At 57.7% G+C, this 68953-nt stretch overlaps 2 protein-coding genes and 1 long non-coding RNA gene across 5 annotated transcripts in view; 2 read left to right on the forward strand and 1 right to left on the reverse strand.

Moving 5' to 3' along the window:
• The first annotated feature begins 18685 nt into the window (after positions 1-18685).
• On the forward strand, positions 18686-27560 carry CCNE1 (cyclin E1). Of its 2 annotated transcripts, none has more exons than XM_070397845.1 (12): positions 18686-18733; positions 19199-19247; positions 19359-19446; positions 19675-19734; positions 23982-24127; positions 24213-24348; positions 25089-25235; positions 25957-26052; positions 26212-26346; positions 26449-26560; positions 26639-26796; positions 26982-27560. In XM_070397845.1, the coding sequence occupies exons 2-12, from the start codon at positions 19225-19227 to the stop codon at positions 27102-27104; spliced, it is 1224 nt and encodes a 407-aa protein (XP_070253946.1). In that variant the 5' UTR covers positions 18686-18733; positions 19199-19224; the 3' UTR covers positions 27105-27560. The 2 variants fall into 2 exon arrangements, with proteins under 2 accessions (XP_070253946.1, XP_070253945.1); XM_070397844.1 differs by having other exon boundaries at positions 18687-18733; positions 19666-19734.
• Positions 27561-50847: 23287 nt separating this feature from the next.
• On the reverse strand, positions 50848-55010 carry LOC138996688 (uncharacterized). The gene is made up of 3 exons (XR_011468844.1): positions 54718-55010; positions 54297-54515; positions 50848-52708 (listed from the first exon to the last, which is right to left on the reverse strand). It is a non-coding gene; the product is annotated as an uncharacterized lncRNA (long non-coding RNA).
• Positions 55011-55325: 315 nt separating this feature from the next.
• Positions 55326-68953, forward strand: part of URI1 (URI1 prefoldin like chaperone) — a 29524-nt gene continuing 15896 nt past the window's right edge. The window contains exons 1-3 of one of the 2 annotated variants that reach the window (XM_070398879.1): positions 55326-55529; positions 64376-64410; positions 67954-68032. In XM_070398879.1, coding sequence (XP_070254980.1) covers positions 55425-55529; positions 64376-64410; positions 67954-68032 — 219 coding nt within the window. In that variant the 5' untranslated portion in view covers positions 55326-55424. The remainder of the gene's footprint in view (positions 55530-64375; positions 64411-67953; positions 68033-68953) is intronic. The other variant, XM_070398878.1, reaches the window with a different exon arrangement.

A 68953-nucleotide genomic window follows, 5' to 3' on the forward strand; every position in this document is an offset into this window, starting at 1 on the left:
CAGGGGACACGCGAGGGAGGCGGTGGACACTGTGGGTGGGAGCTCGGGGCGCCGGGGTGAAGCTCTGGGGAGTCCCAGGCTGCCCCCTGTGGTGTCCTCCCCCCACGTGGCCCCCTGACCCCTGTGCCCACCGGAGCAGTCTCCCCTTTCCAGCCCAGTGGGCGTCTAGCCAGCATCACCCTGGGGAGAGGGTCCCTGGAATCTGAGGCCACACACACAAAGCGGTGATCTCCATGGTCACCAACGCGCCCATTTCACAGATAAGGCAGCAGAGGCTCAGATTTGCATGAGGAGCCAATGTTCCCACTTCACAGATAAGGCAGCAGAGGCTGGGATTTGCATGAGGAGCCAATGTTCCCACTTCACAGATAAAGCAGTGAGGCTCGGATTTGCATGAGGAACCAAGGGCCCATTTCACAGATAAGGCAGCCGAGGCTCAGATTTGCATGAGGAACCCAGCTCAGCCTGACCGGCCAGTTCCCTGCCGCCTGCCCGGCGCCCTCCTGCCCGGGGCCGGGGCGGGGAGGCCTTCCCTCCCCTGAACACCAGTGTTCTGGAATCTCCGGGGCCTGGTCCCCGCTCAGCGGCTCAGCATCTGAAAACTGGAAAGGCGTGCCCGGCCGGGCCTGTGTCACGGCCCCACTGTCCCCACTGAGCTGGGCAGGGACTGGGGTATTCGGTGGGCAGCCCAGGGAACCATGATAAGGAGGTGCCCACCTCTGCCCGGAGGATGGCCCTTCCCCCCCCCCCCCACCCCCCCCCCGCCCGCCGCCAAGGGCGCGGAGCCTGCTACCAGAGGGCAGAGCCGGGCTGCGCTACCACCGCTGACCATCAGAGGGCGCCCGGACCAGAGGCCGCTGCAGAGGGGGCCTGCCAGGCCTTGGTTCCGGGAGGGTCTCCATCCCACTGAGCCTGCCCCCAGCATCTTCACGAAGAAAACAGGGCCAGGCGGGCCTGGCTCAGGGATTGAGCATCGACCTATGAACCAGGAGGTCACGGTTTGATTCCCGGTCAGGGCACAGGCCCGGGTTGCAGGCTCGATCCCCATGTGGGGTGTGCGGGAGGCAGCCAGTCCATGATTCTCTCTCATTATGGATGTTTCTCCCTCTCCGACCCTCTCCCTTCCTCTCTGAAATCAATAAAAATATATTTTAAAAAAGAAGAAGGTGGCCGAAACTGGTTTGGCTCAGTGGATAGAGCGTCGGCCTGTGGACTGAAGGGTCCCAGGTTCGGTTCCGGTCAAGGGCATGTACCTGGGTTGCGGGCACATCCCCAGTAGGAGATGTGCAGGAAGCGGCTGATTGATGTTTCTCTCTCATCGATGTTTCTAACTCTATCTCTCTCCCTTCCTCTCTGTAAAAAATCAATAAAATATATTTAAAAAAAAAAAAAGAAGAAGAAGGAAACAGGACCCCAGGCCTCTGGGTGGGCCTCCCCCGGCTCCCCCACGTTGGGGTGATGGGAGCTGTGCGTGCTGGTGGCCAGACGGTCTGCAGTCACTCCCGTGATGCGCTCACCCTCCCTCATGGGGTCCCCACTTGGTGCCCCATTTTGCAAAAATTGTAATTAGATCCCTCAGAGCCCATCTCCACCCACAAAGACCCACAGGACCCCTGCTCTGTCCCTGGGCCCAGGCTGGGCCTCCCTCGGGGAAGACACAGGAGAGCATGGGTGCAGGCACCGCACCGGTGCCGGGGGGAGGGGGGGGGGCTTGTTGGCTGGGGAAAAGGTTGGAGGTTTGGGGGGACGGCTGCGTTTTGCTGTAGGAGCTAGAGACTGACTCTGGACCCCTCTGCCTGGACTCAAACCCCGCGGCCCAGCTGTGTGGCCTCAGGCAGGTTGCTTAACGTCTCTGTGCCTCAGTTTACCCGCCTGTGAAGTGGGGACAATGGAGTGCCCCCGGGGGGATTCGCCGGGCTGCACCGGGAGGTGCTGAGCATGAAGTCGGCATGGGACACATAGCATTGCTCTGGTCGTTGTGAGTGGAGATGTATGCTGTTGGGTTTGGGCAGAGTCTCAGTCACAGGAGTCAGGAACCTGCCCCCCTGCGGAAGGAGGCACAGCGGGCCAGGGCGGGCGGCGGGCTGGGTGTCCCTGAGCCGGAGGGCTCAGAAGGCCGAGGGCGTGGGAGCCGGAGAGGGGGCTGCGTTCCGGGCCCTGGGCCGTCTCAGGCCCCAGGGGGACAGGAGGAGCCGTGCCAGGCTGCCCAGCGCCCCCCGCCCCAGTCCTGGCCCTAAACAGGCCGCTGTTCCTTCTCCTTCATCTTTTTGGGAGAAACCTCACCCGGCCATGGTCGGCGGGGCCAGGAGAGGCAGGTCCATCTCTGACGTGTTCGCAAAACAGCCTCCGGTTTGAACCCTGCTCCCTCCGCCGTCTGTGGCGTCTGCCCGGATCCCTGCAGCGTGGCTGTGTGCCTCCGGCGTGTGCCAGCCGGCAGCAGGCGCCCTGCACCGCCATGAGCCCCCCACGGCGAAGACCCCCACCCCAGATCTCAGCCCTGCCCCGCCCACCGCTGCGGAGTGTAGGACCCAGCAGAGGGGTTCAGCGCCCCCAGCTTTGCACAGTGGCCCCCGATCTGTGGGTTTCATAGACGAGTAAAACCACCCCCTCCCCCCAAAAGCCCAACTAGAGAACTTGTGATGTTTCCCAGGAAAGCCAATCTAGAACATCCTCCCAGCCACGGTCCTTTCAATCACCAGAGAAAGGAAAAAACTGTAAACTATTTTTTATTGATTTCTGAGAGGAAGGGAGAGAGAGGGAGAGAGATAGAGATAGAGAGAGAGAGAACGATGAGACAGAATCACGGATCAGCTGCCTCCTGCACACCCCCTACTGGGGATGGAGCCTGCAACCCGGGCCTGTGCCCCGACCGGGAATCGAACCCTGACCTCCTGGTTCCTAGGTCGATGCTCACCCACTGAGCCACACGGGCCGGGCAAAGGGGATTTTGACATCAAAAAGGGAAGAAAGCCAGAAGGAAAGGCCTTTACAGGTGGCAAGTGGAGCTTTCTGAGGACCCACTGAACCGTGTCGTTTTCTCCATTTTGGGTTAGAAATACCCGACTCCCCGGCAGGTCTGCCCAGGTGCCGTGAGCTGGGCGCCTTCGAAGCACCCGCTGGGCCCTGCCCCGGGCTGTGCCAGGCTCACCTGCCCCAGCCTGCCGCCCCCCTCCCTCCGAGAACCCCCTCGAAAACTTAGCCCTTGGGAGACATACGCTGCTCCCCAGCTCGTCAAGTGGCAAAGAATCCAGGAAGGAAGAAGTAGCAATATTGTAGAGTTTTCGGATGCTATTTTAACACAAATGCCAGAGCGCGCTCGCTCGCATGCATCAACAGAGCGCCCAGCAGCCGCCTGTGCGAGCGCGCCGTCAGCTGGTATGAGAAACGGTGCCGAGCGTGCAGATGGCAGCAGAGCCGGGACTGGGGTGCGTGCTGTTTCACCAACACGGCGGCGGCCAGCCTGTCGCTACCTGCTGCTCGGGTGGCGGAGCGAACCCCACACCCGCTCCCCTCCGCCCGCCCGCTCCCCCGGGAAGGAGAGGGCCTGGGAGGGGCCGCACCTTCTCTGCTTCGTCTGCTGGTTCTCAGTCGCCGTGGTTCGTGGTTCGGGGGGAATTCGCGTGGGAAAGCGCAGCTTTCCTTCCCCCCTTTTCTCAAACCTGATGCTCCAGAAACTCAGGAAGGGGGGTGAGGACTAGCAGCCGCACCCCCTCCGGGTCTCCTGGGTTCCGAACCGGCACGGCGGGAACAGAACCGCCCTAAATGCGCCCAGCCGGCCGCCGGCCTGGCTCCGTGGTTGAGCATCGACCCAGGAACCAGGAAGTCACGGTTCCATTCCCGGTCAGGTCAGGGCACAGCCTGGGTTGTGGGCTCCATCCCCAGCGTGGGGCGTGCAGGAGGAAGCCGGTCCATGAGATTCTCTCTCATCATGGATGTTTTTCTCTCTCTCCCTCACCCTTTCTCTCTGAAATCAATATATATATATTTTTTAAAAGAGTGGGTGCCCCCACCCCAGTGCCTGACGAGGACCAGCCTCCTGCAGCCGGGGGCGGCGGGAGGGAGGGAGGGTGGCAGCCCCCAGCTGAGAGCCAGCGGGCACTGCCCAGGACCCGCAGGAGGCCTGGCGTCGGCAGCAGGACGCCATCAGTCAGTGGAGGGGCCTACGGGGACCCCCACCCTGCTCGTGGGCCTCCGGCTCCTGCCGCCCTGTGGACAGGCCTCAGCTCCCTCCCCCGCCCTGAGGCCACAGGCAGCGCCAAGCACCAATTACAGAGCCAATTAATTCGCACTTAAGGGGGATATTTTCTTTCCGGCGCAGAACCAAGGGGCGTAAGGCCCGATGCCGCTCTGTGGCCCGTCCAGCTCCCCGCTCATGTCCCTTCCTGGCTCAGGCCGCAGACCAGCGGGCGGCGGGCACGCGGGAGCCGCTGTTCCCCACCAACAAGCTGCTGTTTATACTTCCTCTCCGCCCCCCCCCCCCCCCCAGCCTCCCAGAAGTTTCCATAAAAACAGATGTAGGTAATCAAAGACTTCCTGGCCCGCACAGCGCTGCTCCCGGCGCTTCCCGAGGCTCCTAACTGGGCCCCAGCCTCCCCCAGGCAGGGGCGCCCTGCGGGCTGCAGATCCACTCCTTTCCCCAGAGTTCTGTGTCATAGTAACGGGAAGAGCAGCTCGGCCGCCCGGCCTCTCCCAGCGCCGGGCACACGTGGCAGCGTGGGGTCGGCCGCAGCCTCAGGGCACCGGGAGGGAGGGCACGGCCCCATTCTGCAGGTGGGAAGGAGGAGGCAGTAGCTGAAGGGACGCCTCAGCGCCTTCTGCCCCAGATTCCTGACATTCCAGGAAAGAGGTGGGAGCTGTCGGCCTCCTTCCTTGTGGCAGGCAAGGAGGCTGCCGGCCTTGTCCCCACGCCCGTGTCACCCGCGTGGGCTTCTGTCCGGTGCCGGGAGTGCCCTCGCCCTGCGGGGTGGGACGGCAGGCCAGGCCCGGGGCCTCCTCACCTGTGCTCCCTGCACCTCACCACGCGGCGCAGCCCGTGTGAGCTGAGCAGAGCTGCCAAAATGATGTTTAAATCGTTTTTTTAGTCTTGACGGTGTGGCTCAGTGGGTGAGCGTTGACCTAGGAGCCAGGAGGTCACAGTTCAATTCCTGGTCAGGGCACAGGCCTGGGTTGCAGGCTCAATCCCCAGTGCGGGGTGTGCAGGAGGCAGCCGGTCCATGATTCTCTCTTATCACTGATGTTTCTCTCTCTCTCTCCCTCCCCCTTCCTCTCTGAAATCAATACAAACATATTTTTACAAAACACCAGCCAGTGCCTCCTCATGCCCTTAGGTTGTCCCAGGCTGGCGCCTTCGTGGCCCAGCTCGGCCTCTGCTCTCGCTGGGCGCAGCCGCACTGGCCTGTGCTCTTATCTGGAAACAAGCGGCTTGTTCACCTCCAGGGCTCCCACTTAGCTCAGCGGGAATGCACTCCCCCCCCCCCCCCCATGGCTGGCCCCTCCCAGCTGCTCCTCTTGGGAGCTGCTCAGCACCCCGCTCACCTCCCCGGGGGCCTTCCCATTGCCCCTTCAGACACTGTGATCCCCTCCTTCTCTTCGCCCCTTGTTGATGGCCTGCTTCTCCCCACGGGAACAGATTTCAGTGTGGCTGTGCCCACAGGGCCTTGGGAAGACGGGCCCTACACATCGAATGAATGAATGAGTGAATGAATGAATGAGTGGATAAATGGATGGATGGATGAATGAATGGATGGATGGATGGATGGATGGATGGATGGATGGATGAATGGGTGGATGGATGGATGGATGGATGGATGGATGAATGGGTGGATGGATGGATGAATGGATGGATAAATGGATGGATGGATGGATGGATGGATGGATGGATGGATGGATGGATGGATGGATGAATGAATGGGTGGATGGATGGATGGACGGATGGATGGATGGACGAATAAATGAATGAATGGATGGATGAATGAATGGGTGGATGGCTGGATGGACGGATGAATGGATGGACGGATGAATGGATGGATGAATGAATGGGTGGATGGATGGATGGATGAATGGATGAATGAATGAGGAGCACAGCCTCCAAGGCCTTGCCAACCACCTCCCCCTACTGGTTACCTGCACCTCACCCTCACCACACACGTCAATGCAGCCACCCACCTCCTCCCAGAAAAGATCAGCGTCTTTCCTTGCCCAGAGCCCTCTCACAGTGGCCGCTGGCCCCTGGCCCCCCGGGAGTTAAAGGCCTCCTGCCCCGCTGACCTCAGCCCACCAGGCATCCCCGAGGGCGCTCAGGACCCCGCCGTCCGTGCCTGGGGATCAGTGACCAGGACAGGGTTGTTCTGTGGTGGTTGTTCTCCATATTCAGGATAAATGAGCTTTCCCTCCCCGACAATGATGACAGTTTCCAGAAAGTGCTGCTCTGAATTGTCGCTGGAAGGAGCGGGAGCGGAGTTCTGTAGCAACCCCTCCCGGCGGACTCGCCATTGTGCGCGCACCTGCTCGCGTTTGTGAGGCCGGGACTGGATGGGAAGGACGTTTTGATCGCTTCTGACATTTGCGGTTCTCCTCGCTCTCCCCGCACGGTCTTTGTGCTGGGAATGTCCCCCCGTGGCCCCCCGGGCACGGCATGCAGGTGGCTTGCGCAGGGCAGCCCGCGCAGCCCAGCCCTGGCATCCTCGGGCCTCTGATGGGGCCGTGCAGGTGCCGGCGGTGGAGACAGGCTGGGAGGGTGGAATGACGGTCGGTGGGCACCTGTGCCCAGCTTGCCGCTTGCCAGAGGAGGAGCTGCGCGTGGGGCACCCACAGGAGTTATAGGCGAATCCCGGCTGGGGGAGTGAGGGCAGAGGACAGGAGGCGCGCAGCTGGGGCTCGTGGCGGCTGGGCCATGCGGGGAGGGGGTGGGGGGAGCCAGCCCGCAGGCTGCCTGGGTGCTGGCAGGAGGGCCAGGTGACCATCCGCCCCGCCCTGCCTGGTCTCTGTGGTCCTAGAGCCGTTCTAAGCATCCCTCCCTGCTCCGTCCTCACCTGGGACCAGGCCAGCACCTGTGCAAATGCCGGGTGGCCTGGGAGCCCGTGAGCAGGACCAGGCTGCCAGCATTTCTCCAGGCCTTGCCGGGGCCGGGGGCCTAGTGGGTCCTGGGGAAGCGCCCCAGCCTGAGTCCAGGCCCGGGCAGGGGACCCCTCCTCTGGGGAGAGGGCCCTTCGCGCTGACCCCGCCTGTCCTGGGCAGCCTCCTGGGTCTCCAGGGCCTGCTCCCGGCCTCAGGACACGAGTTGCCCACGACGGGCGGGTGGTAGTGGGGCAGCAGGGACACACTTCTCCGCTGAGGATCATGGGAAGGGCACCATCACCCCCTCTCTGAGCCGGCAATGACACGGGGCACAGGAGTGGACACAGGGGCGCCGGCTCAGGCCTTCCCTGTGGGAACACACAGGAACACCTCGAAGGGACAGCAGGGGCGTGGCTAGAAGGAGCCCTGCACGTGGGGCCACAGAGCAGCGAGGGAGAGTGTGGCGGGAGCTCTCGCGTGGGGGCAGCTCCGGGCAACGTTATTCCTGAAAAAGAAAGCAAGTTTAGCCTGGCTGGTGTGGCTCAGTGGTTGAGCGTCGACCTATGAACCAGGAGGTCACAGTTCAATTCCCGGTCAGGGCACACACCTGGGTTGTGGGCTCGATCCCCAGTGTGGGGCGTGCAGGAGGCAGCCGATCCCTGACTCTCTCTCATCATGGATGTTTTTTTCTCTCTCTCCCTCTCCCTTCCTCTCTGACATCAATAAACATGTTTGTTGTTGTTTTCTAAAAAGTTAAAATAAGTTAAGGAACAAACAACACACACAATGTTGTATATTCTTAACCTTATGAGACTATGCTGTACACTGTGACCAGGCACACACAGGGGCACACACACACACACACGCACACACGCACACACGCACACACACGCGCGCACAAGTATGTGAAATATGCAGAGAAAGCTGTGGACTGGAGCACTCCACACCGGCAGCCACGTCACCTCTGGAATGAGGGGTCTGGAGCCGGAGAGAAGGGGCGTTCGGCTTATCAGTAAGGTCCACATTCTTCTCACCCGCACGATGCATCACGCATGCGTCTGTAATTAAAAATTAATCATTCTTTTAAAAGACAGGAAAAGCAGCATAAGCTGGTGTTTGCTCCCACCATCCTGACGGCAGTCCACCCAACCCGACCATGCTGAAGCCCGGCTCATTTGTCCCTCTCATTCACTCACTCATTCATTCACTTATTAATTCATTAATTCATCTACTCACGTATTCACTCATTCATTCACTCATTCTTTTATTCACCACTCATTCATTCACTCATTCTTTCTTTTTTTTAAAATATATATTTTTATTTACTTTTTTACAGAGAGGAAGGGAGAGGGATAGAGAGTTAGAAACATTGATGAGAGAGAAACATCGATCAGCTGCCTCCTGCACACTCCCCACTGGGGATGTGCCTGCAACAAGGTACATGCCTTTGACTGGAATTGAACCTGGACCCTTCAGTCGGCAGGCCAATGCTCTATCCACTGAGCCAAACCGGTTAGGGCCATTCACTCATTCTTTCATTCACCACTCATTCATTCACTCATTCACTCACTCACTCATTGACTCAATGCAATAGGCACCATTCTCCTATCCTTTGTCCACTCAACCAGTATTCACTGAGCTCCCACCCTGGGTGCCAGGCTGCAGTAGTGAACACACAGATGAGACCGATGCCCAGGGTTCCCATTCATGTGTGTGTGTGTGTGTTTGTGTGTTTGTGTTCACGTGTGCACATGTGTGTCTCCACAGTCCCCCTAGGCACTGGAGAGAGGGGAGAGGAATGGCAGTTGCTGTCCTTTGGCCTTGAGCTGAAGGGTGGGGGGAGGGGGACAGGAAATAAGGCTCCAGAGCATACGAGCCGCACCATGTGTTGGCTCCATCTCCTTGCCAGGCCCCCTGCCCTGGGCGGTGGACTTTCCTCCGGCCTCAGGACCCATTCAAATGTCTCCTCTTTCTGGAAACCCTCCGTGGTGCCCTCCCTCCCGCCCCAACCACACGGCCTCACTCCCTTGGCTGAGCTTCAGGCTGGTAGCTCCAGGCTGGACGCACAGACCGGCAGCGGCAGACGGTGAGCAGGCGGAGGAGGTGTTTTGCAATGGCAGCTGAGGGGGTTAAGAGGTTCCATACCTGTGCTGGCACCATGCCTTGCTGTCCTACACTCCGCCTACTTCACTTCCTGCCAGCACCTGAATCTACGGTCCCCATGTCACAGTACAGCTGGGTGTCTCATTCCTCCAGCCACAGCCCTGCCTACTGAGTCATCCAGCCAGGGCCAGTCCATGCCCATTGGATGGAAGGATGGATGGATGGAAGGAAGGAATGATGGGTGGGTGGCTGGCTGGCTGGATGGATTGATAGATGGGTGGATGGATGGATGGATGGATGGATGGATGGATGGATAGATTGATTGATAAATGGGTGGATGGATGAATGAATGGGTTGATGGATGGGTGGATAGACAGATGGACAGGTAGACGAATAGGTGGGTGGGTGGATGAGTGGGCGGACAGATGAAACAAGTGAAGGAGAATGGGCCAGCTGACACTTGGTGCCAAGCTGCTCTGGGTCAGGAATCTTGGGGATGAAGGAAGATGATGGGAAGGTGGGGAGGGGCATCTCCATCTCTTCCAACAAGAGGGAAATGTTATAAATTGAATCAGCCAACAGATAGCTACTGTGCACCTACTGTGTGCCACTTGTTGTACAGAGGATGGGGAAGATGATAGGAGAAAGGGGAGGAGTTGAGAAAGAGAGCAGAGCAGGGAGGGCGTGGGGAGAAAGAGAAGGTGAGGCCCAAGACCATGCAGGCAGGATGGTGAGGCAGGGGAGCCTGTGGGGAGCCTGGATGGAGGGAAGGAAGGGAGGAAGGAAGGAAGGGAAGATGGATGGAAGGAAGGAAGGAAGGAGAGATGGATGGATACAAGGATGGATGGATGGAAGGATGGATGGATGGATGGATGGAAGGATGGATGGATGGAAGGATGGATGGATGGAAGGATGGATGGATAGATGGAAAGATGGATGGATGGAAGGATGGAAGGAAGGAAGGAAGGAAGGAAGGAAGGAAGGAAGGAAGGAAGGAAGGAAGGAAGGAAGGAAAGATGGATGGATGGAAGGATGGATAGATGGATGAAAGGATGGATGGATGGATGGATGGATGAAAGGATGGATGGATGGATGGATGGATGGAAGGAAGGATGGTCAGCTAACGGAGGGCAGGGCCCCAGGAAGCTCAGCTCTGTCGCTGCCATCTGCAGGCTCCCCTGCTTTGGTGTCATTGGTGGTTCTGCTGAGAACTGGGTCTTGAGATGCCCGACCTGGAAGGAGTCATTTCTCTTCTCTCTGGATCAGCCTTTGCCACCACAGGCAGGGGTCCCTGGAGGGAGAGGCTCACCAGCCTGGTGGGACTTCCCCAGGTGGGTACCAGTCCCCTGAATCCGGGAACCATGATGATTCTTCCCAAAATGGGCCAAACGGGGAGGGTCCTAGAGCCCATCCGTCTAATGAACATGTACTGGGCTCCTCTGGTGTGGATGTTGTGCCAACCCAGACAGGGCAGGTACTGAAATCTGCTCTCTTGTCCGGGCGGCATGGCTCAGTGGTGGAGCGTTGACTTATGAACCAGGAGGTCACGGTTCAATTCCCGGTCAGGGCACAGGCCCGGGTTGCGGGCTCCATCCCCAGTGGGAGGCATGCAGGAGGCAGCTGATCCATGATTCTCTCTCATCATTGATGTTTCTATCTCTCTCTCTCTCCCTCTCTGAAATCAATAAACACATATAGTTTTAAGAAAGAAATCTGCTCTCCTGTAGCTGACCAGGTCATGGGTGTGGGGTTGGGAGAGAGACAGTAAGTTACAAGCAGGGAGAGGATTAACCATAGAACTGCCATGTGACCCCGCAGTTCCACTCCTAGGCATGGACCGGAGAGAAATGAAAGCATATGTTTCCACCGGCACGTGTACCCATGTGTTCACAGCAGCATTATCCGTAGTCACCAGACGGCGGAAACACACCAATGCCCCCACTGGACACGTGGATAAGCGTGGATGGATGGAAGGATGGATGGAAGGATGGATAGATGGATGGATGGATGGATGGAAGGATGGAAGGATGGATAGATGGATGGATGGAAGGATGGATGGAAGGATGGATGGAAGGATGGATGGGCCCTGGCGAAGGGGACCCTGGAATATCGCTCAGTCACAGGAAGGAACGCGGCAGCCCGGCTACGTGATCCCAGGCGTCTGATAACCCAGATCAAGACGAGCTGGGGAGACGGGAAGGGAGATTAGCGGTGGCTTCGGGCCGGGAGGGCGGCTCAGTGGGTGAGAGCTAACAGCTCTCCTTCCAAGGCCACGGGCGTGTTGTGAAGGCATCGGGCCGAGGGTGTGCTTATCTGTGAATTTACCAAAAGCCATTGAATTGCTCACTTTATTATTATTTCTTTTTTGTGAATCCTCACCGGAGGATATTCTTTCCATTGATTTTTACAGAGAGTGCAAGGGAAGGAGAAATGGGAGACAGAGAGAGAGAGAGAGAGAGAGAGAGAGAGAGAGATTGATCAATTGCCTTCCGCAAGCGCCCTGACTGGGGCCAAGGATTGAACCTGTCACCCAGGTACGTGCCCTTGACTAGGAATTGAACCTGAGACCTTTCATGCATGGGCTGATGCTCTAACCACTGAACACACTGGCCAGGCTGAATTACTCACTTTAAATGGGTGAACTATCTGGTATGCATATTATATCTCAATAAAGCTGTTTTAAAAACAAGAAGAAGAAGAAGAGAAGGAGGAGGAGGAGGGGGAAGAAAGCAAAAGACCTGCAACTCCAGGCAAATCCAGAGCAAACGATGTCCTGGAGATGACTGGGCTGGACTTGTCCAAAGCCCACGGCGAGGCGGGGGCGGGGGCGGGGCTGCTGCATGTGAAAGAGACCAAAAAGCAGGGACTTGATTGGATGCTGTAACAACAACCTGGGGACAACGGGGCGACTGGATGTGGGTGAGACAGCAAATGGTGTGTGGGGCCATCGTGAATACCCTGGCGTGCAAACGCACTACTTAGCGAGGAGAACGCCTTTCCTCTTGGGGAGCACACGTAGGAGAATTTGGGGGTGACGTGTCCTGATGTCTGCAAGTGCACAGCAAAAGGTGTGTTTGAGAGAGTGTGTATGTGAGTGAATGTGTGTGTGTGTGTGTGTGAGTGAGTGTGTGAGTGTGACAGAGTGTGAGTGTGTGAGTGAATGTGTGTGTGAATGAGTGTGTGTGTGTGAGTGTGAATGAGTGTGAGAATGTGTGTGAGAGTGTGAATGTGTTGTGAATGAGTGTGTGTGAGTGAAGGTGAGTGTGAATGAGTGTGTGAGAGAATGTGTGTGAGTGTGTGTGAGTGTGAGAATGTGTGTGTGTGAGTGTGAATATGTGTGTCTATGTATGTGAATGTGTGTGTGTGAGTGAAAGTGTGAGAACGTGTGTGTGAATGTGTGTGAATATGTGTGTCTGTGTGTGAGTGTGTGTGAAAGTGTGAGAACGTGTGTGTGAATTGTGTGAATGTGTGTGAGTGTGAGTGTGAATGTGTGTGAGTGTGGAAAGAGCAGGAAAAAGCCAACAGCGGCACCTTAGCAGCCGGTGACGCTGTGTCCGTGAGGCCGGGGTGTTGGTGCATGTGACGGAGGGAGTCGGGGGAGTGTCCCCCCGGCAGCGCTGCTCCTCAGACCCGGGAGCCCAGGACCTCAGCCCCGAGGGGGCAGGAGAGTCGGAAACCGGCCTCTGGGTGCCGCCCACCCTGCTCCCCAAGCCGAGCTCACCTCACGCCCAACAGCCATCCAGCCCCCACCAGGCGAGTCCCCCCGCCTCCCCCCACCTTCCCCTCCCTCATCCCCCACCATCCCCCCTCCCCCCACCATCCCCCCTCCCCCCCCCACCCCCTCCCTCCAGCCCGGCTCCCCTCAGCCGCGCTCCACAGGCCGCAGGGCCTCTCTCCCAGGCGCACCCTGATGGCCCCTGGCCCAGCCTGAGCCCTGGCCCAGACCACAGGCCGCCTGGAGGGTGGCTGACACCCCAGGGCAGGGCGGGCTCTGCACAAGGGCCCTCCGGGGTCGCTGGGTGGCCTCGGGCTGTGACCGCCCCTCTCCACACTTGTCCCGAGGGGGAGGGCCGCGGGGGCTCCTGGGTCCCCCAGGTGATGGAGGCTGCCGCGGGGGAGGTCGGGATGCCGGGGCATGGAGGAGCGACACCCGCCAGGCAACGCCAAGCCGCCGAGGAGGCTGTTCCTGCTGCGCCCACGGGGCCTGCAGGTCCAAGGTGGAGGGTCCCCCGCTGTCACTCACTCATGACCCTCTTGGTTGCAAGTCCTGAGAAACCAGCCCGACAGGCCGGGGACACACGAGGAGACCCGTCACTGGCTCCAGCATCCGGGAACTTCCTCCCAGGACTCCAGTCCTGAGCCTGAGTGGAACCCAACCAATCAGAAGCCCGCTTCCCATCACCCTGAGCGGCAAGATGGCGTCCTGCTACCAGGCCCACTTCTCTGTCAGGTTAGCAGCACCGGAGGATGTTCATTGGCCCAGCTCGGGCCACGTGTCTGTCCCTGAACCAATTGCGAGGTCAGGAATGTGGTGCTCTGATTGGCCAAGACCCCCTGCCGATCAAGGTGCCTAAAGGGAAGCGGGGAGTCCCTGACCAGCAGGGTGGTGCCAAGGTCTCACCTCTCTGATATCATTCCCCCCCCACGCCCTCCCCCGCCCCCTGCACCTGCACGTCTCCTCGCTGTGCCTGTTTCCAGAAAACCCAGAATAGGGACATTTAAGCGAAAGGGGGGCCCTCTTGCGTCTTAGCCCAGGCTGCAGGGGTACCGTGTTGCTGCAGAGCTGCCCCCCCCCCCCACCTGGTGACACCCCCCAGCTCCTTGAAGTGTCTTCAATTTAGCCTCTGTTCCCGGCAACCCTGAGCTTAGCACCGAATCCGTACATGTCAGCCATTGCTCTATCATCTGCTAACTTTAAAGGTCAATTTCAACTTTCACTGGAGTTTTTTTAAATTATATTTTTATTGATTTCAGAGAGGAAGAGAGAGGGAGCGAGAGATAGAAACATCCATGATGAGAGAGAATCATGGATCGACTGCCTCCTGCACGCCCCTCACTGGGGGTGGAGCCCACAACCTGGGCCTGTGCCCTGACGGGAATGGAACCCTGACCACAGGTCGACGCTCAACCTCTGAGCCACACCGGCCGGACTTCAGTGGAGTTTTTGTTGTTCTTTGTTAATCCTCACCTGAGGATGTTTTTCCATTGATTTTTAGAGAGAGTGGAAGAGAGAGGGAGAGACAGAGAGAAATATGGATGTGAGAGAGACACATCGATGGGTTGTCTCCTGCACGAGCCCCAATCAGGGCCCAGGCCAGGGAGGAGCCTACAACCGAGGGCCCTTGACCGTAATCGAACCCAGGACCCTTTGGTCCTCAGGCCGACGTTCTATCCACTGAGCCAAACTGGCTAGGGCTTCACTGGTGTTTTCTAAGTTGACCAGAGCCTCTGAAGGAGTATGGCTGGCCCTGGCTGGTTCGGCTCAGTGGTTAGAGTGCCTAAGTCTGTCTGGGGTCCCTTGTTAAGGAATCCTACCTGGGAAGCGTTCTCTGATGAGCTGACTTCTCCTTAAGTCTGGTATCCTGGCTCCCGTCCTGACCCGTCCACCATCCTCGGGGCCTGAGTCACGTATAAAGCTAAGCAAATGCCCCTGAATACCTTTTATGAATAATTGTTAATACGCATTGAGCACTTACTCTGTGCTAGGTGCTATGGCAAACGCATTATGGGTGCTCATAGAGCAACCCTGGAGGGTGGATCACCCTGTTTTACAGGTGGGGAAATTGGGGCACCAAGAGGTTAAGGAACTTGCCCAACATCTCATGGCCAAGGTGCTGCCCTCCCGCCAGCAGCTGGTTGGCCACCTCCAGTCCAGTCCACGCCCCCTCCACGCTGAGCCAGTGCCTGCGCACTCAGAACCCGCAGCTGAGCTGCCCGGGCGAGTGGCCATTGGTAACTTCGGAATACTCCAAGTCTTTTTGAAAATAAGAGAGGAAGGGAGAGGGAAAGAGAGAAACATCAAAGATGAGAGACAAACATCGATCGGCTGCCTCCTGCACGCCCCCCACCGGGGATCAAGCCAACAACCCGGTCATGTGCTCTGACGAGAAATCGTACCAGCGACCTCTTGGTTCCTGGGTCAATGCTCAAGCACTGAGCTACACTGGCCAGGCTACTCCAAGCCTTTGAGGAGCTGCTTCTGCTGCCTCAGACATACCTTTTCTTTTGCCTCTACCAAACCGGTTCGTCCTTCCAACCTTCCTTCCTCCAGGCAGACTTCTTGGCACCCAGGAGTAGGTTGGATGCCCCAACTCCATGTGAAGTCATGTCCCAGTATTTTCCCATCTCGGCCCTTATCGCTCTGTGCTGCAACTGACGGCCAGCTCCCAAGTGGGTAGGAGTTATTAAAATCTTGCTTTACTTTGCTTTAATTATATTTTTGAAAAAAAAAATGCAGTTGTTTATTGAAGTATAATGTACCCTAAGTAAAGTGCACAAATTCATGGATAGCTCAGTGAATTTGTATGCATCTACACAGCCTTGTCACCACCACTCAGATCAATAAATTAAGCATGGCCTGGCCAGCGGGGCTCAGTGGTTGAGCATCGATCTCTGAACCAGAAGGTCACGGTTCAAATCCAGGTCAGGGCAGATGCCCAGGTTGTGGGCTTGATCCCCAGTGTGGGGCGTGCAGGAGGCAGCCAATCAATGATTCTCTCTCATTGATGTTTCTCTCTCTCTCTCTCCCTCTCTTTCTCTCTCTCTCTCCCTTCCTCTCTGAAATCAATAAAAATATATATCTAAAAAAGAAAAGCAAGCATGTGCAGTACCCAGAAGTCCCCTGGTCCCTCCCAGTCATTATCCCCACCCAGAGGGAACTACCGTCTGACCACTGTGGCCACAGCTTTGCCTTTTATGAAACTTCAATTGAATGGAATCACACAGTAATGCGCTTTGGTGTCCGGCTTCTCCCTCCACATTATGTCTGTGAGGTTCAGCCCCTTTGCTGCCTGATTCTGCGGTTTTTCTTCTTATTCTCGCATAGCATCCCATTGCATGAATATTCCATGTTCATTTCTCCATTATCCCAGTGGATGGACACATCGGCTAGGATCTGAAACACCCGGAACTCTCATTCTCTGCTGGTGCGAGCGTCAACGGCCGCAACCACTGAGGAAAACTCGTGTCTACCATTGTTCCAATAACTGTCATTTACTGAGCATCTACTCTGTGCCAGGCACCATCCTAAGTGGTGCATCTGCGTTACCTCACTTAATTACCTTGGCTTAATTACCTACTCGAAATAGGACAATCGTGGTCTCAACGTTATAGGATTATGTAAGTGAGATAACCCTTTGAAGGATTAGCCCAACGCTGCCATCTTGGAATTCTGGTTTATGATACCTGTTACCGTCATTACTAAAGGGCACAGAGCTGGGAGGTCAGGGGCCTGGGTCCCATGCCTACCTAAACCAACCCGAGCAGGTCACCTCAGCAGCCTTGACCTCAGAGCCCCTGAAAGGTCAGCCACCTGCTAGTAGGGGGCTCCTGGGGGTGGCACAAGTTAGTCTTCAAGACCCAGGCTCAGACTTCCAGGCGACTGCAGGGGGGTGAGCGACACAGGACGGAGACTCTTCAGGAGGGGCTAGGCGGGCTCAGGGGCCCTCCGCTAGCTTCTACTAGGGCAGTGGTTCTCAACCTTCCTAATGCCGCGACCCTTTCATACAGCTCCTCATGTTGTGGTGACCCTCAACCAAAAAATTATTTTTGCTGCTACTTCATCACTGTAATTTTGCTACTGTTATGAATCGTCATGTAAATATCTGATATGCAGGATGTATTTTCATTGTTAGAAACTGAACATCATTAAAGCATAGTGATTAATCACAAAAACAATATGTAATGATATATGTGTCTTCCGATGTTCGTAGGTGACCCTGTGAAAGGGTCGTTCGACCCCCAAAGGGTTCGCGACCCACAGGTTGAGAACCGCTGTTCTAGAAGGTACTTCCCAGCTAGGATTGTTCTAGAATCTAGACCTACCTCTCTCCCTAACTTGTAAGCTCCTCGAAAGTTTGACCCGAGTTTATTTTTCCAGGCATTCCCTCACAAATAGGATTTACGCGTCTCCCTTCCTCCAGGCAGTATGCCAAGATCTGGGGGACACCGGGGTGAACGAGCCAGACAAGGCAGGGAGAGGGACACCCAACAAGGCTGCAGCCAAGGAGCAAGAGGCATGGGGAGTGGGGGAACCACAGCAGGGCCAGGAGGGGGGAGACCGCCTGGCGAGCCGGGCGCTGGAGAGTCAATGGTCCCTGAAACCTCCTAGTTCTCCGGAAGGAGGGGGAGCCGAGGGGGCCGGAGCTGGGGCAGCAAGCCACAGGGCCATGAGCTGAGAAAGGGCAGAGGGTGGGAAAGCGGAGGGGGGGAGCTGAGGGGCTGAGTGCCAGCTCCCGGGATTCTTGGAGGCCCGGCGGGGAGTGTGCATGGGACCCGGAGGCTGATGGAAGCGCTCGCGATGCTTTCCGCTAGGGCGGGCCACGTGGAACCCCACCGGGCAGCGCGGCCTCCTGCTGCTCAGCTGCTGGGACAGGCGCGCACGTGGAAGTGCGGGACGATCCGTGCAATGAATGGATGGGTGGATGGACGCGTGCAGGGGTGGACGGGGGTCTGTCCGGGAAGAAGAACGGATCCTCAGGGGACACCCCCAACCCCGAGGCCTGCGGGAGGCCTTGGCTCCAGGCCCAGCGACCCGGCGCGGTGACCTTGGGCACATCCCCGCCCCAATTCCGGGCCCGGAACCCTGCGTCTCGGGGGCGGGGAGGACGTGCAAGGAGGGACAGTGCGCGCGCAGGGCCGGCGGATGGATGGATGGACGGACGGCGGGTCGTTCGCGGACCGGCCCCGAGCCCCAACCGCGGGCCGACCCGGCGGGACTGCGGCCGGGCCCGAACCCCCGCCACCCGCCGTGTTTACATCCCCCCCGCGCCGGCCACGCGGCTTCTGGCCGCGTCCACCCGGCGGGGCTCCGCCCTCCGCCGCGCGCGCCAGCCGGCCTCCCGCGTCCCGCCCCGCGCAGGCCCTGTCACTGGGCCCCGCCCCCACGGCGCGCAGGCCCTGTCACGAGGCCCCGCCCCTCCGCGCTGGCCCCGCCCCTCCGCGCAGGCCCCGCCGCTTAGCCCCGCCCACTGCAGTGCTGGCCCCGCCCCCAGGCCCCGCCTGGCGCCGGTCACGCCCCCGACGGTCGGGCCTCTGGGCCAGTCTGCGCCGCGGAGGGCGGTGCGGACGGCGGCGCTGGGCCGGCCCGGAGCCGGCGGGGCGGGGCGGAGGGTGGCGGGAGGGCGCGAGGGCGGGCCGGGGGCCGGTTCCGCGCGCAGAGATTTTTAAATGTCCCGCTCTCCGCCGGGCGCAGGAGCAGCCGGCTCGACCGCCAGCGCGGTGTAGGGGGCAGGCGCGGATCCCGCCACCGCCGCGCGCTCGCCCGCCGCCGCCCCGCTGCCGGCCTCCCGCCCGCCCTCCGCCCGCCGCCTGCGGCCTCGGCGCGTGCCGCCGGCCTGTCGCGGACCCGCTTCGGGTGAGGCCCCGCGCGACTGCGGAGGGCGCGGCGGGCGAGGGCGCCCGGTCCGGCCGGCCGCGCCCGGCGGGGTGGGGTGGGGGTGGGGCGCGGCCGGGTCGCCGGGTCCCCGGGGGCGTCAGCGCGGGGTGCCCGGGCAGGGTGGCTCCGGGAGGGCCGGGGGAGGTGTCCAGGGGGAGACTGAGGCAGCCCGGGCCCCGAGGGCGGCGATGGGCCGGCAGAGCTTTCGGGGGGCATCGGGGCCCCCCCACCCCGAGTTCGGACCCGGTATCCGCGGGCTGTTGGGGGCGCCACGGGTGACAAACCACCCCGGCCCATCGGCCATTTTCCCGGCCGGCCCGGGAGGCTCCCGCCGCCGTGTCTGCCGCGCGGGAGGGGGAGGGGTGTCCGGGGCACGCCGCCGGCCCTGGCCCCGGCCCCCTCCGCGGGCCGTCCTCACCCCGCTGCCCGCTTCGTGCCCCCCAGGCCTGAGGTCCGCCCCGAGCCCCGCCATGCCGAGGGAGAGCAGGGAGAGGTGAGTGGCCCGGCCACTGTGGGAACGAGGGGGGGTAGGTGCGGCGGGGGGGAGGGGCCACACTGTGGGGGGCAGCTGGCCCTCACCTCTGCCCCCCGGCCGGCCTCGCAGGGATGCCCAGGAGCCGGACACCGGGAAGGAGGAGAGCGGCCCCGAAGCCTCGGCGCACTCCAGGAAGAGGAAGGCCAATGTGGCCGTGGTGAGCACAAAGGGGGCAGGTGGGGGCGCCGGCCCGTCCCACCTGGGGACCGGTCTGGGCTCTGCCCCTGGGGGTGTGGACAGGGGGTGCCCCAGGGGCGGTCGGCGGGTGCAGAAAAGCTAAGCCGCTCACAACCTCACCGGCTTCCTTTCCCTTCTCTCTGTGTTTTGTCTCGGGGCTGTTCGCCTGTCTTCTTGCGGGTGGGGGTCGCCCCGGTAGTTTCTGCAGGATCCAGACGAAGAAATTGCCAAGATCGACAGGACCGTGCGGGGCCCCTGTGGCGATCAGGTAGGTTCCCATGCTGCCGGGGGACCGCCCGGGAGGGCGCCTGTGCCTGCTGGGTGCGTGGGTCTCGTGCCGTCCTGCCGCTGGCCCGAGGCTCTCTCGGTGGCCGCCTCCTGGGGCTGAGCAGTGCCTGCTGTCGGGGACACGGGCCTCTGCGGCCTCAGTTCCCGGGAGGGGCTTGTGTTCCTCATGGTGTGGAAGAACCAGGATGGACATGGAGTGACCCAGTCCGCCCCTTTCTGCCCTGAGGACACCGAGCCTCGGGCAGCCTCCCCCAGAGTCCCGTGCAGCAGGGGCGGTCGGCCTCGGCTGGTCTGTGGGCGCGTGCCCCGGGGAGGGCTCCTGACTCCCTCTCTGGGTGGCTGTGATGATGGTCTGCGTGGGTCCATCAACGGCTTCTCCCCATTCACACTGTGCTTGCGCCTCCTGGGGCTTGAGGGGCCCCCCCCCGCCCCCCCGGCCCCTTCTGTCTGTCTATCTGTCTGTAGGTCAGGTTTAAACTGTGTCCCTCCTTCTGGAAGGTCTTCCAGCCCATCTAGCAGTTGCCTGTCGTGGTCACTGCAGCCCGGGGCTCGGCCTGGCCGCGGAGGCCAGAGGGTTAGTGGAACACCGTGTGTAGTAAGTGTGTCTCAACACATATTTTTTATCGACTGGCTCATGTCTCTCGCCCCTCCTTCACGGACTTCCCGCCAAATTGCCTGCACGCGCATGATATCATTATAATATCAGAAGTTCCTGGCAGAACAGGCGTGGATTATCTCTCTGCCTCAGAGATGGCTGCGGACTGTAGTTCTGGCTGCAGCAGGGGGAGCTGCCTGTCTCCACACTAGCCGGTCAGGCCTCTGACTCCCTCCACAGGTAGAAGCTGAGCGGGAACCCCATCTGCGCCGAGGGCAGGGGGCCTGGCCAGGTGAGCCGTGGGCAGCGCGTCACTCCTGGGCCCGGCAGCTGGGCGTGGGAGAGCGAGGGCCTGCACAGTGCCCTCACAGTGTTCCTGCACAGGAGGCCCGGGAGTGAGCATTTCTGGGCTGACTCCACTGAATAGTGAACCAGGGGTTGAAGACGTCCTTCTCTAGTAGGAGAAGAAATAGTTCATTTTAGGACAGGAAGTAACACAGTGCATCCCAGGTTCTTCCCTTTTTCTCTCCTTAAAACAAATCTTCAAGCAAGTTGGCGTGTGTGTGTGTGTGTGTGTGTGTGTATGTGTTTTGTTTGGGTTCTTTTTGGTTAATCCTCACTGGAGGATATTGTCCCCATTGATTTTAGAGAGAGTGGAAGGGAGGGGTGAGGAGGAGAGAGAAACATTGATGTGAGAGGGCCACATCCATTGGTTGCCTCTGCGTGGGCCCTGGGAACCTGCAAACCAGGCACGTGCCCTTGACTGGAATGGAGCCCGAGACCCTCCGGTTCCTGCGCCAAACCTCTAAGCACTGAGCACTGAGCACTGAGCACGCCGGCCAGGGCAGGCGCGGGACCTGTGTGGCTCTATGATGTGGGTCTCGGCTTGGTGGGTTCAGGATGGTGCTTTGCTCGGATGGGGATTCTCAGCTGAGGATGCAGCCGGCTGCCTGGAGTTTCAGAGGATTTCTGCTCTGAAGGCCGCCCGGGCGGTGCCTGGGTGCCGAGGCGGAGCTGTGGCCTGTGCCCACTGCGCAGAGCTGGGAGTTGTGCTCTGTGAATTGCCGTATTATTTCTCACCGGAAGGCATTTTCATGCTTGTCCAGAGATGAATGATAACGAGTTTGTGCACATTTTGGAGAGTGGATAGCTTGAAAGTTATCCGGCTACTTAGGGGCAATCGATGTCTCCCATTTCTCGGGGTTGATTTACGCAGCTGGAGTTTTTGGGTAATGGAACCTTTTTGCCCATGAATTACACAGAATCACAGGGTGTCCTAGGTCAGCCCAGGACAACAGCCTTGAGCTACTTGTGCCATCACCTTAAACTCCGTGCAACCGCTTCCTGGGGCCACGGGACCCGCCCACTCCCACCGTGGCCTGATGACAGTGGCCTCTACCTAGGGTCCACTTCACGTGTCCATTCTGATGTTTGATCTTTTGCACGTGAAGCGACTGGTATGGAAGTGGAACCCGGGGCTTTCTGGCTGTTCTCAGAACATGATTCTGCACCGGGGAGTTCTGTTCTTAATTGAAAGCGGCCCAAGGAGTCGGGTCTTGGAGCGGTCAGGAGCGGCCCATGTGCTCCCCTTCCTTCCTGCATCAGACTGGGCTGCCTCCTGCGGCCGGGTAGGTGCTGGCGTTTCCGAACAGACTGTGCTGTCTGCTCCCGGCCCTGCCTCCCGCAGAGGCCACCTTTGGGAGCCGTGTGTCCGCTTGTCACGAGTTTGAGCTGCAGGTCGGAAACTGTTGCCGGTTCCTGTCCAAAGGCCTGCTCTCGGCTGCTCCAGCACCGGGGTGGGGGCGGCTCCCAGCTCCTGCCTTCGGACCTCAAATTCATTCCTGGAGGAAGAGCAACCAAACCCTTTCTGAGTTCTGAGCGAAGGAAAGACCCCCAGCACCCTAGACCCGGCGGGAGAGGGGTGGCCTCTGGGCTGTGGCAAGGCCGCCGTGCATCTGCATGCCCGTCTGTGCTCCTGGGGAGAAGGGCTCTGCCCGGCCGGACTCCGACCCTGAAAGGGCTCTGGCTTCCTGCGAAAGCGGCCGGCGGGTGGGCTGTGATGGGGAGACCGGGAGCGCACGCTCCCACGTTCACTTACAGGCACCTCGGGTGTCTCTCCCTCTGGTTGACGTTAACAGTCTCGGCCTTGAACACCAGGAGGGTCAGGCTTCCTGAGGCCTCCGTGCCCGCAGCATCGTCACCTGCCGGATCGTCAACAAAATCGCCACCTTATGATTGACGGAATCAGTCCTGTACAGACAGCAGGATGGGGGCTACCAGAGGGGGAGGGGTGGGGAGCAGGACAGGTGTGAGGGGCAAACACAGGCCCTGACCAGCGGTGGGAGGATCTAGACCCGTGGTCGGCAAACCACGGCTCGCGAGCCACATGCGGCTCTTTGGCCCCTTGAGTGTGGCTCTTCCACAAAATACCACGTGTGGGCGCACGTACAGTGCGATTGAAACTTTGTGGCCCATGCGCAGAAGTCGGTTTTTGGCCTGGGCGAGTCTGTTTTGAAGAAGTACTGTTGATATTTGGCTCTGCTGACTAGTGAGTTTGCCGACCACGGGTCTAGACCTTGGGTAGGGAGCTCGCATGGGCAGGCAGGTGTCAGAACGTTGTACGCCTGAAATTTACGTAAAGTTACTAACCAGTGTTACCCCAATACATCTAACAAACATTTTTAATCAGTCAGGCTTTTTGAGAATAGGATGACAGTTTTGAAAAGAAAATTCCCTAAATGGCAAATGACCTGAGTATTTTCCAGACATCGAAAGCTGAGTAAAATTCAGTTCTGGCATCTTTCAAAGCAACGCCTGTTGTTTGGGGTCTAATGATGGCGTCTTCACTTCCCCTTATTTGGGTCTTGCTCCCCAGTGCACGGCCTGGGGCAGGAGTTGGGTCTGCGGGGGGGTCTCTGGGCCCCACCCACCTCCGAGGGCTTCTCAGTGTAACCTGTGACCGCAGCTCGACTGGGTCTAGCTGGGCAGGCAGCCTTTTTCTGTTTTGAGTTGAAAACAAGGTCCCCGTGACATAATATGCTTGGGCCCTGCAGCCCATGGACTTGTCACGTTTGAGGTGACGTGGTGCTTGAAAATGGGGAGACTTTAACTATAGGTGGCAATTTACACTTTCTGTCTATGCTTGTGAATGGGGGTGGTCATGTCAAAATGTTCATCGGAAACTCTACCTTCCCCTTCTAAGAAATGTTCCTAGCTGAGTTGTACTTGATAAAAAAAACAAACCTCTGACTCCTGACTGAGTGACCCACAGTGCCCTGCAGTGGCCATGCCCAGCGTCTTGCTAGCTGCACGTGGGCCTGTGTGCTTTTCGTTGGTGAAAACGTAAGAGCGTTTGTTGTGTCTTACGCCTCCTGCATCCCTTCGCTGCTCAGACCTCGTGTGAGAAGGATGATCGGAGGATAAGATGCTGCTGACCTGCTCGCTTTCCTAGACATGGACTTCGTGTCCATAGGCTCCCAGGCTGTGCCGGAGGGACAGAACGCTGGGGCCCTGGCGGGCCTGTCTCCTTCGCCCTGAGCTGCTGTCCTGGGGGGAGACGTGTGGGCTCCCTTCCACTACCTGTGGAAGTAGCGGGCCCAGCCAGCGCTTACCAACCTGCTTTTCCTCCCCAGCCATGGGCCGGCAGCGCAGCCTGTGAGAACGCGTGCTCCCTGATCCCCACGCCGGACAAGGACGACAACGAGCTGGTGTACCCCATCTCCGCACACAAGCCCCCCGGCGCCAGGCCCCCCAGAGCCTCGCCCCTGCCTCTGCTGAAGTGAGTGCCTGCCCTGCGCCCCACGGTCCACGCGGCGTGGCGGGTGCACGCTGACCCCGTCTGTCCTCACTGGTGTGTCCTGTAGCTGGGCCAACCGAGAGGAGGTTTGGAGAATCATGTTAAACAAGGAGCAGATGTACCTCCGGGACCAGCACCTGCTGCAGCGGCACCCTCTCCTGCAGCCGAAGATGCGCGCCATCCTCCTGGACTGGCTGATGGAGGTGAGCCGCGGCCCGGCTGGCGGGGACCTCTGTGCTCCCAGCCCGGGGCTTCGTCTACTGGCACAGCCCGAGCCTCTGAGGCTGACACTGTCCCGAGTTTGTAGTTGAGACCGTCTGTCCGAGCGAGAGCCTAACCGCAGCCTGGAGCCTTCACTCCGCTTTCCGGAGCTCTGCCTCTTCTGCAGGAGAGCTTGGACACTTATAGTCTTTCTTATTTTTTATTTTTATTTTCTTCCTTTAAATGTATTACTGATTGAGAGAGAGAGAGAGAGAGACATGGATGTGTTATTCGCTTGCTGATACAGCCATTGGTTGGTTCTTGTATGTGTCCTGCCTGGGACCCGCCCTGGTGTGTGGGGATGATGCTCCAACCAGCTGAGCTCCCGGCCGGGGTGGGATGTGTAGACTTTACCCAGACGTGCCCTCAGCTGTCAGCTGACTGAGCTCGCCCGCTGTGAGGAAATAGCCGGTGCTTTCAAGTCGGGATGGAACTCACAGGGCAGCGCTCGGAGCAGATCCCAGCGTTTGTGACAGGCTGCTGGCCCGCCTGAGCGCGCTCCGAGCTGGTTGCCAATGGCAGCTCGCTCCTCCGTGTCCCCTTCCTGTGCCTGTGCTGAGGGGCAAGCAGGGGGTCCTTTCAGGGAAGCACACGTCTCCCTCGGTCTGTCCTTCCGTAGCTCGGGCGGCCTCTGCCCTTCCTGCTCCCTCAGCAGCCGGTGTGAACGCCCTTGTTCCGGCAGGTGTGCGAGGTGTACAAGCTGCACAGGGAGACGTTCTACCTGGCGCAGGACTTCTTCGACCGCTACATGGCCACGCAGCACGACATCGTCAAGACGCTGCTGCAGCTCATCGGCATCTCGTCCTTATTCATCGCCGCCAAGCTGGAGGTGCGTGGTCTGCGGGCGCCCGGGGCGGGGCTCACGCGGCCCCTAGCGCCCCCGAGATTGGGGCGAGGCCCACTGCTTGTCTGCGTGCACACCCCACATTGTCCCATGTGAGGCCTTCTAAAGCTGACCCCCACACACAACCCTAAAAATGAACCAGGAAGGGCGAGAAGCGGTGCGTGCATGACATGCTCAGGGTCACGTAGTCCGATAAGCGGAGAGGTTAGCCCTGACCTAAGGATTGCAGTTGGGGTGTGAGGACAGAGTGGACGAGCCCAGCTTCTGAAGATGCTGCTCAAAGTATTGGGCAAGATGAAAGTTTCAGACTCTTCCCAGCGAGGAGAAGTTTGATTGATTGACTGGTTGGTGAGGGTGGGTGTTTCATTTCTTTCCCTTTAACGCAGTATGAACCCCTGGAGTGGCTCCGCATTTATCCCAGGAATGTACCCCCTTCTTTCCCAGCCATGCACCACCTCTTTCCCTGCCGTGCACCCCCTCCTTCCCTGCCGTGCACCCCCTCCTTCCCTGCCGTGCACCCCCTCTTTCCCTGCCGTGCACCCCCTCCTTCCCTGCCGTGCACCCCCTCTTTCCCTGCCGTGCACCCCCTCCTTCCCTGCCGTGCACCCCCTCCTTCCCTGCCGGCACAGTGGGAATGACTTCGGTCGCTATTAATAGTTGAACCGGCAGAGAGGGGCTTGTTGCTAGTAGCGGCTGCTTCCCTCAGGAAATCTACCCTCCGAAGCTGCACCAGTTTGCGTACGTCACGGACGGGGCCTGCTCGGGAGACGACATCCTCACCATGGAGCTGATCATCATGAAGGTGGGCGCGCCTCCCTCCTCAGCGCTTTGCGCACAGCACCCCGCCCCGGCCAGTGCGTCTGCCGGCGCCCCCCCGCGGGACCCGGTGGCCGGGGTCGGCCGCATGGTCAGCTCCTTGGAGGACAATCGGGCAGAAATGTCTTCCTTCCTCTTCCCTCAGGCTCTCAAGTGGCAGCTAAGTCCCCTGACCATCGTGTCCTGGCTGAACGTGTACATGCAGGTGGCCTACCTGAACGACATGTACGAGGTGCTCCTGCCTCAGTATCCCCAGCACGTCTTCATCCAGATCGCAGAGGTCGGTGCCGCGGCCTGGGGTGCCTGCCCCCGTCCCCCCGCCCCCGGCCGCCCGTGGCCCGCGGAGGCGTGTGGCCGCCTGCTCAGTGCTCTGTCCCCGCAGCTCCTGGACCTCTGCGTGCTGGACGTGGGCTGCTTGGAGTTCCCCTATGGCGTCCTGGCCGCGTCCGCCCTGTACCACTTCTCCTCCTCGGAGCTGATGCAGAAGGTCTCAGGTGCGCCTCTCCCCGGGCGCTCGCGGGGCGGACGGGCCAGCCGCTGCCTGGGTGCCTGACGCCGCGTGTCCTCCGCAGGGTACCAGTGGTGCGACATCGAGAAGTGCGTCAAGTGGATGGTCCCCTTCGCCATGGTCATCAGGGAGGCAGGGAGCTCGAAGCTGAAGCAGTTCCGGGGCGTGCCCCCTGAGGACGCCCACAACATCCAGACCCACCTGAACAGCCTGGACCTGCTGGTCAGTCGCCCCCGCCCCCCCCCCCCTTTCCAAGGAGGGAGTCACTCGGCAGGCGCTGCGCTGAGCACAGGCTTCTAGATGGTTCTTTGCTATTTTCCCCTCACTCGCCGCCACAGGACACAGCACACAGTCGGTGACGCCCAGACACACTTGCTCCCGTGGTAACACTCTGCTCTTGTCTGCAGGACAAAGCACAAGCCAAGAAAGCCATATTGTCGGAACAGAATAGGGTTTCTCCCCTCCCATCCGGGCTCCTCACCCCCCCGCCGAGCGGCAAGAAGCAGAGCGGCGAGCCGGAGACCGAGTGACCCACCAGGCTCCTCACCAAAGACAGTGGTGCCCAAGTGCCTGCCGTCCGCGCCCCGGAGGCCGCCTCAGCTTCAGGCGCGAGCAGGGCTCCTGAGGACGGCACTGGACGGGAGTGTCGTCTCGAGGCCTCGATTGTGTGATCAGTGGGTCAAGTTCACCAGCCACCTCCAGACACGACCACTCGATGCTGCTAGGAGGGCGCTGCTAGACTTGACCGACTCTCCCAGACCCCAGGGCGAAGCTGAGGAGCGCGGCCTCCGGTCCTGGGCGCTCGGTGCTGAGGGGCAGGCGGGGCGGGCGCCATGACGCGGGGCCACGGCCAGCCTCGCGGGGCCCGCCCTCCACGCTCTCTATCAGTTGACAATGTACAATGCCTTTTATGAACTTGTTCCAAGTGCTGCTACGTCTGCCCGTTTTTAATAAAGGTAACACTGTCTTTGAGACAGCTGGCTCCATGCGCTGTGTCTGCTCATTGGCCTTAGAAGCCAACGCTGAACGCGGCTGCGCCGAGTTCTCGGTTCTGACTTCACGCTTCTGGGAGCTCCAGGCTCTCCGCTGACAGAGCTCCGGGGCGGCCTCGATGCCACCCCGGCCCGGAGAGAGCAGGCTCTGCGGCCTCGTCTCACAGTGCCCGGCTCGCGCCTCCCCCACCTGAAGGGGATCTGTCTGGAGATCTCAGCAGCGTGGCCTGAACTCTCCTCGGGAGAAGGAAATGCCAAGTAAAGTCACACGCAGCCCAGGCCGTGACATCATCCGAGCTCGGACCCCGGCCACCGGTGGAGTCGCCGCCGTCGGCTCACGGAGGAGGCCTGGCGTACGCGGTTCACGGCACGCGTGTTGACCGTCTCAACGTGGCGGCCTCGACAACCGTCTTCCTTTCTCACAAGGCTTTGGCGTGTGAATGGGTTCGTAAAGGGGAGGGTGAATGAGCAAATAAATCAACTTGTTTCCGACTTGGTATTTTTATCTCATCTTGTAAAAGATCTGCCTGATGTAGAAAGAAAAAGCCATTTCCAATGTGTCGTATTTGTAGGAAGTTGGAGACAAGTTTAATACCGTTTCCTAATAAAACTGTCCTAAATCTCCAGGCAATGCCATATGACTGCGAATGACACCCGTCAGCAGTTCTTCCATTTCAGGTGAAAATTTTTTTTTAAATTTTTATTGATTTCAGAGAGGAGAGGGAGAGGGAGAGAGAGAGAGAAACATCAATGATGAGAGAGAGTCATGGATCGGCTGCCTCCTGCACGCCCCCTACTGGGGATGGAGCCCGCAACCTGGGCATGTGCCCTGACCGGGAATGGAACCCTGACCTGGTTCATAGGTCGACGCTCAACCACTGAGCCACGCCGGCCAGGCCATTTCAGCTGAATTTTTCACGTGATCGCTTGCAGGTGACTTGCAAAAAATCCTAAAAGTGGTTCATTTCCATTGGGCATTTTCTGTGCAAAAAGATGGCACCGAAACCATTCCTATTTTCAAAGTTTTCTTACAAGTTTGGGAGCTTGACACGAGGGAGGTCACAGGGGTCGGAAAGCAGGATTGGGGTGAACGTTAATTTCCAGGTCGCCCGGCAGCCTCAGGTTGTGGGTCTCCCAGAGTGTGACGAGCTGAGAGGCGGGTGTCTCAAGTAGCCGGAACGCTGCGTTTCTGGAAGTCCGTCTTTCTAAACGACAGTGTTGCCACGGGCGACGCTGAATCTGCTGGTGAAGGGTACGTCCTGGTGGGAAGTGAATTTGGAGGAGTCCATATTGCCTGTGGCTCACCCTGGCCGGTTGCTCAATGGTTAGAGCATTGGCCCAGGGACTGAAGGGTCGTGGGTTCAATTTTGGTCAAGGGCACGTACCTCAGTTACAGGCTCCATCCTCGGCCTGGTAGGGGCGTGTGTGAAAGGCAACCAATCCATGTCTCTCTCACATCGACATTTCCCTCTCTCTCCTTCCCTTTCACTCTCTAAAAAGCAATAGAAAAATATCCTCGGGTGAGGATTAACAAGAAAGAAAAAGATATTTTCTGTGGCTCGGCCAGAAACCCGAGGGCCACGGTAGGCAGGGTTTCCCTCCATGGGTTGTGGTCAGTACAGACCGGGGCCCCTCGCCGGTCGGCTCTCTGCCCATCTGCCAAGTCATTTCTGTCTGCGATTCAGCTAGACCCGCTGCGGCCAGGCACCCGGGACAGACATGGTGAAAGGCCGGGTGGGGTCCTCCTGGGCGGACTGATGCTCACCACACACATGAAGGACCGCAGGAGGAGGCCGCGTGGCCCTAGTGTGTCTCCCTGTGTTAGAGACGGAGAAACAGACGTCTGCTCCAGCCATGACGACGCACCGCCCTCAGCGCGGGCCCCAGCGCGGGGGAGCCACCTCGACCCCCCAGAGCCGCTCTCACGTCTGCCCCGTGCCCGCGGAGAGACCTGCCCTTTGGGGTGGCGTTGTCATGGAGGGTCACCGATGGCGTCTTCCCGTGCGGACCCCTCACCGGTCCAGGGAGGTCCTCATACCAGGTGGGCAACGTGCTGCGGAGGTTCCTGTGGACTCGGTCTGGGGGCCACACCTCCAGCTGGGGGACGCTTTTGGGTCTGGAGCTCCCGAGGTCACGTCTGTGCTCTGACCCACAGGCAAACCACGTCGGGGTTTATTCTGGCCAAACTGGGCCTCGGCTCCGGGCGGCGATGGGAAGGGACAAGCTAATCCGATCCCGTCGAGTCAGCTCACCTGGCCTCGCGTTCGCCCACCGCAGTCTGAGATGCAAGTCGCGTTCCTACCTTGGACGTTGTGGGAAGACCGTTTCCATCCCCGCCGCGACCCTCTCATTCGCTGATCACGGGTCTCAGTTGCCACCGAGGACGCAGTTTCGGAAAGAATTGTCCCGTTTGATCCCACGCGCCATCCAGGCCGGGCGGTCCTCTGTCCCGCGAGGCGGCCTGCCAGCGGGCGGCCAGGAGTAGCAGCCTTAGGAGCCTGCAGGCCAAACCGCGTGGTAGCTGATCCGCGGGGGACAGCAGAGTCTTTCATGCAGTTTGCTGTGGACAGCCCAGTGCCTGCGCCCACAGACAGTTGCGTTCTGTGGGCAGCGAGCGTCCATTTCCCTGCCTCATCCGATTCCAAGTTGGACTCCAGAGCCTCGAAGGTGCTCAGGTTCCCAGGCTCCCGGCTGTGTCCCCGGAGCCTCAGACGGGGCAATGGCATCCTTTACTGAATGCACACTCCCTCCGCCCGCTTTTATTTTATTTTATTGGGGGGAGGTGTTTTTTAAAAATTCTTTATTGTTGAAAGTATTACGTATGTCCCCCTTTATCCCCATTGGCTCCCTCCAGCCCCCCCGGCCCCCGCCCCAGGCCTCAGCACCCCACTGTCCGTGCCATGGGCCATGCATAGATGCACGCAAGGTCTTTGGTTGATCACTCCGCCCACCCTCCCTCCGTGCCTTCCCTGAGGTTCCGCACCCTGTTCCCTGCTTCCCTGGGTCCACTCTGAGCATCCGTTTATTCTGCTGCTTAGATTCCACATGTGAGTGCGATCGTGGGACCCTTGTCTGTCCCCGACCGGCTGGCTTCACGGGGCCCGAGGCTCTCCCCGGCCTCCCTGTTGTCTCAGAGGGTGCGCGATGCCCCTTTTTCACGGCTGCATCCTGTTCCAGGGTGTCCACGTTCCACGGCCTTTTATCCACGCGACTCCTGAGGTCTGCCCGCTTTTAAATCATTTTCCTGATCGACCCCCAAACTTGTGCGGCATCTGACTGCCGTGAGGGTCAAGTCTGAGGTCGGCTTCCCTCCTGCTCACATGTGTGGCCTCCCCAGGCCTCCACCTGCACCGCAGGCGGGTGGGGGGTGGGGGTGGGGCGCAGGTGGGCCTGGAGCACAGAGCTGGAGGCCCTGAGGGTGGTGGCGGGGAAGGGCGAGCAGCCGGAGGAGGGGGTCACAATGGGCGGGGGAGGGAGGACACCAGGCGGAAGGGGACACAGAGACCCCGTCCCAAAGGGCTTTCGCCACCATCAAGCGGAAGGTGGGTCTGAGGTCCCAGTGGTTTCGGGAGGGGAGTGCTGGGCATGGGCTCCAGGGCACTTTTGAGAAGAGATACGATGTTACAGACCCAGGGGGAGCCCCCAGGCTCTCTCCTCCTCAGGGACCCCCCATCCCTTCCCTGAGGTCGGGGTGCACCGCTCCCACACGCATTTCTACACTTTTATCACTTCTCATTGGATCCGCAAGCAATCAATTGTTAGAACATTTGAAAAATTCACATAAATGCACTCGAACCTGGCCCGTCTTCCCACCACTTCTTCTCTTTCAACATTGTTTTTAAGATTTTCCCCTGGTGCCCTGGCTGGTGTGGCTCAGTGGATAGAGCATCAGCCTGTGATCAGAAGAGTCCTGGGTTTGATTCCGGTCAAGGACATGTGCTGGGTTTGGGGCTCCATCCCCGGTGTGGGGCCTGCAGGAGGCAGCCGATCCCTGATTCTCTCTCATCATTGATGTTTCTCTCTCTCCCTCTCTGAAATCAATGAAAATATATTTTAAAAAAATATTTCCCCCTGTTGGTGCACTTGGTGGGGAGGGGGCTTGTCCTAATTGCTGTGGAGCTTTCCCTGGGGGAATGAACCACAATGTATATAATCTCTCCACGCCGGCCCACGGGGCTGCCACGGACACGTGTGCGCAGGTGTGGCTCGTTCCCCCGTCAGCCGGCAGCTGCCCCCGCACCTTTGCCACGTGTGCTCAGCTACTTCCCCAAATCGTGCAGATTTCCGCTCCCAGCGGGGGAGGCACCGTCCTACCCCACACCTGCTCTGGCGCTTGGCATCGCCACCCCTGTCCCCAGGAACAGGGCGACGGGGTAACTTGATTGGCTTTTCTCTGATTATGAGAGCGAAGCACCCGTTTGCTATAAGAAGTTAGACAACGTGGACGAACACAACACAGAAACTGAGAATCCCCGGAGATGGCTCTCAGTGTTGGTGGTGAAGCAGTGTGGCTGCTCCGAGGTTTTGCTCGCTGCGCACACGAACGAACCCGAGGATGAGCCGGAATGCCTGCTGCAGCCATCGCTCCCGCTCCGAGTTTTTAAATGCCCACACGAGCCCACTCCTGTGGTCGCTTTTTTTTTGAGTGCCTGCCGATGGGTGTCCTCGCTCAGCTCAGAATTCAGGGCCTGGCACGTAGCAGGTGCTCATTAAAGATGTGCTCCATGAATGGATGGGCGGCTGGATTGGTTCTCACGTGGGAGTCACTCCCATTAAACTTCTTATTCTTCCAGGAGAATATAGGTTCCTACCTGCCAAAGGCAGCAGAAAGATGGAGAACAAGCCATGAACAGGAATGGGTCAGGCCCTCTTTAGAGAGGAAAGTCGCCCCCACCATCACATTCCGATTCCTGGGAGGATTGTGAGGGGGAGCGGACTTTCAGGAGCTGGGGCCCTGATGCGACACCAGACAGAGCTGGACGCGCAATCCACTCGCCAGGATGGGTGAGCCTGCCGGCAAGGCCCACACCACCTTCGAAGGAAAAGCCCCAGAAATCCAGAGTTAACATCTTCCAGCACCCACAGCCGGAGTCTTCCAGAAGGTTCTGTGTCTCTCTGTGTGCGATGATGACTGGGTCTGAGGAGCGTCCCCTGAAGTGTGTCCTCCGTCCCTGTCTGTCCGTCCCCGAGGCTGTCTGGTGTGCGGAGTGGGGTCCACGTAGGGCGAAGTAAAGGCTGCCTACGGGGCTGTGGGTCGGCGCTGCCAGGGTTTGGGCTGCAAAGTGGTTTTACTGATTTATTTTTAATTTTATTTATTTTTTAGAGCGAGAGAGGAAGAGAGAAACATCAATGGGAGAGAGAAACAAGGATCAGTTGCCTCCAGTACCGGGGATCAAACCCGAACCCTGGGTCTGTGCCCTGACCAAGAATCGAACCAGCAACCTTTCAGTGCATGGGATGGCGCACAACCGAGCCACACCGGCCAGGCAAAGGGGACTTAACACACTTGCTCCCACCTTTACCACGTGGGGGAGCTCACGCAGGGACATGGCTCCCAGCTTGGGCAGCAGGAGGGCAGGGCCCACCCCGGGCAGAGACCCAGCGTCCCCACCAGGTCCCCGCTCTGTCCAGGGCCCATGAGGATGGGGCGCAGGTGTGCCCAGCTTCTTCAGAGACGCACGTTCCTTGTCCCTGAAGACACAGGTGAGATCAAGAAAAGGAAGGCGTTGACCGGCCGGCGTGGCTCAGTGGCTGAGCATCGACCTATGAACCAGGAGGTCACGGTTCGATCCCCGGTCAGGGCACAGGCCTGGGTTGCGGGCTCCATCCCCAGTGGAGGGTGTGCAGGAGGCAGCCGGTCCATGACTCTCTCTCATCACTGATGCTTCTCTCTCTCTCCCTCTCCCTTTCTCTCTGAAATCAGTAACAACATATAAAAGAAGAAGAAAGGAAGATGTCAAGAGCAGTGGCCGAGGAGCACGTCTTCCCGGCAGGCAGGGTACCTGACACGGTTCACACTCCGGACAAAGCTCCGGCCTGGAGACGTGCCCCCCCCGCCCCCCCCCCCCCCCCGGCTCCCACGGGGTCTGTGTGTCAGATCGCTGAACTGGGAGGGTCTGTGGGGCTTTCAGCTCAGCAGTTACGACCCTGAGCCTCAGGTTCCCCATCAGCCCGTGGGCAGGGCGGCTGCTGGGTGGAGTGAGTCAGCGTGCCCCGGGGAAAAGCCCAGCCACCCCCCCCCCCCCCGCCCCCCATTACAGGGCTGGTTTCTGTTTCTCTGCAAACCACCCCCCCCCCCCCCGCCCCCGCTCCCAGGTGGTGAGGAGACAGGTGCTGGGTGTGTGGGGTGGCAGCCTCACTCTAGGAACGCCCCTACTTCCTGTCATGAGAAGGAGGTTTCGTTTCTCTAGATGCCGGAGGGATGGCACCCATGAGACTGGCAGGCAGGGGGACTGCAAGCCTGGGGGCGTCTGACGGCTGCCCACCTCCCCCTGCTCCTCCAGGGACCCCCTGGGGGGAGGTGACCTTTGAGCCTCTGCCCAGCTAGGCAAGGCCAGAGGTGGGGCAGATGCGGTTCCAGGATTCTAGGGCTGCTCTGCCCCCCAAATGGTCCCCATCCAAAGGCTGCAGCCTGGGCCCCGTTGGCCCTGGCCCTGGCCTTGGGGGAGGGAGGCTGGGCTCCCTGGGAGCCTCAGCCTGGGGACAGCCACGTTCTCCCCGGGGTGGGCCCCTGCGCTGAGCGGCCGGAACACCGTCTCCCCGGTTCTGCCCGTGACCCAGGACACCGAGGCAGGAGGAGGGAGGCAAGTTGAGGCACAGGAGCCCCCAGGTGGCAGGGCCGATCTGTGCTGTTTTTTAAGTCCGTCCGTCGGGGCTCCGGAGCGACGGCCGATGCCGAATTCATGGGCAGCACAAAGGTGGGCGGGCGGGTGTTATTGATGACATGGCCGGATCCTCCTGACCAGGGCACCTCCGTGGTGGCTGCTGACTGTGCCACCGATCCTCTTGATCCCAGCCTTTGTTTCTGTTAAAAATGAAAGAAAGAAAGAAGATTTCTGTGCCCGAGCTGCTGGGCCCGCAAGGCCGGAGCCCGAGTTTGGGTGGCAGCCTGGCATCTCTGCCCTGGCAGCCGACATGCCAGCAGCAGGCAGTGGCCAGTCTCTGGGTCCCAGGCCCAGGCCTCAGCCTCCTCCACTCTGCTTTCCAACAATCCCAGCCTAGGTGCTCGGGCATGGTCCCGTGTCCTGTGGGGTGGAGTCACAGCCGTGTGTGCATGTGTGCGTGTGCGCATGTGTGTGTGATGTGTGTATGTGATGTGTGTGTGTATGTGATGTGATGTGTGATGCGTGTGTATGTGATGTGTGTGGTGTGTGTGTGTGGTAGGTGTGGTGTGTATGTGATATATGTGTGTGGTATGTGTGTGTGTGTGCGTGTGTCCAGCAGTGTTTCCGAGCCATGGACCCCTCCTGGTGCACCTCAAATCACAGTCCTCACCTGAGGGTTCTCCTTGAAGAAAGAAAAGAAAAGGCAGGCGATGGCCCCCCCACACCCGCCATTCCTATTGGGCTGTTACTTGGCATGAGGTGGACCAGGGTATGTGTGTCGGGGACACAGCGATGCCGTAAACAGTTCCGGGCCATTTGCCCACACCTGTCGCCTCCTCCCGCCCCTCAACACGGGCGTCAGGAACGGCTGGGGGTGAACCTCGCTCGGCGGTGGCCTGTGGGGAGCCCCGAGCTGAGGACGGCCACCAGGACCGCACCCCAGGAAGGGCCTTCGGACGGGGTTTCGATGACCCCGCTGCCCTATTCACACCAACATGCGCCCCCACCAGCCCGCGGCCGTGGGAAGATTCTAGAGGGGCCCCCGCGGGGCCATTGCCACCGCAGCCCTCAAGGCCGCTCTGGAATTTCCTGCAGCTGGAAGTGGGGGCCACGGGCACATCCTGAGGACGGATCTGCGACTGTGGCGCGGCGGGTGGGCCGGGCCCCTGCTGGCAGCCCTGGTGAGCCGGCCGAGGAGACTTGGCAGAGACCCTGGCCCACGGGAGGCCCCGGGCTCACTTGTCTGAACAGCTGCTGGACCCTGGCGCGCTCGCTGCCAGAACAGACCAGCGCCGCCCCCCACTCCCAGAGAAGCCCCAGCCCCGCCGCCTGCCAGACAGCCCCACGTTTGAATTTCATCTGCAAACCCCGGTTTCCTGCAGGCAAGCTGGAACCCGCACAGATGGCCCTCGCACCACAGAGTAAAAATAACAGAGCTGGCGATGCCGGCCTCCCTTTTTCTCTGGGCAGAAGTTGCGCTGCGTCTTGGGCGCGTTCAGCCTGCGTGCTCCCCTCCTGAGCGTTCGCACCCCTTCTGCTGTGCTGGTAGAAGCAGCCAGGCCGCTCAGGGTGTGTCCCTGGAAGTGTTTTGGGGTGCCCTGGCCATGCTGTCACACATGCAATGGGGAGGGGTTGGGGCGAGGCCTTGGGGAGCATGACCCACAGAAGTGGGGTGAGAGGCTGCCTGCATGCCTAGGGCAGGGGGCGGGCCGGGAGAGAGGGAGCTTGGGGGGCTCCTGAAACCCCCAAACCCCAATCAGCCCCAGGAGCTCCGATAGGCCATTCATTTCTTTTTCTTTCTTTTTTAAAAATGTATTTATTGATTTCAGAGAGGAAGAGAGAGAAACATCGATGATGAGAGAGACTCACCGATCGGCTGCCTCTTGCACGCCCCACACTGGGGATTGGCCCGCAACCCGGGCCTGTGCCCTGACCGGGAATCGAACCGTGACCTCCTGGTTCCTAGGTCGATGGTCAGCCACCAGCACCAAGCCATGCTGGTCGGGCTGGCCCGTTCATTTCTAACCCCCAAGTTTGCCCAGAGCCTCTATGCCAAGCCCTTGGGAAACGGTTAAAAACAAGTCAGGTCCAGAGAACACGCATCTGGGGGCTGGGCGGCCACGCAGACACCTGAAGGCCCGTCCCCCCATGAGCTCGGGACCTGGAACCCAAGTGTGGGGGCAGCTCCCCATGAGGTCTGCCTCACCCGTAGCCCCCAAGTTCCCTCTCTGCTGTCTCCCAGGTCTCCCTGGGTGCCAGCTGCCACCCTTCTCTTCCCAAGACGCACACGGGCATCTCCCGGCCTGCTCTGGGGGAGGAGGACAGGTCAGGAGGCCTCTCACGTACAGAGCCTCTACATGCCCCCCAGACGACCCTTCTGAGCGGAGTGTCCTCTTTAGTGGAATTAGGGTGCTGAGGCTCCCAACAGGTGTGGCCACTAGTGTGTGTGGGGGGGTGGGGGTGGGGGGCTGAGGCTGGCCAGTAGGTGAGCTGGGAGGGGCTAACAGGAGGCCTTGGGCCTGTGTCGCTTTGGATGGTACCTACTGGAAAGTCCATAAAATAGAGCCGGAGGGAGCACCTGGGGCCAGGGGTTGGGCTGGGTTCAGGCGGCAGGAAGGGGAGGTCCCCGCCCCGCCCGCGCCCTCAGCGGTGGTGCACACGCACTGGTGTCCAGTTGCAGCCTGGCCATTCAATCCCCCCCCCCCCCCCTTAGAGAAGAGGGAACTGAGGCACGAGGAGGTTCAGGAACGTGCCCGAAGTCACGAGGGTGGGAATGGCCCAGGGCACACTGCACGAGACGCCCAAGCGTGATGAACCCCTTTAACCAGCTCGTAGGAACCCCCAAGTCCCATGAGGGTCGGGGCTGGGGTATGGCTCTCTGGGGGCTGCGTCTCTAGGGCGGCCTGGCCACCTGGGCCTGGAAAGAGCGCGCCTTCCCCGGGAGCCGGGCAGCGCCGCTCCAGGGCCCAGGGCCCCTCTTCCCTGAGTCTCGCATCGGGCCCGATCCTCCCGGACCGCCCCGCCGCCCCCGCTGCGGCGCCTCCTGGTCACGCGGCGGCCGGAGGAGGAGGAAGAGGAGGAAGTGGAGGAGGGAGGGCGGCCTGGGAAGAAGTCCGCCGGGAGAAGGGGCCTGAGTGCCCCGGGCACCGTCCCGCTGCTGGGGTCGCTGAGGAACCCGGGCTCCGGGAAGAGACAGGTGGGTCCCGGAGGAGGGGCCGTCCGCCAGCGGCGACCCTGGGCCTGGGGCCCTCCATTCCCAGGACCGTCACGCCCGGCGGAAGCTGTCGCGACTCTTCGGAGAGCGCCGCCCCTAAGCCTCCGCTGGAGGCGGGCACCCTGTCACCCCTCCGCACGATCGGGGAATGGAGGCCCTTCCTGCGGGTCCCAGGCCAGGCCCAGCCCCAAGGGGCGGGGGCGGGACGCCCGAGCAGGACCCCAGCCCCGCAGGGAGGCGCCAGGCTGCCGGGGTTCGGACCTGGCGCGCGGCCCTTCCTGGCCACGTGGCTCTGGGCGCATTTCCTCGCCGATCCTGCCTCCGCCGTCCGCACCGCGCGCCGCATCGATGGGTCTCAGGTTGATTACCAGCCTTAGGCTCGGCCGCGGGGCTGGGCCCGACCTCACGGGCTGCCTTTCAGGGGTGGCTCAGACAGAGGCGGGCCGAGGCTCCGCGGGCGCACGGGGTCCTCGCCAGCCGCCGCCTCCCAGCCGCTCTCCCCGGGCCTGCGGGGCGGGCGCGGCCCGCGCGGTGCAGCCAGCAGCCTCCTCCGCCAGCCCCGCGCCGGCGCCGCCCTCCCTCTCTCCCTCCGCGCTGGGCCTCGGCTCCACGTGCGTGTGTTTACCCACGTGACGCTGCCCGGCCCCGCCCACCGGCCCGGCCCCGCCCCGCCGCCGCGTGCGCCCCGCGGAAAGGGCGTGGCCTGGAAGTGGGCGGAGCCGGGGCTATGGGCGGGGCCTTTCCTGCGCACGCGCTGTGGCCGGTCGGCCTCAGGGGCGTGGCCGGCGTGGTCCCGCCTGCCAGTCCCGCGTGCGGTAGAGCCGCCGGAGCGAGTAGGCGGGCCGCGCTCGTCCGCGTCCCGGAGCCGGACTCCACGGACGTTCGCGCGAGGGCACGGTCGCGCCCTGGTGCCTGTGCCTTCTGGGCGGGGCCACGCCCTCCCCCGGGCGCGCCCCCCGGCTTCCTCGGCCGCTCTTCCTGTCGGGTGTCCTCGGCGTCCCGCCCCCCAGCGCGGCTGTCGCGCACCGTCCGCTCCCTCGTTTCAGCGCCCCCGCCGGTGCGGGTCACCCCGGCAGGCCGGCCGGGAGCGCACCCGCGCGCGCCAGGCCCTTGTCCGAGTGGCCGTGACCTGGGCGGACACCCCTGCGCACTCCGTCCCCCTGATCTGTCCCGGCCCGGACCCGCCCCTGCGCTCCCTGCCTTCCTGCTTCCTCCAGGTCCCCGCTGAGATGACCGGTGGTATTTCTCCTTTGTTGGGTTATAGTAACGGTGAATTCATTGACTTTGCATTTTAAACGAACCCAGAATTCCCGAGATAAAGCCCGCTTTTATATATTTTGGGGTTTGATTTGCTAACATGTTGTGCCGGGTTTTGCGTCGGTGTTCAGGAGGGATGTCGGTTTGAAACTCACCTTCTGTGGCTCTCTCTCTCTGAATCCCCACCGTCACTCTTATTTGCTGTAATTGCCCTGGCCCCGGATTCGTCACGCCAGGAGGACGCTTGTATGCAAAGGTTTCTACCCAAGTGTGAGACGCCCCAGGTCAGTTCGTGTGGGAGGGCTGGTCAGATGGGAGTTACTTGGCCGGGACCAGCGCAGAGCCTCGGAGGAATGACCCTGGGCAGCCAAGAACTCTCTCCTGCCAACATCCCCACCAACGTGACTCTGTTGGCCCCTGAAACCCGGTGGAGGAGAGGGTGCGGAGGGAAATCCAAATGGAGAGGTTAAGTCTGACATCACTGAACAAGGCACCACCTGTCGGAGAAAGCCTGGCACTGCCCTAGACTCTCCTGTTACTAGGTTTCTGTTCAAGACTAGGGAGGCCGTGTCCTCCAAGCTCCCAGCCCAGTGAGCACTTTGGGAAAGGAGAGCCTCCTTCCCAGTCATGCCAGCAAAAGTCTCAGGGCTGAGCCTCATTGGTCTGTCTTGGGTCATGTGACCACCCCTGAACCAGTCACAAGACCAGTGAGCAGGTGGCCGGGCTCTGATTGGCCAGCCTTGGCCACCGACCACCCCAGAGTCACCTGGACAGAGAGACAGAAAGAGGCTTCCCAGGAACAGGTTGGGGCTCTTCCCAAGAGGGGGTGGGGGTGGGATGCTAGCTAAGGACATAGTCCACAGACTCCTACCATGAGTCCTCCAAATCCCAGGTCCAGGACGCGGCAAGGCAGGCGGCCACTCCTTCCCCTCCACCTGCAGGCCTGACACCCAGGAGACGGTTCTTGTTTCAAAAAAAAAAAAAGGAGAGAGAGACTTGGCAATAGCCCCGAGTGCAGACGACTCGCTAAAATATTTCTTGTTTTCTCAAGTTTACATAGACCACGTTTTCACTGTTGCTATGGGGTGGGTTGGCAGAGAGGTGAAATAAATCTGTGTCATTTCTTTTTTCTGCGCATCGAGTCTATTTCCGCTTGCTTTTCTCACACACGCACACACACACACACACACACGCACACACACGCACACATAGGCTTTAATAAAATACTGCCACCCCTTTAATGCTGTCTGCGGAGGGATAAATATGTACTGTACTTTCAACTTCTGTTCTTTGAAATGCCATATGGCCTGCACTGTGAGCTTAGAATACTCTGCCGAGCGGCTGCTTCCGTGAATTAGGCAGCCAGGTGGAGCCTTCGCCGCCAATCTCGCTCGGCTGATTAATCCCTTAATATACAGCGCGCAGGGCCCCCTGCGTGGGCTGGCGGGAGCGGGGCGCTGTCCCAGGGAGGCGGCCCCTTGGCCTGCACAGGGCGGGGAGAGGGTACAAAGGCACGCAGGCCAGCGAGGTGGGCCGGCCGCTGCCGCGGGCGCCTTTGGTGGGCTCTGCCGCTCAGACACTCAGTCTGTGCCCTGCATAATCAGGAATCACAGGCTGATGGTCTGCATGAATAACTAAGTTTGTCATTGTGGTTAATTTTCCTTCAGAAAAGAGGCCCCCCCCATCTCTTCGAGGCAATGCATATTTATACAGGGCAAGGAGGCCGGGGAGGCTAGATAGGTAGGTGTGTGTGTGTGGGGGGGGGGGGGGGGTCTGGACCCTGAAGGGAAGGGGCCTGGCTTGGGCTGGTGGCTGGAGCCTGGACTAGAGCTCCATGGATCCCAGAGGAAGGAGCTGCTGGGGGAGGGGAGGGCTCTTCCCCGCTCTGGCCACTGGACCTAGGCCTCAGGGGCTCCAAGGACTGCCATCTCCAAATGCGGAGGGAGAGGTGCTGCCGTCCATCCCACACCTGTAGTGTTTGTGTTTTAGAGAAATTCTTGAATGTTCTTGTGAAAAGCATCATTGTCCTGTGCTGTATATCAGTTTATTTTGGTATTAAAAAGTGTTAGATTGCATTGGTCGGTGTGTTCAGTGGTTAGAGCACCAGCCTGCGCACTGAAGGGTCACGGGTTCCATTCCTGTCAAGAGCACGGACCTGGACTGCAGGTTTGATCCCCAGCCCCACTCAGGTGCAGGCAAAAGGCAACCAATCAATGTGCCTCTCTCCCATCGACGTTTCTCTCTCTCTCTCTCTCTTTCACATACCTTGCCTCCTTCCCACTCTCTCTAAAAATCAATGGAACAAATACCCTCTGGTGAGGATTAAAAAAAACCCCAAACAAACAAAACAAAGGCAGTCCCACCCTTTCTCCTGGGTCTCCCCTCCAAGGCACCCCTCCCCTCCTTGGAAGGGGAGCCTGGGACCAGGGGTGCAGCCCCCCGCTGTGGGGAGCTCTCACTGCCCCCATCTCTGGGATTTTGGTGGTCTGTGCCTCCTTTCTGGTCCCTAGAAACCTGGTGGGCTGGTACCTGTGTGCCCCGGGGGCACTGCCATCCCCTGGGCGAAGGGTAGACATGGCCCAGTTCCCGCAGAGCTGCCCACACCGCCCAGATGCCCGCAGCCCAGCCCCCAGGGCGTGGTGGCCATGGAAAAGCCATTCACGCCTCTCTTGCCGATGGATGGTAAGCAGACCTTATTCCAGGGGCCCCGGCGACAGGTGTGGGGCCCGGCGCCCTGCGTCTTACCTGCAGGAGAGAGATGGCCTCACTCCCAGCACAGAGAAGTGGGTGGGAGTCAGGGGAGGGGACATGACATCGGGGTGAGGGAGATTCTGGCTGAACCGACCTGACGGGATTCCTGCTGAAGGCAGCAGGCACAGGGACACCAGCGGGTGCTCTGTGTGTGTGTGTGTGTGTGTGTGTGTGTGTGAGATGAGGAACCGATTAGATACCGTGTGATCAGATACGGAGGATGGGGGTTCTGGTTAAACCGACACAGCTGGATTCTTGCTAAAACTGGACAGTGCGGAGACAGGCTCAAGTCCAGAGGCAGCGTCGCCTGAAAAAGAGGCCGGGGGCGGGGGGCCCGAGTGGAGTTGGGTGGGGGACAGGGTCTCGGCCAGCGTCCAGGGACCCCCCCCAACCATGTGGAGCCGGGAAACGTGGACGGCGAGCCTTCTGGGGAAGCGAGGCGGCCTCAGCCACAGCCTGAGTTCTTGAGCTGCGCTGGGCGGCCTGGTGGGGAGGGTCTATCAGGAATAAAGAAAGAAACCCATTTCTCAATTTAAATAGTCGACCCATCAGGGGACTGCCAGAATCTGCATTCTAGGAGCCCTTCAAAATCTTTCAATTTTCAATGTTTTTAGCATCTGGATATAAAGATGACTTTATTTTTTAAAATGTATTTGTATTGATTTCAGAGAGGAAGGGAGAGAGAGAGAGAGCGATTGAGAGAATCATGGATCTGCTGCCCCCTGCACGCCCCACACTGGGGATGGAGCCCACAACCCTGTTGGGGTCCAGCCCCAGCGGGTCCAGGGGTCCCCAAAGGTGTGGACGGAGTCAGCGAAGAATGAATGACGTGGAGACAGCGTTCAGTTGATCAGCATGGTTGGGTTCTCCCTCCAGGATCTCCAGCCAAGTTCTGTGTTGAATCTCCAGCCAAGTTCTGGCTCTAGGATCTCTTGCCAAGTTCTCCCGGCACTATCGGAAACTGTCTCTCTCAGGGAGCCATGTTGGGGTCCAGCCCCAGCGGGTCCAGGGGTCCCCAAAGGTGTGGATGGAGTCGGCGAAGAAGGAATGACACGAAGACAGCCTTCAGTTGATCAGCAGCCTAGTCAGAACCTCTAGCCAGGATCTCCAGCCAAAGTTCTGGTCGGAGCTCTGGTTAGGAACTGATGAGGATCTGATGAGGATCTGATCTTTATTGTCTTGTTACATCTGTATTTATACCAGTCGATTTTAATCCTGTCAATTTCTATTACAAAGGTTAGGGCGTTTCTCATCTCCATTCCAGGGAGTAAAGATTATGTAGCTTAACTACCCGCCTGGCACTTAATTAAGGGGTTGTATCCCCTCCCTAACCTCAGGGAAAAATCCCCACCTGGGGAAACAACCTTTCTCGGAGAGGTGACCTTGGTTAAAACACATAGGGCCAAGAAGGTGAGCAAACATATTAAGAACAGTATGCCATATATGCCAGGTCCCTTGAAACAGCAAGGATGGATCGGCTCCCGGCACAACCCGAGCCTGTGCCCTGACCAGGAATTGAACCCTGATCTCCTGGCTCCTAGGTCAATGCTCAACCACGGAGCCACACCTCAGGGCTGCCATCAACACTTGGAACATTGTAATAGCAATGCACAGTTATATGGAGCAGCTCGTCCTCTGAGGACCTCTGCAGGCGTCTGCTGCCTCCTACCCCTCCAGCTGCGAATGCACTCATCCCCTTGGGTTTCTGTCACCCCCGGGGTGCTGTTCTCAGGGCCTGTCCTGATACCAGACATGTGGAGGGTCTTTGCTGTTTTTCTGCGGATGTGGCATTTTTCCTTAGTAACTTGCAGGGGCCTTTCGTTTAGAGGTCGGGGATGCCTGGGACCCATCACAGAGGCCGGGCGGCTGGGTTCTTCCCAGGGGCGGACCGGAGGGCGGGCGAGAGTGACCCCGCACCCCACACGCTCACAGCGTGATGGCAGGTCCTGAGACAAAGAGTAAAAGCCATGAGACAAGTAAAACGAAACGGATCTAAAGCAGAACACCAGTGAGATGAGAGGAAAGGGGGTCTCAGACCCGGGCGATGGCCCACCCTCTCCCACCCCTCCTCGCCGGCCCACAGCAGTCCTGTGGCCGCGCCCCCATTCCCATGGAAAGGTGATGGGAGTCCTGGCCATGGAGCCAGAATCGGGGGGTGAAGCTATTGCTCCCACCCCAAGTCACCGTCTCTTAGAGGTTTTTTTCTCACTTTTCTTCATTGTATTTTGTTTCACTTCATCGCTTTTAGCCTCTTTTTCTAAGGACCCCCGAGTACATGTGTGGGTCCCCGCTGCGCACACAGAAGGTCCGAGCCGCTCCTGGCCGGTCCCTGCTCTGGAGCGGCTGCTGATGGGGCTGAGCTGGGGCGGCTGGAGGCCAGGGCCGCGGGCCCCGCCGTGGGCATCCCTCCCCGCGCAGCTGGTTGTCCCCCCGCGAGGGCGCCTCCCCGTGCGCGAGGCCCGGCGCACTTTCCGTGGCGCGGCCCGAGGAGGCCATTCTTACGGACGTCCTCGCCGAGACCCGGTTTCTAGCTCCTTCAAGGCCCCGGCTTCCCTGTGCGCCCCCCACCCCGCCTCCCGTCCCCGTGCGCTCGGAGGCTTTAGCTTCAGTCTGCAGAGGGCGGGCTCGGCCTGGGGGCCACGGGTGCCCCGACGCGTCCCCCACTCTGGGCGCCGGGGATGCTGGCTCCCGGCCATCCGGTTCCGCTCCAAACGCCCCCTGCAGCCCCCCCCCCCCACCGGCTGGCGTGGGGACCCGCCCTTCCCCCCCCCCCCCCCCCCCCCGCCGCCCGCGTGGAAGGTGCCAGGCGCGTCTCGGAGCTGCGCCCACTGAGCCACGCGCATCGCGGCCCGCGCGCCAGCCGGCTCTGGGCGCCGTGGAGTGTGGGGCCTGGCCCGGGCCTGGGGGCGGGGAGAGCCCGCGCGGGGTCCCCTGGGCCCCCCGCCACCCGGACCTTCCTGACAGGGCCCCGCGGTCCTCGGAGGTCCCCTGGGGGACAGTCCCCGCTCAGGGTCTGGGCGGCCACGAAGCCGGAGGTGTGTGCTCGGCCGGCCAGAGGGGGCGCTTCTGGGACGACGGTCCGGGCAGCGGGGGTCCCGGGAGCCCGCCCCTCCTCCCGCCCCCGCCGCCCGCGGGTCGATGGCTCTTCGAGCTCCGGGCCTCGGCCCAAGCCCATCAGCGCGCGCGCCTGGGGCGGAGGACAGGCCCGGGGTCCCGGCTGACGCCCCCCCGGACCGAGCTACCCGCCGGGGATGGCGCAGGCCGGGCGGGCGGGCGGAGGAGGCGGCCCCGCTCCCCGGGGGCGCGCCGCGGGTGGGCTCCCCGCGCCCCGGCTCCGGCCACGTGGTGCCCTCCGTCCCGGCGGAGCGATCGCGCAGCGTCTGCTGCCACCTGGCGGCGGCGCGGGGCAGCTGCGGCGCAGTGCGGCCAGGTCGGGCCGGGGCGCCGGCGGGGTCGCAGGTCCCCCTCCCTCAGCCACCCACGTGCGCCACACCCCACGCTCCGCGCAGCTCCGCACTCCCCAGGCAGAGTGGGTCCCGAGTGGGGCAGTGCAGCGCAGTGGTTGGCGCCTGGCTGTTGGGAGACGCGCAGCAGGCCCTCCCTCTCACCCCGATTTCTCCTCTGTTTGTTGGGGGATTCCCCGGGCAGAGGCATGGGGAGGCCCCGGCCCACGTAAGAGCTTGATAAACAGTAGCTGTGAGCTGTTGTTCTTGTAAAAACCCCTATTTAAGGATAAGAGACCTTCCTGAAGGAAGAAAGGGCTGCCTGGCTGGTGTGGCTCAGTGGTGTGGCTCAGTGGTGTGGCTCACTTCCCTCCCCCCCCATGCACCGAGGAGGTCGCTGGTTCGATTCCGGGTCAGGGCAGGTGCCTGCATTGCGGGCTGGATCCCCAGTGGGGGGCGTGCAGGAGGCAGCCGATCCATGATTCTCTCTCATCAATGTTTCTCTCTCCCTCTCCCTCTCTCAAATCAATAACAACCTTTATAAAGATTGACTTCAGAGAGGAAGGGAGAGGGAGAGATAGACGCATGAACGATGGGAGAGAACCATGGACCGGCTGCCTCCTGCACGCCCCCCACTGGGGATGGAGCCCGCAATTTGGGCCTGTGCCCCGACCGGGAATCGAACCGTGACCTCCTGGGTCCTAGGTGGACGCTCAACCACTGAGCCCCGCTGGCCGGGCGACAATATATTTAAAAAAAAAAAAAAAAGGAAAGGAAAGACTGTTTGGATCCGCTCATGCACCGGGCACTGCGCACACCGTGTCTTACACGCGATTCCGCCGTAATTACTTCTCGGCGAGCAGCCAGGGGGGCCCAGGAGCCACGTGACGGCGGGTACCCCGCGGGGAGGGAGCCGCCGCCACCACCTCGGGGAACGCGGCTGCAATCCCAGGGAATCAAATATTTGCCGAGCTGTTCAACATTTCTTCAAATAACACGCCCGGCGCCTCGCAGCGAGGCCGGACGTCTTCATCCTCCTCATCGTGCGGCCTCCTCCTGGATGGGCCTCTCGGCTCTTCTGGGAGGAAGGCGCCGGCATGCTCCGCACAGGCCGGGGGGCGGGGGGCACCTGGGTGTGTGTGGGGGGCCCTCCATCCTCTGGGGACGCCAGGGAGCCAGAGGCACACCTGGGACACAGCCAGGCCCAGGGCCCAGCGCGGGCAGGAGGCCGGGTGCCCCTCAGACTTCCTGCTGCTGCTGCTGCTGCTGCCTCCCAGGGCTGCACCCCCCCACCCCCCAGCCCGGGTCAGCCTCAGCTTCCTTTCCTATTACAGAGCGACAGCCCGACCTCACAGGCCTGTTTTGGGGTGCTTGTTAAGTGGCAGGGACTTCCGTCCCCTCCGGAAGGCGGGCCTCCCAGGTGGGGGCCACAGGAGGGGCCGGTGTGGAGCTGGGCCTCCGACCTTGGTCTGTGTTTAAACGGGACAAAATGCTTCCCAGGATGTCCCCTCTGTGAGGGGGGGAGGACACCCCGTAACAGTAACAGAGCTCTCACACCTGCCCTAACCCGGGGTGATGGAACAGCTAGCGGGTGCAGAGTGAATTTTCGTGTTGTTTTTGCTTATTCTGAAGCCTGTTGGGTGCCCTGAGGCTGGTCGCTGTTCTGGCATTTTTCTTCCCTCATTAAGGAAGGCGCCCCTGGTGGGTTCCCTGTGCCCGGCCTGGAGCCCAAAGTAAATATCACTGGCGTCCACTTCCCTGCTCGCTGGGTGGAATTAAGAATCAGGCACCTGTGGGAGAGAGAGGAGCCGGGGAGCCAACAGCTGGGCGTTACTCTTCTCAAGAGTGCCCCATCCTTACCCGCCGGGTGTGGCTCCGGGGTTGAGCATCGACCTGTGAACCAGGAGATCACGGTTTGCTTCCCGCTCAGGGCACAGGCCAGGATTTCCTGCCCCATCCCCAGTGTGGGGCGTGCAGGAGGCAGCCGATCCATGATTCTCTCATCGATGTTTCTGTCTCTCTCCCTCTCCCTTCCTCTCTGAAATCAGTAAGAAAATATATTTTTAAAAAAATATTGATTATTTAAAAAAATAAATTGATTTTAGAGAGAGTGGAAGAGAGAAGGAAAGACAGAGAGAAACATCGATTGGTTGCCTCCTGCACGTGCCCCAACCAGGGCCCGGGAGGGAGAGGAGCCTGCAACCGAGGTACGTGCCCTTGACCCGAATTGAACCCCGGGAACCGTTGGTCCGCAGGCGGACACTCTATCCACTGAGCCACACCGGCAGGGCAAAGCTTTATTTTTCTTGCCAGTTTGGCTAAGAAGCGAGAAGGAACAATAGCTTCAAACCGAAATAATTTGCATTTATGATGAATCCAAGGAATATCTACCTTGCATTTTCCCAAAAAAGAAAAATTAAACCCATTTTTAATTAACTGATAAACTATTAATCAAATTTCTGCAATGTTAGGTGACACATTATTCATTTAGATGGAATGACTGTGAACTTAAACTAATCAAACCTGATTTGCCCTCATAGGCCTGATTGAGAGACGTTTCAGCCAGCGTATACGGAGAGCAGACGCGGGCCTCACCTGATCTCCAGCACACACCGCTGAGTTAATAAGGGCAGTTTTTTTAAATAAAAAAAAAAAGAAATGAGACCAGCCTTTCTTCATCTGCATATCAAAATCAAGAAGGACTTAATTGCAAAACACATATTCCTGAAATCTAATCATTCCACGGCTTTAGGGTATTTTATTGAAGCGTGTTAAATTATGGACAGAATATTAATGGGGGAGCTAATCAAACCCAATTAGTCACTTCTAACAATAGCCCCATAAATATACAGGTCGGGGACCGCAGCCCCGTGCCCACGCGGTGAAACCGGTAAGATAGGGAACCTGTGGGGTACTGACGAAGCCTTTGTGTCGAATTTAAAGCCAAAAATGATTCGTTAGGTCACTCCGACGAAGACCAGTCAGGCAGTGCCCCACGGTGTTTGACAAGAATTCACAAGTTTCACCTGTTTTTCAGGGAAACTCGAATCCAGGACGTTAGCGAGTCTGCGATCAGTCAGTCAGCAGACCCTAACAGGGTGGCTCACCACATTCACCACGCAGTCTGTTTCTCTGGCATCTGAAGCCTTTTTTCGGCCTTTTGTTGGGGGCTTCTTCCAGGCCCGGTGGCCATGCAGTCTGAGGGCCAGGCTGGAGGAGTGGAGGGGGCGGGGGGCTGTGTGCGGGCTTGGTCGTCCACCTGTCTCCTTCCCCCCTCGGGGCAGAGCAGGCAGGGTCCTTGACCTGCTGGACTCCCTCCGCCAGATGGAGGCGTTGGGAAAGGCGCTGAAGGGCCCGGGAGTCCCAGCCTTCCTGTGCCGGGTCTTGTATATATTTTTATTGATTTTAGAGAGGAAGGGGGGAGAGAGAGAGGGACATCAATGATGAGAGATGTTTGCACACCCCACACTGGGGATCGAGCCTGCAACCCGGTATGTGCCCTGGCCCGGGAATCGAACTGTGACCTCCTGGTTCATAGGTCGACACTCAACCGACCCCTGAGCCACGCTGGCCGGGCCTGTGAGGGGTCTTGGTGGGAGATTTCGGGCCAGAGAGCCAGACCAAGGCAGAGGTTCTGGGAGTGCCCCCTGCAGAGAACTCTCTGCTTCTTTACTTTTCTTTCTAAAAAAATATGTTTTTATTGATTTTAAAGAGAGAGTAAGGCAGAAGGGGAGAGAGAGAGAGAGAGAGAGAGAGAGAGAGAAACATTGATGTGAGAGAGAAACATCCATCAGCTGTCTCCTGCACGTACCCGTACCAGGGATTGAACCACAACCTGGATATGTGCCCTGACCGGAATCAAACCGGTGACCTCTTGGTTCATGGGATGATGCTCAACGGAGCCACACCGGCCAGCGCCCTGCTTCTTCTCAGGCCTGGCGGGATGGCCCAGACGCCAGCAGCCACACCTGCTGGACTGCGGTTTCACTGGGGAGTGGATCCCAGCCATGCCCCACCCCGCGGTCAGGGGGCTGCAGACCTCACAGTTCCCTCTGCTGCTCGGCCCTCTTCTGGGTCCTGTCCAGACCCCGCCGTCCCTCTCCGGGCCCCGTGGGACGGCTCCACAGCCACAGCGCCTACATCTTCTCTCCGCCGGCCTCTGGGGGAGGGGGGTGGCCATCCTTCCTGTCTCCCTCCCCCACCCCTCCCTCCAGCTCCCCCATCGCCTCCCAAATAGATGATCCGCATCCAAGTTCAAGTCCTAGGTCTGCTGGACACCCTGCCCCCCGACGCTGCCCACAGAGCCCACTGGATACTACGGTGTCATTTCGCCGTGTTTGTAATGAAACAGACACAAATACACATTTGAAGAGGGTAAGGTAGAGATAAAATAAGCACATTTAAAATAACTTATTTATTAACAACACAATCTCTCTGCTCTCACCCAAATATTAATCATGATATTCGTGGTGAGCGGCAGCGTGATTAAATGTGCTTCATTATTCCCGAAAACCTTGATTAACACGTTGTGATGTAGCGGTTTAAGAAGCCTGGTCTAGTTTCATTTCATCGTGATACTTGGTTCCATGGTTTTGATAGGAAAAAGGCGTTTCAGAAAGACGCAGGGGTCCGAATGGAGAGCCGGCACCCATCAGTCCCGTGCCCACTTCCAGGCCACCCCCGGGTGGGCAAAGGAGCCCGTAAAAGTCTGGTCGGCAAATACCCATCTTCCCCTGGGGCCAGCAGAACGCTCGTTCACTGACCGGATAGAGTCGCAATGTTCTGTTTTCTAGACATTTTATTTCCAGGACACCTGTAGAGTCAAAGGGTTTGTACATTGAAAAGATTTGATGAGCCCTGGCCGGTTTGGCTCAGTGGATAGAGCCTCAGCCTGCGGACTGAAGGGTCCTGGGTTCGATTCTGATCAAAGGCATGTACCTCGGTTGCAGGCTCATCCCCAATAGAGGGCGTGCAGGAGGCAGCCCATCAGTGTGTTTCACATTGATGTTTCCCTTTGTCTCCCCTCCCTTCCACTCTCTCTGATAATTAATGGAAAAATATCCTCGGGTGAGAAATAACTAACTAACTCGCTATCTAACTAACCAACTAACTAATTAACTAACTAACTAACTAACTAAAACAAACAAACAAAAGGAGTTTCCCATAAAATTTGTTGTTGATGATATTCCTAGTTCACGCTCACCAACGCTGTACTGAGTCACCTCCTACCGCAGTTTAGGGCTACAAACATGTTTTTCTTCCCAGTTTCCAAAACGAGAGGTTAAACTATTTAATGTTCATCGACGCAATAAATAAAACATACCGTCGGTTCGGGTGCGTCTCCCAGCGTCAGAGGTTTGATGGTTTTCCATGTACGCACCGGCTCCTCAGATCTCTCCTCTGCACTGCGCCGTCCTCGCCTTCGTGCCCTTTAGAACAAGTCCTTCGTCGTTCCCGATTGTTTGCAGGAGATGCTCATACATTCTACCTGCTAAGCTTTCCCCCTTTAAACATATTGCAGGTGTTTTTATTCTGAGGCTTAAAAAACAACGTTGTCTGGCGAGAGAAGCTAAGTGCAGCGGAGCCGGCTCATTTGTTTCTTTATGGCTAGATTTGCCTAAGAATGCTCTTCCCGTCCCCAAAGCACTTAAGAACTCTAGCGTATGCGCTTCTGTTGTGTTTATAATACTTTGTATTGTTTTGAGTCTTTTTAAAAATGTTTTTATTGATTACAGAGAGAGGAAGGGAGGGGAAGGCCACCCCCCTTCCCTCCCCTCCCCCCCAACACACACACACACACACACACCACACCAGGGATGGAGCCACAACCGGGGCCTGTGCCCTGACCCGGAATCAAACCGTGACCTCCTGGTTCATAGGTCGATGCTCAACCCCTGAGCCACGCCGGCAGACATTAGTTTGGGGTGATTATTTGGAGTTGGGCATATGATTCTTTTTGCCAAAACAATGGGTAATTATTCCAGCGGCGTTTATGAAATAAACACTCCATCACTCCCCCCTCTTTCATTTCAAATGCTATGTCATCTTACTTTATTTTATTATTTCAGGTAGTTTCTAGAGTTCCTGCCGCACCTCGCGGGCCTCTCAGCCTTATGTCAACACCGCGCTGTTTGCCAGCGGCGTCCTCAGCCGTAGCCGGGGATTCGCAGGGATTCGCAGGGATTCGCAGGCAGGGATTCTTTACGCACGTGCTTTATCCTTGGCATTTACACTTCAGATGGACTTGAGAACATTAACAGGTTCATCACCGAGTACCTGGACGTGGTTGGGGGTCGCATCAAGGACGGGGATTCATCCGTTTGTAGAGAATCGCGGTCTGGCAGCCGAGTCATCGCCTGGGATCTGCGTCGTGGTTTTTAGAGCTCCTTGCGGGATCGTCAGCGAAATGGCTTGGCTTTCCTCGCACAGGTTCTCGTTGGCTGCGTTCTAGACTCTGGTTCTGTTGTTCTGAAATGAATCTGTTGACATGATCCCCCCTCCCCTTGAGATATTAGGCCAAAAACCCAGGTATCTAGCATTCATGGTGTGACTGCATTGGTTGTAAAGAATGTATCGGCGTGCGTGGTACCGTATATACCGTAAATCTTTGAGTACGATTGCCTGCCTAGTTCCTGTCGCCACGGGTTGATGTCTTTTAGGGCAGGAGCCCTATGCTGATGACTCTGTTTCTAACATGGGGCACATAGTAACAGCTCACAACGCCTTTGAAAAATGAATGAAATAAAGTGACATCAAGGGCCTACACAGAGAGGACAACCTTCTCCTCCCGGGTGAGTGGAGTGTGGATTTCCTTACACTCTTTCTGCTTTGCTATATGTGTTTTTATTTTTGTGAAAATGTATGATCTTGTACTTTAAAAAGAAAAAAGATGATTTTCACTTGGAAAAAGAAGCAAGCCACAAAGAAAGAAAGAGTACCTTAAGGTGCAGCTCATATATTACTTGTCAATTAAAAAAGGAGGAGAAAAAATTGCCCGGCGGGTGTAGCTTAGGGGTTGAGTGTTGACCCATGAGCCAGGAGGTCCAGGGTTCGATTCCCAGTCAGGGCTCATGCCTGGGTTGCGGGCTTCATCCCCGGTAGGGGGCGTGCAGGAGGCAGCTGATTGATGTCTCTCATTGATGTTTCTATTTCTCTATCCCTCTCCCTTCCTTTCTCTAAAATCAATAAAATGTATTTTTTTAAAAAAGGGAAAAACGGGTGGTCCCTAAACATGACCTGGGAGGGCGGTGACTCACCTCTCTGGATGCCTGGGTGTCCCCATGTGGGCGGCTTGCTTGTGTCATCTCTCAAACGGGATTCTTCCCGCCTGGATGAGCGCTCCTGTGAGCTCCAGGCCTCAGCACAGGCCCGGCCCAGGCAGGAGGAGTGGGAGGGCGGTCAGGGGAAGAAATCCCTCAGGCCCCACGGTGGCTGCTACATCATGATGATCTCTGGTACAGATGCCGTGATGGCCAGGACACCCCCCACCTCAGGGCTGGGAGGGCCCCCGGTCCGTCACACATGCAGCTGGCCAGGTGGTCATCAGCCTGGTTTCCTCCAGAGAGCAGATGGCAGTGACCCCGGAGCCCCAGCTGGCGTGTAAACGATGCACCATGGGACCGCTGGCCACTCGTGTCCTTGAGGAGAGCGAAGCTGGAGCCAGAAAGACAAATTAGAGAAATGTGAGGGCGCTGCTGGGAGATCTGCGCGGGGACGCGTGACCCATCAGGCTGCCACCGCTCCCTCCGAAAGGGCATGGGGTGGGTCGGTTTCTATGCCAGAGGTTACAAAAGAGAGAGATCTTGGTGTGATTAGGATCAGGTAATGGAAAAAGAATACTATGGTTCTCAAGAGGAGGAGAGACGCGGTCAGCAACGGGACCTGGCACACCTGGCACAGCGCTGGGCACTCGCCCCAGGCGGCCTGGCCAGAGGGAGGCCGGGTGCGGTGGGAGTCGGGCCTCTCTGTGCAGTGGGAAGGCACCTGCTTGCTTCTCCCAGCGGCTCCTTAGGGCGCTGTCTCCCCTGCTGCGCTTGGGGCTGGGCCGGGACCACGCACGCCATTGGCCCTCCCCCACCACCCACTGCACATTTATTTTTATTAAGATAACTAGAGGCCCGATGCACGAAATTCGTGCAAGAGTAGGCCTTCCTTCCCCCGGCTGCCGGCACTGGCTTCCCTCTGGCAGCCTGGACCCAGGCTTCCCTCACAGCCCCAGGTTCATCGGGAAGGATGTCCAGTCTAATTAGCATATTACACTTTTATTATTATAGATTTTTAGAGCAGGTTTAGGTTCACAGCTATATATATATATGTATATATTTTTAATAATGTTTTTTATTGATTTCAGAGAGGAAGGGAGAGGGAGGGAGAGAGAGAAACATCCATGATGAGAGAGAACCATGGATCGGCTGCCTCCTGCACGCCCCCTCACTGGGGATCGAGGCTGCAACCCCGGCCTGTGCCCTGATCTGGAACGGAACCGTAACCTCCTGACACTCAACCCCTGAGCCACGCCGGGCAGGCCTTATGTGAATGTTTTAATAATTCATTTTAGTGGAAAATACATTCAAGTTTTACCTCCACTAAGAGCCAAGCAGTTGTGAAGGAAGGCATCCTACCATCACCACTGTGCCTCATGCAGCCCCATCACTGGCGAGGGGTCCGGCTGAGGCTGCTGGACAGGCCAGGTTCCCCGGCCCGCGGGAAGCACCGCCCACCAGCTGTCAAAATACAGACGCCACCGTTCAGCAGGTGTGGAGGCGGGCCCAGGACTTAAACAAATTCCACAAAATCTGAAACCTCACTGGATATTGGATGATATTAAGGATTTATTATTATTATTATTTGTTAATCTCTGCTCCTCTGAGTCTGACTACTTCGGATTCCTCATGTAAGTAGGATCATGCAGTATGTGTCCTTCTGTGACATCACATGACGTCCTCAAGGTTCACCCAGTGGTCACATATGTCAGGGGCGGCGGGGATGGGGGTGGGGAAGAGGGGCGTGGGGAGGAGAGGGGGGAGCGGCTACTCGCCAGGTACAACGTTTCGATTACGCTAGGGAAGTTCTGGAGGCCTGTTGTGTGACGTAGTTAACAACATTGTGCCCTTCAGTCTGTCAAGAAGGCAGGTCTCACGTTAAACATTCTTACCGCACTACACCAGAGGAATCATTGTAGCGGTTTTTCTTAGGTTTGCTAATGAGACTCTGGTTATATTTTTACAAAAAAAGTATTTACCTTTAGAGACGTATGCTGACGTAGCTACCAGCGGAATGATACAAAGTAGAGCATTTGCTTCAAAATAGCTGGACGGGGAGGCTGCTGCAAGAAGTCGGTCATGCGTGGGCCGTCGTTGAAGCTGAGCGGTGGACATGTCAGTCCCTACTGCGCTGTTCTACCGCGAAGAACAGGGAGGAAGAGCGGTGCTGGTGGTGCCCGAGGAGAGGGGAGGGGCTTCTATGGACAGACGAGCAGGGAAGCCTGGTTATTTACTTATTAACATTTTTATTGATTTCAGAGGGAGGAAGAGAGAATCATGCGTTGCACGCCCCCTGCTGGGGATCGAGCCTTGCAACCCGGGCACGTGCCCCGACCGTGACCTCCCGGTTCCCAGGTGGCTTCTCCACCACCGACCCGCCGGCGGGCAGAGCCTGGTTACCGAAACGGAGGCCCGAGCGGTGCAGAGGCGTTGGCCGCGGGACGCCCTGGAGGAGGACTGCCGTCCCCGGTACACATGCAACGGTGATCGCGCCTCCGCATTCCCGCCACAGGCACAGGCACGATCTGGACTTGCTGCCAGTGAATGGCTGGCCGCTCGCGCGCCTGGGCTCAGCTCCGGCCGCCGGGTGCAGCACCGAACGCCCGGGCCCGGGGAGCGACGTGGGCCCGAGGCTAGGTCTGTGCGGCGGCCCGGGAACCCGCCCGGGCGCGGAGAGGGATGAGCAGGGAGAGCTTCCCAGGTTCGGCGCAGCCCGGCCGCAGCCGGCGCACCACGTGACCGAGGGGGCGGGGCGAGGGCGGGGCCGGCGCGCTTCCCGGCGTGCCGCGCGGGGCGGGGGCGGGGCCAGCGGGAGTCGCCGCCTCTGGACGTCCGCTCGCTCGCTCGGCGCGGCCCGGACAGCTCCGCGTCCCTCCCCGGCGGCCTGCAGCTCCGGGCGGCGGCGGCGGCGGCGGCATGCGCGTGTGAGATGCGGCGGCGGGCAGCCGGGGCGCGGGCGGCGGAGCAGCGGGCGGGCGCGGCCTCCTCAGCGCGGGGCGCGCGGTGCATGCGGCCGAGCACGCGGGCGCCGGGCAGCCGCCGGCCACGCCGCCTCCATAAACACTTGTTTAGGACTCGTTCGCCTCGCTGAGGCCCCGGGCGCCGCCATGGAGGCCCCGCCGGACCCCGCGCTCCTCGCCGCCGCCTCGGCCCCGGCCCCGGCCCCGCTGCGGGCCCCGGAGGTAGCGCGGCTCCGCCAGGAGCAGGAAAAGGTAACAGGCCGCGGCCCGGCCCGCGCGTCCGCCGGGCTGTGGGGGCGCCCGCTCCCCTCCCTCCCGTCCCCGACCCCTGACCCCCGACCCCCGACCCCCGGCCCCCGGCCCAGCCCCGCCGACCGGGCCCGGCCCGCCCCGCCCCGACCCCGCGTCCGGGACGCGAGCGGCCTCCGGGCCGAGGGAGACGGAAAGTGACAGAGAAACTTTTGTCACGTGCTCTTGTTGTCTTTTGTCCGCCGCCCTTTGACCCCCGAGGGGAGGGGGCGGGGGGCGGGGCCGGCGGAAGTGGGGGCCGGGCTGTGCCCGCGGCGCTGCCGTGGACCAGGTGCGGGGCCGGTCGGAGTGGAGGCTCCGTTCTCCCCGCCGCCGCCACGGAAGGAGCGGTGCCCGGCGAAGAGGGACGGAAGCCCTGCATCCCCGAACGGGACTGACGGAAGACCTGCACCCGCTGAGGACGGACAGCCTGACTGTTTTTTGTTTTTTGTTTTAAAAATAATTATGTGTTTTTAAAAAATTGCATTGTAGGGAGAGTAAGGGAGCGAGAGAGAAACATCAGCGATGAGAGCATCACCCATCGCTGCCTCCTGCGCGCCCCCACGGGGGATGGAGCCCGCGCCCCGATGGGGACTCGGACCCGGCCTGGTTCGCAGGTCGGATGGATCCCCACCCCGGAGCCCCACCGGCGGCGCCAGCGTCCCCGTGTCCAGCTCTTTGAATTCTGTGCCACGCGCTCTCCCGAGAGCCTGAGACTCCGACGTGGAAAAGCAGCGTGTAATTTGCTGACCAGGTCCCGGTCCGGTTGGGAGAGAGCATCCGGTTCCGAGGGAGAGGAAGTTGTTGCAAACTCACCGAGGGGGCCGCTCACCTTCTCTGTTGAGCTTTTCTGCATAAAACCCGCTCGGACACAGGTCTGCAAAGATACACGGGTGCTCCCAGGGCCTAGAGCGGCGCTGCTTCGCCGGCCCCCAGCTGCCTGCGGTCTCCCCCGCCCGGTGCTGCTGCCTCGGCATCCGTGCACCTGTCCTTAACGCCGCAGACCAGCGGTTTGCAAAGGGTGTGCCGCGAGGACGTTAAAAACGTGCAACACCTGGCTGTTCAGTCAGGGGCGCTTGGATTGCCAAGTAATGCAGTGACAGCAGCCAGCACAGCGGGAGCGTCTAGAACGAATGAAACAAGATCGTACCTTTATCTTGGGCCGGGTCGGCACACAGTGCACTGTGTTTTCTGGTGTGAGCAGAATTCCAGCGTCAGTGCATATGAGGTGAAAACGGCTGAAAATCGCCGCTGTACACAACCGTCAGGTTTTAGACTGGGCTTTTTTCGAGATGAGGGTTTAAACATGCAGCAGGTTTGGCATGTTTTAAGTTGCAGGTCCATGGATCTTAATTTTTTTTTTTTTTTTGAAGAGAAAAAGAAGAAAGAAGAGACGGTTCTTTTTGAAACCCGTTTGTTCATTTTTGGCAAAACTTTACGTTTTTGTTCGTTCTTTTAGCAAATGCGAGGCAGACCTTGGATGGTGGTGCTCCCAGAATCCCTTTGGCCTCGGTCATAGAGGTGTGCCCAGTGCTCTCGAGGTGTCCCCTCCCCTGGGGCACGCTGGTCTTACTCTGATGCCAGTGTGGCTGAAGTGCGGGGGATGCAGGGGGTGCTCGGAACAGCCCTCGGGGTGGTGTCCAGTTGCTTTTGGAAACTGCCTTTCAGGCCCAGTCCTGGGACTGAGTAGCTGTCCTCAGTGGACACCACTCTGCCCGGCTCCTCTCCTGTGTCTTGTTGATCAATAAGCAAGTACAGTAAGCATGTGCGTGTCTGTCACTGTAGGTTCAGGAACTCCCAGGCCGTGATAAGGTCTCTGTAAATAGGCTAGCATGTCAAACTCAAAGGCTAACACCGGCCAAATAAACAAGGTTGAAGTTTATGTGGGCTACAAAAACTTCAATTTTCATAGAAACGTAGGTTTATTTCGATAGAGACATGCTGAATACAAAGGGCTGAAGTAAATGAGTCATCGTTAACAAAATAATAGAACATTTTAATAAAAATTAATATTTTTTCTTGAACATTAACTTACCAGACACTGAATAACTGTAAATTAATAAGCATAATGCAAGTAAACCTATTTTTCTTTTTTTAATTTTAATTTTTTAAAATATATTTTTATTGATTTCAGAGAGAAAGGGAGAGGCGGAGATAGAAACATCAATGATGAGAGAGAATCATTGATCGGCTGCCTCCTGCATGCTCCCTACTGTGGATCAAGCCCGCAACCGGCGTGTTTACCGGAATCGAACCCGAGACCCTTCAGTCCGCAGGCCGAGGCTCTATCCACTGAGCCAAACCAGCTAGGGCTGCCATTTTTAACCTCTTACCTGTTTGCTGGCACAGGTACCTGGCACATGTTGGACCCCCAAGAAATGTTTGCGGCACAAATGAGTAAACTTACCACACCAGCTTTCACTGCTTTCCTATTCTGTAAACTCGTGACACGTTAAAATGGGAATGTTCTCCGTTGTCCTCTCTGGGTCTCAGTCTGCTAGCACAGTCTAGGTTTTTAGTTAGCGTGTGGGCCATTGTTCATTTTATCCCCCTGTATGGAGTTCTTCATTCAACCCCCACTTCAGCCGGACTCGGGACTTTGAAATCTTAGCTGTCCTTGAAGTACCAGCTCCAAAATGCCACACCTTCCTTGGTTCTTCTAGCCGAAAGACCAATAGCTGATGTTTTTTGCAAAGTTAAACCTATTTTTTCTTGTTTTCCGAAAGCGAAATATTTCCTGTTGTGCACACCAAACAAGTTAGTACAAGACTAACGATGCTGCTAAAATATTCGCTGCTAGTATTAGTGGAGAGAAGTGGTGCACCTGCGAGTAAGGGAAATGAATGCAACAGGATTATAGTCATCAGTCATTAGCGAACCTTGTAGTTCATTATTAATAATGATGTATAACAGGATATTGTAAAAATTAAGTTATGAAATTTTTATTAAAACGTTTCTTACAGACTTACGTTGGCTGGGCTGCAAAAATATTCGTTGTGGGCCATGAGTTTGACATGCTTGGGCTAGACTGTATTTGAAAGGGTCTGCTTCAGGACAGGAGACCCGAAATATAGCTACCCTTTTTTTCATAGCTTTTTAAAAAAATTTTAAAAAATCCTCACCCAAGGATATGCCTTTATTTTTTTTTTTTTATTTTTTTTTTTTTTTTTTTTTATATTTTATTGATTTTCTACAGAGAGGAAGGGAGAGAGATAGAGAGTTAGAAACATCGATGAGAGAGAAACATCGATCAGCTGCCTCCTGCACACCCCCCACTGGGGATGTGCCCACAACTCAGGCACATGCCCTTGACCGGAATCGAACCTGGGACCTTTCAGTCTGCAGGCCGACGCTCTATCCACTGAGCCAAACCGGTTTCGGCATGCCTTTATTGATTTTACCACCATCCATCTCCAGAACTTTTTTTTTTTAATCTTGGGAAACTGAAACTACACATGAATCAATTCCCCCTCTCCCTCCCCTCCCCTGCCCCTACCCCCCGCCTCCCCTCAGCAGCTGCCAATTTACTTTCCGTCTCTGTCTCTGTGAGTCTGGCTGTAGACGTCTCACATAAGTGGCATCATACAGCATTTGTCCTTTTGAGACTGGCTTATTGCACTTAGCGTAACGTCTTCAATGTTTATTCATATCACAGACTACGTATATCAGGGTTCCTCTTTTTTGTTTTTTTTAAAAAATATATTTTATTGATTTTTTACAGAGAGGAAGGGAGAGGGACAGAGTTAGAAACATCAATGAGAGAGAAACCGGTTAGGGCAGGGTTCCCTTTTGTAGACTGAATAATACTCCGTTGTATGGATATGCCACATTTGGCTATTCATTCATCCATCGGTGGACGAGGGTTGCTTCCTTATTTTGACTGTTATGAATAATGCTGCCGTGACCTTGACCTGCAGCTCTCGCAGTCCTGCTTTGACTTCTTTGGGGAAGATACCCAGAAGTGGGACGGCTGGCTCACCTGTCATCTGTGTCTGATTGAAAAGCCGAAACCGGTTTGGCTCAGTGGATGGAGCGTCAGCCTGCGGACTCAAGGGTCCCAGGTTTGATTCTGGTCAAGGGCATGTACCTTGGTTGCGGGCGCATCCCCAGTGGGGGGCGTGCAGGAGGCGGCTGATCAATGTTTCTCTCTCATCGATGTTTCTGGCCCTCTATCCCTCTCCCTTCCTCTCTGTAGAAAATCAATAAAACATACATTTAAAAAAAAACAAAAAACCTCCAAGTGTTTTGGCGAGTGGCTCTATATAATTGAAGTTAACTTTTGGTAGCAGCTTTGGTGTTTTTGCCTTTTAGGATATTTAGAAAGTGAAGTTGTTTACAAGCGTTACACAGAACCCCAATGCATTGCAGTTTAGTGCTCGTGTTGAATTTTTTTTCTGGTAGGAACCTGTAGTCAGTTCCTCCTTCTTTACAGAGAAGGCTGGCTCCCTAAGAGACATGCAGTGTTTTACTGATTTGTTGGCGCGCACGTCTTAGGTGCTGTGTGACCACATGTGTGCACCTACTCACTTAATCGACAGAACGTCCTTTACTAACGTTCAGTTCAGTTCAGCCGTTAAGGAGCTGTCAGCTCCGTCAGCGTAGCCTCCAGGCCCTTTTCCTTTCTGACTCGGGCACTGAAACCCAGCATGTGGACGTGGCCGATGGCAGCCGGCAGGAGAGGCACGGCCCTCGGAGCGGTGCCTGGGCAGTCCGCGGGCAGCCGGCAGGAGAGGCACGGCCCTCGGAGCTGTGCCTGGGCAGTCCGAGGGCTCTCCCCGCGGCCGTTGCAGGAGGGACCCGGAGTGCAGTGTAGGGAGACGTGAGGAGTGAAGGGCGCGGTTCCGAGCCACTGAGGCACAGCGCCCCGTCCTCCGGCTTCTTCTCCAGGCCACTTGGAATGTGGCTCAGATTTCCCAAGGGGACACACGGCTGATGCCCCTGGCGGACTGTCACCAGCGTCAGGAGCGCAAGGGGAATGAGTGGAGACTTACACACGGGAGGCCAGGCCTGCCTGCCTTCCTAAGGTGGGAGCAAAGGCGTTCTTACTCCTGCGTCCCGTAGGCTTTGTTGACTTAAAACCGATCACATATCACTTAGCCCTTCGTAGCAGAATGTGCCTCTATGTCAGCGGGACCCCGACGTAAAGGAAAACCAGTTTGTTGGCTGGGCCGTGTGTCATTGTCATCCTGGACATGTAACTCGGTTAGTGCCTCAAACATACGATGCGATGTGATGGTGACTACAGGCCAGCCCCCTGCCCTCTTCCTCTAGCACGCACGCACGCGCGCACACACACACGCACACGCACACGCACTGGGCCTGGGGCGTGTGCTTTTCATACTTAGTTGCTTGACCTGAGGGCCATGAGCTGGGTGAAGCATTGGAAGAAGGAAGGACTGTTATTGGTGGATTTAAGCTTTCTTGCTTTTACTGCATTACTGTGACTGTGGGCTTACGGAGGGAGGGCAGGAGCAGCAGCCGAGACAGAGAGAGAGAGAGAGAGAGAGAGAGGATGCACACAGCTGCTTTCCTGTGGACGCCGTCCCACGCAGTGAGTGTGGGCTTTGGGACTTGGGAGACCGGGTTTAAAACCGTTTCCCTTTTAGCGGTTCTTGGCAGCTGTCACTGGGCGCGTGACTTCACTGCTGAACACAGGTGCCCGCTCGTCAGGAGAGGACGAGGCCTCCTGACAACTGCTCGCAGCTGGTTTGTGAGGGGCCGTCTTGGCGAAACTCTGTTATCTTACTCTTGGGGTAGGTAGGGCAGGTGCCATGTGACCGACGACTGGGGTGTCGGCAAAGACTCTTAGAGAGAGAGTGTCCTGGCCGACCCCTGGACTGGACTTAGTGCTCTGCTTCCGTCCACTGCGGACGTATTTTATTTACAATCCTGGCTGTAAGTGCCTTTATATCACAGAACTGACTGGGTCAGCTATTTTAATTATTGAAGCCTGCTGACCAGTTCTTTTTCTAAAAATGTGCCCGTTCAATAAGATTTTCTTTCTTCAGGAGCAACAGTTTCATGTTTTGGCAGGTTTAACTTAGAAAGCTGGAATTGGCTCAGTTCCTCGTTCTTCGATAGCCATCTTACTTTTTAAAAAAAGCTTGTGTGAAGGACCACAAAGTAACGAAATGTTTCTTGTTTTTCCCCAAGGGTTGTTTATAGAACCAGGCTCACTATCTTCTGGTCACTTTATTAATAGTTAAAGGAATTAATCAGTTCATTTTCAGAGGGAATAAGATTATTTGGAATTATTTAACTTCACAGAAAAGTGAGACAGGTTTGTTTTTTAACCCAGGTAGACTCAAGTTTGAATCAAGATTTTCTTCCTTCTAAAATTTTCCTTCACATTTACATTGTAGAAATTTACTAAATTAACAAAAACAGCAACTTGCTGTGACGAGGAAAACTACAGATATCCCACAATGTAAGCACAACTGCCTGGGTTCAGGTGTTGTCGGAAGTCATGGACTGAGTCCTGTGGCAGAGAGAACCGTGGACGTGCCCTGGGAGCTGTGTCCGTGCGGGCCTCCTTCACCTTTTCCTTTATTTCTTTGGTTCTCAAAATATCTGGCCTGTATTTGGATGGCGCCCAGCCGCAGCCTCTGTTCTGAACCCTACCGGTAGCCAGTAGACACGTCAGTGTAAGACAGTCTTTTTGGCAGTGAAAGTTTCCCTTGTAAATGACGAAATAGATTTGTTGTTGTATCCTTGAAATCTGTTCCTGGGAAACTATTTTTAGGAAAGAGAAGGGACCAGGGGAGGGGCGGGCTGGGGCAGGGTAGCTGGGACCTGGTGGGGAGCAGGGGGGGCAACGGCAGGAAGACGGGCCATCCTACCGCGGACTTGCTTTTTAAGCATAAAAAGCGGATGTGCCAAATTTACATATTTACTAATTAAAAGCCTTCCTGGAAGCCTTCCGTAGACTATCTTCTGTGACCTTTCACACCGTCACTAATGGATATTGCAGAGAACATTTCATCGAAGGCCCTTTAAATAATGTAGGTGATTATGAATATGTAACTAGTTAATATGCAGCCGCGGCAGGTTCCGCGTGGAGGTTAATGAAGCCCTGCTCGGGTGCTGCCGGCTCACCTCATGCGTGGAGCCCGGCGTCGGCTGCAGCGGGGTCTCATCTCTTCACGGGCTGTTCAGTAGGAGCTTCATCAGAAGGGTTCCAGGCAGAGGTGTTCTTTTCAATTGACACGGAGTTCTGTTTGTGTCTTTCACAGCGACGGCCAGATCAGAGACAGCAGGTGGACTGGTGTCGCTGCGGCCGGCCCTTCTAGGTGCCCGGTAGGCAATGTCAGCACCGCTGCTCAGTGCGGCTCGGAGTGATCCTCCGAGCTCCTCCTCCCACAGCGGACCCCCTATGCTGAGTGAATGGGGTGTGGTTGGGGGTCTGATCCCAGCATGCATTCGGTGCAGGATTCCTGCCCTCGTATTTAACATGTCCCGAAGGAGGACAGTTATTTCAGGAATTACTAGTAAATGTTAGAGAGATTTAGTGACAGCCCCACCCCCTTATGATTTCTGGGTAAAACATTAAGCAGACAGACAGACAGTTATCGGTGTTCAGAACAGTGAGCCAGCGCAGCGGGTGTCAAACCAGATACCTCGCCCTGGCCGGTGCTCAGTTGGTTGAAGCATCGTCCCATACACCACGGTTGTGGCTTCGTACCAGTCGGGGCACATACTTAGCTTGTGGGTGCTATCCTGGTTGGGGTGCATGTAGGAGGCAACTGATGGATGTTTCTCTCCCTCCCTCCCTCCCTCTCTCCCACCCCCTTCCCCTTCCTTCCTTTCACTAAAAAAAAAACACCAAAAAACCAATAATTAAAAAAAACTAAACATATCCTGAGGTGAGGATTCAAAAAAAAAAACACAAAACAAAACCCCAGATAATTCTGCTATTTTTTTTTTCATGTGGCTTTGTATTGAGCCTTTTGGCTTTTATTCCTTAGTTTCTTTGTCTCTAAAATGGTGCTACAGCATTTGAAATTATTATTTAAGATGTTTATTAATGGGCCATGTAAAAGCAAGTGATCAATAATCTTTGGAAACAGTGTTGCTTTTCAATTGCCATGTGAGTGTCTTCCCCTTTATTGGCTAGTGTTCTTACTGGTGTTCTGAGCATTGTGGGAATCTACTGAAATACCGCGGAGGGAAACAAACAACTTTTGTCATTAATTTTACTGTTTTCGTATTATAGGCTCAACTGGCTATGAGGTGCTTACACTTTTATCATAATTCACAGAGGGAACAAATGGGCTGTTCAGAGCATCTCTTTATCCCAAGTATTTCCCTTTGAAAATGTAGTAGAAAGATATCACTGAACTCATTTTTAATGCGTCAGAATAAAAATCACAGGTGAGAACATTCGGAGATATACTGACAAAATAAAATATTTTCACTACTGTCATTTTTTTAAACTGATGAAACGTGGATGTTACATTAGCCTTTTTGTTATTTGTAACATTTGTGTATCCTACAAAATATGTAACATTGAAAGCAGGTCTGTAGATTGTACAAAATACTAGTTATCTTATATCGTGTGTCATCTCACTGCTGTGCAGCGGGCTTCGCCCCGAGCCCGAGCGGGAGCTGTAATTTGTTCTGCGGTTATCAGCCCGCATTAGAGGGTGTGATGGAGTGTGCTGCTCAGGAACCAGCGCTCCCATCTCGGCGCGGGTGACACGTACAGATGGGGCCGGAGGCGCTGTGGAATCTGTAAGGCCCGCTCGCGGCGACGCGGTTTTGAGCTGTGCCATGCCCTGTTTCTCATGAGGAGTTATCTGTTTCCATGACAGGTGGTCACCGGCTGCCGAGAGCGGATCCAGCACTGGTGAGTGAAGGACGCTTTTATCACTTTTCTGAGACCCTGTCGGCCGCCGTCTGCGTTGAAGCAGCGTGTGCCTGTGTCTGGGGAGCCCGAGACTGAATGCCGCTAGCGCTCTCCATGTTGAGTGCCTTGGCCGCTCGTTTATATCGTCTGTCACTGTTTGCTGACTTACATGTTCCCTGATTTCCTGAAGTTGTGTCACCATTTGTGTTTATTCTAAGGGCCTTCTTTTCTCCTGTCTTTTCTTTAGTGTTAGAATAACATTAATATTATGAAGACAGACATTTTTGAACTAGACTAATCATAGCTCTACTTGGGAATAGTTCTTATGTTTCTACTGGGATAATAATTGGATCAGCTGCTGGAAAGTCAGGGCGGGAAGGTGCACGTGTCCTGAAGTTTGAGCCTCTGAGCAGCTGCAGTGGGAGCCGTCCTGTCTGCTCAGTGCTGATCCCGAGTTCATAGCGCGCTTGGTGCACAGCCCTTCTCTGTCTCTGAGGACGCCCAGCTCGGAGCCCGCGGTCCAGCTGCTGACTCAGGTGTGAAGTCACAGTGCAGCGCTGGGCGCTGTGCCCTGTGCCCTGTGCCCTGTGCCCTGTGCGGGGAGGTGACTGGGAGACCGCAGGCCGCCTGCTTCCTGCCTGCAGGGTGAGTGAGGAGCGCTGACCGCCCTCGGTGCTGGGACTGAATCCTTGCTCAGACACCATCAAGCACAGAATATTTTAAATTTATTTTAAGAGGCTTTTTCTTCATGCCTGAGAGACCTCCGAGGAAATGGTTCCTGGTTAGTGTGTCAGATGCTGTTTGGCTCCAGCGCACTAGGCTGCAGGCAGGGCCGGGGGCGGAGTCTGCGCTCTGCTCCTCCACGCTGCACTCCGACTGCTGCTCCGGGTCCCGGCCTCGCCGCGTGGATCCACCTGTGAATAACCCAGCGCCTCTTCGTGTCCTGTCATCACACATCCGTCAGGTTAAAGCTCGGAGTGCAGGTCCCCGGCCAGAGAACTCATCCCTGCCCGCCCTGCTAATTTGGTCAAAGTGAACCATTTACCGTTTTATAAGTGATTCCTAGGGGAAGTCTTATTAGTGTTGGCTTCTTTCTCTGTTGGTTTTATCAGGAAATGAGGAAATTAGCAAAGGGTGGATTCAGTGAGAACAGACGCTGATTTGCACCCTCGTGTCACTCACCACCTGCGCTGGTGCTTGCGGAGGTGGAGGCTCCTTCAGGGTGAGGGCACGCCCTCCTGTCCACGGCACCCCGTGCCGCACCCACAGGACGAGGTGCCTGAGTGGACGGTGGCCACGTGCTCGGCTAGTTGGATGCAGCACCGTAGCTGCCGGCACTACAGGCCTGGCAAGCAAGGACGGACGGACATGGCATTTAGTTCGGGGCAGGTCCATGGGACTCAGACTCGGTCTCCAGCTTCACAGAGCCCCCCACGCAGAGAGGCGTGGCTAGGGGACCTCCGCGTCTCTCTGCCAGCGAGAGGGAACCTTGTCTGTTCATGAAAAGCCCCAGAACTGCTTTCCCGTTCAATGTGCCTCTTCCTCTGAATCAGTTCTGATACGGCTCAGGAAGCAGACTTCCTTCTGGTTTAAATGAGGACCTGCTATTGCTAGGATCTAAATGGCCAGTGAAGTTGCTAACTTATTATATGAAAAGCCAGGAACCGGTGTCTTCTCCCGGAAGCGGGGTGCTGTCTGGGAGCATGGTGGCATTCTCGGGTGTTGCATTCCCTTCGTGCCGCAGCCGTGATCCAGGGGCCGGTCGGATGCTGCTGTCGGGCTGAGCGGCCGCCCTGGAGGCCTGACCAGTTGGTCACTGAGCAGGAATCGCAGCGGATTTGCACTGTGTGTGGAGGCAGGAGGCCCCAGGGAGGCCGGGCTGCTCCTCACGCTGCTGACCCGGGCGTTAGCCTCATCTACAGCACAGTCCGTGCAGCCGAGCCGTTCTCGGTGGTGACACCAAAGCAGTGAAGGAGCAGAGAGGGTGACGTTTAAAATGCACGTGATGTCTACTGACCATGCTGGTCTGTGCACTTTCGAAGGATTCGTTCATGCAAAGGGCAGAGTGAATATTCTGGGCTTCAGGGTCAGAGTGGTGTGTAGCTTCCCTCCTCTCCTTTACCCCCAATTCTTATAAACAACTGTTTTTCACCAGCTTCTTGCAAAGCTGCCCAGGAATCGTTTGCATTTAAGCTAATGTTAGTGTGTGAGCATTTGCAAAATCACTCTTCTAAAACATAACTGCTAGCGGACAGTAGGTTTAACAAGCGCCTACGGCGCGCAGGCCTTGCACCAAGTCGGCCTCGTAGACACTCGCTGTCCCATTTCCTGCCCTCACAGCCCCGTCTCCGGAGCCCCGCACGGCACAGCTGGCTGTGCAGTCTGTCAGCAAGGCCTGTTCCAGAAGGACGTCTCACAGGAGAGACCTGGTTTCTCTCACGTGTGTGGTTCCTCATCTTCCTCCTTCCTCTTTCGTGAGAGGAGAACGTTGAAGAGTGACACTGACTGCAGGAGTGTTCTCAGGGCGAGTGGCAGACACGGGAAGTCCCTCGTGTCCTCTGGACTCGCCGCGGCGGTGGTATTGGTTGTGCCCCTGGTGACTCGGAGCCGAGGCGTAAACTGAAAGCAGGCCGGATGCTTGTAGAAGTCATTTTTATTATCCGAGAGCGATGGTTCGTGGCAGTTTATCCCAATTTCAGTCTGACAGCATCTACATGTTCTTTTTAAATTGCTTGCTGAATTGGTGAGGCTTGTTACTTTAAAACGTTGACAGAACCTTCTGCTTTAAAACACGTCAGTGCCCTGGTTTTGCCTGCAGCCGGCACCCTAGGGGGGACCCTCAGGAAACCTCATCTCCAGGGAAGGGCTGTGCTTGCAGGGGGCGTAGGCCCGAGGGGCTCCCAGGTGGAGGCGGCGGCCATCTCTGCTCCTGCAAAGTCCCATCCGTGTTGTCGACATGAACTGCCAGGCAGCTGTTTGGATGGAGCGAGAAGCAGATGCAGAGCCGGCGGGCTGCCTGTGCTGACCGCTGCCTGATTTCTTCCCGCCCCTGTGGGCTCTCCCCTCATCACAGGAGCCGCCTAGATGAGGGGCATGGCTCCCCACTTTCCAGCCCCCAGCTTTCTGAGGACGGGAGCCCCGATCAGATTTTACTGGTGGTCTCTGCTCTGCAGCCAGTGTCCACTCACCCAGGAGCGTCCCTAGCCCCTTCCTTCCTCTCAGTTTCCGTTTCCCTCCAGCAGCACCGTCTGCCTTAGCTGCCAGGTTTCACTCAGCTCTGGCACCTTCCTCCAGAGGAGACACGAGTCTCCGGACGGGAGTGCTCCTCTTCTGAGGCCAGAGCCCCGGCGGCGCCCTCCCGAGAAGTGTGTCGCGGCGTCATGCCATCGCGAAACTTTGTGAAAACTGGATTTGTAAATGAAAAAACATTTCCGTCTTCAGATGGCTAGAACGAGGTTTCTGACTAGCCGCGCGGAGAGGTTTCAGAGCCTGCAGAGGAGCCGACGGGTGTGTTGATGGAGGGTTTGGTGTTTTTGTCAACAGGCAGCAGGTGGAGGACGACTACAGCGCCCTGCAGGAGCGGCTCGGCACCCTGCCCGACAAGCTGTCCTACAGCGTCATGGTGGGTCGCGTGTCCCCTACGGGACCCTTGTTTCTTGTGGAGACACGACCCTGGGAGGGGGTGGTGTTCCTGTGCCTGCGGCGTCAGGTCACAGATGACCTCGCCGAGGGCCTGCGTCAGAGGCCGCAGCGTGGGGCTGTCTGTTTCACTTCACACTCACACCAATCGTAGTCATAGTGGGTCTTCTCTTCTTCCCCTTCCCCCAGACTGACATGAAATGGCCACATCACAGTGACAAACATGGCAGAAACGCGAGCTCAGAATTTGACATAATTGGTGTGCAGGTTTACTATGTCAGAAAACTGTAATGATGACAGAAATATCACACTTAGTCGCTTCCTGTTAGCCAGAGCAGGAATAGGCCATACTGTTGCGTAATTCACAGAATTAAACCCTAGAACATTGATTTTATATAAAAAGGTCCTCCTAGTTTCTGTTTAAATGATCTTCATATTGACATAGTCATCTGTTCACGAGCCCTGGATTAGATTCCGTCATTGCATGGATGTTCTTCATGAACACTGTTCCTAATTACACCAGCCCAGGCACTGTGTGTGCTGTTGTCCGTTCTACTGGCCTAAACATTTTATACATTTTGTAGATTTGTTAAAGCTACTTATTTATTCATTCCTGCTTTGCAAAAATAAATGACTATTTTATTGGAAATTTTGTTTTTTTAATGAAAGGTATTAATATTTCATTAAAGTTTGTTTCATTTAGATTTATGAATGAACAAAAAGTATAAGTGAACAAAAAGCAGGTGGATGACGACTTCGAGACAATGCTGATTTCTCTGAGGTGTATGTAAATGTGCCGTCTTCCCCTGTTGATTTATTAACCTAAAACAAACTATAGGTTTTCCTGGTGAAACTTTAATAGAGTGTTACATTTCTGTGACGTTGACATTTTATTTTCCTTAGT

The sequence above is a fragment of the Myotis yumanensis genome, unplaced genomic scaffold (genome assembly GCF_028538775.1).
Source record: "Myotis yumanensis isolate MYYU_CA2020_CCGP unplaced genomic scaffold, mMyoYum1.0.hap1 SCAF_18, whole genome shotgun sequence".
NCBI lineage: Eukaryota > Metazoa > Chordata > Mammalia > Chiroptera > Vespertilionidae > Myotis > Myotis yumanensis.

What these genes read in the sequence shown, in the direction of transcription:
- CCNE1 (XM_070397844.1), top strand. Translation starts at nt 19,225, where the DNA reads ATGCCGAGGGAGAGCAGGGAGAG. An exon ending in GGGGCCCCTGTGGCGATCAG is followed by an intron (nt 19,735 to 23,981) that starts GTAGGTTCCCAT and finishes TTTCCTCCCCAG; the next exon opens with CCATGGGCCGGCAGCGCAGC. An exon ending in TCGCCCCTGCCTCTGCTGAA is followed by an intron (nt 24,128 to 24,212) that starts GTGAGTGCCTGC and finishes TGTGTCCTGTAG; the next exon opens with CTGGGCCAACCGAGAGGAGG.